Genomic DNA, 72,089 nt, shown 5'->3' on the forward strand with positions numbered 1-72,089 from the left:
GGTTTGGTACCGTAACGAAGTACTCGTACGGTATTGCACCGTTTTGGTGTGGTTTGGTACCGTATGGATGTACTCGTACGGTATTGTACCGTTTTTGTGTGGTTTGGTACCGTAACGAAGTACTCGTACGGTATTGCACCGTTTTGGTGGGGTTTGGTACCGTATGGATGTACTCGTACGGTATTGCACCGTTTCGGTGTGGTTTGGTACCGTAACGAAGTACTCGTACATTATTGCACCGTTTTGGTGTGGTTTGGTACCGTAACGAAGTACTCTTACGGTATTGCACCGTTTTGGTGTGGTTTGGTACCGTATGGATGTTCTCGTACGGTATTGTACCGTTTTGGTGTGGTTTGGTACCGTAACGATGTACTCGTACGGTATTGCACCGTTTTGGTGTGGTTTGGTGCCGTATTGATGTACTCGTACGGTATTGCACCGTTTTGTTGTGGTTTGGTACCGTATGGATGTACTCGTACGGTATTGCACCGTTTTGGTGTGGTTTGGTATCGTAACGAAGTACTCGTACGGTATTGCACCGTTTTGGTGTGGTTTGGTACCGTATGGATTTACTCGTACGGTATTGTACCGTTTTGGTGTGGTTTGGTACCGTAACGAAGTACTCGTACGGTATTGGACCGTTTTGGTGTGGTTTGGTACCGTAACGAAGTACTCATACGGTATTGCACCGTTTTGGTGTGGTTTGGTACCGTATGGATGCACTCGTACGGTATTGTACCGTTTTGGTGTGGTTTGGTACCGTAACGAAGTACTCGTACGGTATTGCACCGTTTTGGTGGGGTTTGGTACCGTATGGATGTACTCGTACGGTATTGCACCGTTTCGGTGTGGTTTGGTACCGTAACGAAGTACTCGTACGGTATTGCACCGTTTTGGTGCGGTTTGGTACCGTATGGATGTACTCGTACGGCATTGCACCGTTTTGGTGTGGTTTGGTACCGTAACGAAGTACTCGTACGGTATTGCACCGTTTCGGTGTGGTTTGGTACCGTAACGATGTACTCGTACGGTATTGCACCGTTTTGGTGTGGTTTGGTACCGTATGGATGTACTCGTACGGTATTGTACCGTTTTGGTGTGGTTTGGTACCGTAACGAAGTACTCGTACAGTATTGTACCGTTTTGGTGTGGTTTGGTACCGTATGGTTGTACTCGTACGGTATTGCACTGTTTTAGTGTGGTTTGGTACCGTAACGAAGTACTCGTACGGTATTGTTCCGTTTTGGTGTGGTTTGGTAACGTAACGACGTACTCGTACGGTATTGCACCGTTTTGGTGTGCTTTGGTACCGTATGGATGTACTCGTACGGTATTGCACCGTTTTCGTGTGGTTTGGTGCCGTGACGAAGTTCTCGTACGGTATTGTACCGTTTTGGTGTGGTTTGGTACCGTAACGAAGTACTCGTACGGTATTGCACCGTTTTGGTGTGGTTTGGTACCGTATGGATGTACTTGTACGGTATTGTACCGTTTTGGTGTGGTTTGGTACCGTAACGAAGTACTCGTACGGTATTGCACCGTTTTGGTGTGGTTTGGTACCGTATGGATGTACTCGTACGGTATTGTACCGTTTTGGTGTGGTTTGGTACCGTAACGAAGTACTCGTACGGTATTGCACCGTTTTGGTGTGGTTTGGTACCGTATGGATGTACTCGTACGGTATTGCACCGTTTTGGTGTGGTTTGGTACCGTATGGATGTACTGGTACGGTGTTGTACCGTTTTGGTGTGGTTTGGTACCGTAACGAAGTACTCGTACGGTATTGCACCGTTTTGGTGTGGTTTGGTACCGTATGGATGTACTCGTACGGTATTGTACCGTTTTGGTGTGGTTTGGTACCGTAACGAAGTACTCTTACGGTATTGCACCGTTTTGGTGTGGTTTGGTACCGTATGGATGTTCTCGTACGGTATTGTACCGTTTTGGTGTGGTTTGGTACCGTAACGATGTACTCGTACGGTATTGCACCGTTTTGGTGTGGTTTGGTGCCGTATGGATGTACTCGTACGGTATTGCACCGTTTTGTTGTGGTTTGGTACCGTATGGATGTACTCGTACGGTATTGCACCGTTTTGGTGTGGTTTGGTATCGTAACGAAGTACTCGTACGGTATTGCACCGTTTTGGTGTGGTTTGGTACCGTATGGATTTACTCGTACGGTATTGTACCGTTTTGGTGTGGTTTGGTACCGTAACGAAGTACTCGTACGGTATTGGACCGTTTTGGTGTGGTTTGGTACCGTAACGAAGTACTCATACGGTATTGCACCGTTTTGGTGTGGTTTGGTACCGTATGGATGTACTCGTACGGTATTGTACCGTTTTGGTGTGGTTTGGTACCGTAACGAAGTACTCGTACGGTATTGAACCGTTTTGGTGGGGTTTGGTACCGTATGGATGTACTCGTACGGTATTGCACCGTTTCGGTGTGGTTTGGTACCGTAACGAACTACTCGAACGGTATTGCACCGTTTTGGTGCGGTTTGGTACCGTATGGATGTACTCGTACGGCATTGCACCGTTTTGGTGTGGTTTGGTACCGTAACGAAGTACTCGTACGGTATTGCACCGTTTCGGTGTGGTTTGGTACCGTAACGATGTACTCGTACGGTATTGCACCGTTTTGGTGTGGTTTGGTACCGTATGGATGTACTCGTACGGTATTGTACCGTTTTGGTGTGGTTTGGTACCGTAACGAAGTACTCGTACGGTATTGTACCGTTTTGGTGTGGTTTGGTACCGTATGGTTGTACTCGTACGGTATTGCACTGTTTTAGTGTGGTTTGGTACCGTAACGAAGTACTCGTACGGTATTGTTCCGTTTTGGTGTGGTTTGGTAACGTAACGACGTACTCGTACGGAATTGCACCGTTTTGGTGTGCTTTGGTACCGTATGGATCTACTCGTACGGTATTGCACCGTTTTCGTGTGGTTTGGTGCCGTGACGAAGTTCTCGTACGGTATTGTACCGTTTTGGTGTGGTTTGGTACCGTAACGAAGTACTCGTACGGTATTGCACCGTTTTGGTGTGGTTTGGTACCGTATGGATGTACTTGTACGGTATTGTACCGTTTTGGTGTGGTTTGGTACCGTAACGAAGTACTCGTACGCTATTGCACCGTTTTGGTGTGGTTTGGTACCGTATTGATGTACTCGTACGGTATTGTACCGTTTTGGTGTGGTTTGGTACCGTAACGAAGTACTCGTACGGTATTGCACCGTTTTGGTGTGGTTTGGTACAGTATGGATGTACTCGTACGGTATTGCACCGTTTTGGTGTGGTTTGGTACCGTAACGAAGTACTCGTACGGTATTGCACCGTTTTGGTGTGGTTTGGTACCGTATGGATGTTCTCGTACGGTATTGTACCGTTTTGGTGTGGTTTGGTACCGTAACGATGTACTCGTACGGTATTGCACCGTTTTGTTGTGGTTTGGTGCCGTATGGATGTACTCGTACGGTATTTCACCGTTTTGGTGTGGTTTGGTACCGTATGGATGTCCTTGTACGGTATTGTACCGTTTTGGTGTGGTTTGGTACCGTAACGAAGTACTCGTACGGTATTGTACGGTTTTGGTGTGGTTTGGTACCGTATGGATGTACTCGTACGGTATTGCACCGTTTTAGTGTGGTTTGGTACCGTAACGAAGTACTTGTACGGTATTGTACCGTTTTGGTGTGGTTTGGTACCGTAACGAAGTACTCGTACGATATTCAACCGTTTTGGTGTGGTTTGGTACCGTATGGATGTACTCGTACGGTATTGCACCGTTTTGGTGTGGTTTGGTGCCATAACGAAGTACTCGTTCGGTATTGCACCGTTTTGGTGTGGTTTGGTGCCGTATGGATGTACTCGTACGGTATTGAACCGTTTTGGTGTGGTTTGGTACCGTATGGTAGTACTCGTACGGTATTGCACCGTTTTGGTGTGGTTTGGTACCGTAACGAATACTCGTACGGTATTGCACCGTTTTGGTGTGGTTTGGTACCGTATGGATGTACTCGTATGGTATTGTACCGTTTTGGTGTGGTTTGGTACCGTAACGAAGTACTCGTACGGTATTGCACCGTTTTGGTGTGGTTTGGTACCGTATGGATGTACTCGTACGGTATTGTACCGTTTTGGTGTGGTTTGGTACCGTAACGAAGTACTCGTACGGTATTGCACCGTTTTGGTGTGGTTTGGTACCGTATGGATGTACTCGTACGGTATTGTACCGTTTTTGTGTGGTTTGGTACCGTAACGAAGTACTCGTACGGTATTGCACCGTTTTGGTGGGGTTTGGTACCGTATGGATGTACTCGTACGGTATTGCACCGTTTCGGTGTGGTTTGGTACCGTAACGAAGTACTCGTACATTATTGCACCGTTTTGGTGTGGTTTGGTACCGTAACGAAGTACTCTTACGGTATTGCACCGTTTTGGTGTGGTTTGGTACCGTATGGATGTTCTCGTACGGTATTGTACCGTTTTGGTGTGGTTTGGTACCGTAACGATGTACTCGTACGGTATTGCACCGTTTTGGTGTGGTTTGGTGCCGTATTGATGTACTCGTACGGTATTGCACCGTTTTGTTGTGGTTTGGTACCGTATGGATGTACTCGTACGGTATTGCACCGTTTTGGTGTGGTTTGGTATCGTAACGAAGTACTCGTACGGTATTGCACCGTTTTGGTGTGGTTTGGTACCGTATGGATTTACTCGTACGGTATTGTACCGTTTTGGTGTGGTTTGGTACCGTAACGAAGTACTCGTACGGTATTGGACCGTTTTGGTGTGGTTTGGTACCGTAACGAAGTACTCATACGGTATTGCACCGTTTTGGTGTGGTTTGGTACCGTATGGATGCACTCGTACGGTATTGTACCGTTTTGGTGTGGTTTGGTACCGTAACGAAGTACTCGTACGGTATTGCACCGTTTTGGTGGGGTTTGGTACCGTATGGATGTACTCGTACGGTATTGCACCGTTTCGGTGTGGTTTGGTACCGTAACGAAGTACTCGTACGGTATTGCACCGTTTTGGTGCGGTTTGGTACCGTATGGATGTACTCGTACGGCATTGCACCGTTTTGGTGTGGTTTGGTACCGTAACGAAGTACTCGTACGGTATTGCACCGTTTCGGTGTGGTTTGGTACCGTAACGATGTACTCGTACGGTATTGCACCGTTTTGGTGTGGTTTGGTACCGTATGGATGTACTCGTACGGTATTGTACCGTTTTGGTGTGGTTTGGTACCGTAACGAAGTACTCGTACAGTATTGTACCGTTTTGGTGTGGTTTGGTACCGTATGGTTGTACTCGTACGGTATTGCACTGTTTTAGTGTGGTTTGGTACCGTAACGAAGTACTCGTACGGTATTGTTCCGTTTTGGTGTGGTTTGGTACCGTAACGAAGTACTCGTACGGTATTGAACCGTTTTGGTGGGGTTTGGTACCGTATGGATGTACTCGTACGGTATTGCACCGTTTCGGTGTGGTTTGGTACCGTAACGAACTACTCGAACGGTATTGCACCGTTTTGGTGCGGTTTGGTACCGTATGGATGTACTCGTACGGCATTGCACCGTTTTGGTGTGGTTTGGTACCGTAACGAAGTACTCGTACGGTATTGCACCGTTTCGGTGTGGTTTGGTACCGTAACGATGTACTCGTACGGTATTGCACCGTTTTGGTGTGGTTTGGTACCGTATGGATGTACTCGTACGGTATTGTACCGTTTTGGTGTGGTTTGGTACCGTAACGAAGTACTCGTACGGTATTGTACCGTTTTGGTGTGGTTTGGTACCGTATGGTTGTACTCGTACGGTATTGCACTGTTTTAGTGTGGTTTGGTACCGTAACGAAGTACTCGTACGGTATTGTTCCGTTTTGGTGTGGTTTGGTAACGTAACGACGTACTCGTACGGAATTGCACCGTTTTGGTGTGCTTTGGTACCGTATGGATCTACTCGTACGGTATTGCACCGTTTTCGTGTGGTTTGGTGCCGTGACGAAGTTCTCGTACGGTATTGTACCGTTTTGGTGTGGTTTGGTACCGTAACGAAGTACTCGTACGGTATTGCACCGTTTTGGTGTGGTTTGGTACCGTATGGATGTACTTGTACGGTATTGTACCGTTTTGGTGTGGTTTGGTACCGTAACGAAGTACTCGTACGCTATTGCACCGTTTTGGTGTGGTTTGGTACCGTATTGATGTACTCGTACGGTATTGTACCGTTTTGGTGTGGTTTGGTACCGTAACGAAGTACTCGTACGGTATTGCACCGTTTTGGTGTGGTTTGGTACAGTATGGATGTACTCGTACGGTATTGCACCGTTTTGGTGTGGTTTGGTACCGTAACGAAGTACTCGTACGGTATTGCACCGTTTTGGTGTGGTTTGGTACCGTATGGATGTTCTCGTACGGTATTGTACCGTTTTGGTGTGGTTTGGTACCGTAACGATGTACTCGTACGGTATTGCACCGTTTTGTTGTGGTTTGGTGCCGTATGGATGTACTCGTACGGTATTTCACCGTTTTGGTGTGGTTTGGTACCGTATGGATGTCCTTGTACGGTATTGTACCGTTTTGGTGTGGTTTGGTACCGTAACGAAGTACTCGTACGGTATTGTACGGTTTTGGTGTGGTTTGGTACCGTATGGATGTACTCGTACGGTATTGCACCGTTTTAGTGTGGTTTGGTACCGTAACGAAGTACTTGTACGGTATTGTACCGTTTTGGTGTGGTTTGGTACCGTAACGAAGTACTCGTACGATATTCAACCGTTTTGGTGTGGTTTGGTACCGTATGGATGTACTCGTACGGTATTGCACCGTTTTGGTGTGGTTTGGTGCCATAACGAAGTACTCGTTCGGTATTGCACCGTTTTGGTGTGGTTTGGTGCCGTATGGATGTACTCGTACGGTATTGAACCGTTTTGGTGTGGTTTGGTACCGTATGGTAGTACTCGTACGGTATTGCACCGTTTTGGTGTGGTTTGGTACCGTAACGAATACTCGTACGGTATTGCACCGTTTTGGTGTGGTTTGGTACCGTATGGATGTACTCGTATGGTATTGTACCGTTTTGGTGTGGTTTGGTACCGTAACGAAGTACTCGTACGGTATTGCACCGTTTTGGTGTGGTTTGGTACCGTATGGATGTACTCGTACGGTATTGTACCGTTTTGGTGTGGTTTGGTACCGTAACGAAGTACTCGTACGGTATTGCACCGTTTTGGTGTGGTTTGGTACCGTATGGATGTACTCGTACGGTATTGTACCGTTTTTGTGTGGTTTGGTACCGTAACGAAGTACTCGTACGGTATTGCACCGTTTTGGTGGGGTTTGGTACCGTATGGATGTACTCGTACGGTATTGCACCGTTTCGGTGTGGTTTGGTACCGTAACGAAGTACTCGTACATTATTGCACCGTTTTGGTGTGGTTTGGTACCGTAACGAAGTACTCTTACGGTATTGCACCGTTTTGGTGTGGTTTGGTACCGTATGGATGTTCTCGTACGGTATTGTACCGTTTTGGTGTGGTTTGGTACCGTAACGATGTACTCGTACGGTATTGCACCGTTTTGGTGTGGTTTGGTGCCGTATTGATGTACTCGTACGGTATTGCACCGTTTTGTTGTGGTTTGGTACCGTATGGATGTACTCGTACGGTATTGCACCGTTTTGGTGTGGTTTGGTATCGTAACGAAGTACTCGTACGGTATTGCACCGTTTTGGTGTGGTTTGGTACCGTATGGATTTACTCGTACGGTATTGTACCGTTTTGGTGTGGTTTGGTACCGTAACGAAGTACTCGTACGGTATTGGACCGTTTTGGTGTGGTTTGGTACCGTAACGAAGTACTCATACGGTATTGCACCGTTTTGGTGTGGTTTGGTACCGTATGGATGCACTCGTACGGTATTGTACCGTTTTGGTGTGGTTTGGTACCGTAACGAAGTACTCGTACGGTATTGCACCGTTTTGGTGGGGTTTGGTACCGTATGGATGTACTCGTACGGTATTGCACCGTTTCGGTGTGGTTTGGTACCGTAACGAAGTACTCGTACGGTATTGCACCGTTTTGGTGCGGTTTGGTACCGTATGGATGTACTCGTACGGCATTGCACCGTTTTGGTGTGGTTTGGTACCGTAACGAAGTACTCGTACGGTATTGCACCGTTTCGGTGTGGTTTGGTACCGTAACGATGTACTCGTACGGTATTGCACCGTTTTGGTGTGGTTTGGTACCGTATGGATGTACTCGTACGGTATTGTACCGTTTTGGTGTGGTTTGGTACCGTAACGAAGTACTCGTACAGTATTGTACCGTTTTGGTGTGGTTTGGTACCGTATGGTTGTACTCGTACGGTATTGCACTGTTTTAGTGTGGTTTGGTACCGTAACGAAGTACTCGTACGGTATTGTTCCGTTTTGGTGTGGTTTGGTAACGTAACGACGTACTCGTACGGTATTGCACCGTTTTGGTGTGCTTTGGTACCGTATGGATGTACTCGTACGGTATTGCACCGTTTTCGTGTGGTTTGGTGCCGTGACGAAGTTCTCGTACGGTATTGTACCGTTTTGGTGTGGTTTGGTACCGTAACGAAGTACTCGTACGGTATTGCACCGTTTTGGTGTGGTTTGGTACCGTATGGATGTACTTGTACGGTATTGTACCGTTTTGGTGTGGTTTGGTACCGTAACGAAGTACTCGTACGGTATTGCACCGTTTTGGTGTGGTTTGGTACCGTATGGATGTACTCGTACGGTATTGTACCGTTTTGGTGTGGTTTGGTACCGTAACGAAGTACTCGTACGGTATTGCACCGTTTTGGTGTGGTTTGGTACAGTATGGATGTACTCGTACGGTATTGCACCGTTTTGGTGTGGTTTGGTACCGTAACGAAGTACTCGTACGGTATTGCACCGTTTTGGTGTGGTTTGGTACCGTATGGATGTTCTCGTACGGTATTGTACCGTTTTGGTGTGGTTTGGTACCGTAACGATGTACTCGTACGGTATTGCACCGTTTTGTTGTGGTTTGGTGCCGTATGGATGTACTCGTACGGTATTACACCGTTTTGGTGTGGTTTGGTACCGTATGGATGTCCTTGTACGGTATTGTACCGTTTTGGTGTGGTTTGGTACCGTAACGAAGTACTCGTACGGTATTGTACCGTTTTGGTGTGGTTTGGTACCGTATGGATGTACTTGTACGGTATTGTACCGTTTTGGTGTGGTTTGGTACCGTAACGAAGTACTCGTACGCTATTGCACCGTTTTGGTGTGGTTTGGTACCGTATTGATGTACTCGTACGGTATTGTACCGTTTTGGTGTGGTTTGGTACCGTAACGAAGTACTCGTACGGTATTGCACCGTTTTGGTGTGGTTTGGTACAGTATGGATGTACTCGTACGGTATTGCACCGTTTTGGTGTGGTTTGGTACCGTAACGAAGTACTCGTACGGTATTGCACCGTTTTGGTGTGGTTTGGTACCGTATGGATGTTCTCGTACGGTATTGTACCGTTTTGGTGTGGTTTGGTACCGTAACGATGTACTCGTACGGTATTGCACCGTTTTGTTGTGGTTTGGTGCCGTATGGATGTACTCGTACGGTATTTCACCGTTTTGGTGTGGTTTGGTACCGTATGGATGTCCTTGTACGGTATTGTACCGTTTTGGTGTGGTTTGGTACCGTAACGAAGTACTCGTACGGTATTGTACGGTTTTGGTGTGGTTTGGTACCGTATGGATGTACTCGTACGGTATTGCACCGTTTTAGTGTGGTTTGGTACCGTAACGAAGTACTTGTACGGTATTGTACCGTTTTGGTGTGGTTTGGTACCGTAACGAAGTACTCGTACGATATTCAACCGTTTTGGTGTGGTTTGGTACCGTATGGATGTACTCGTACGGTATTGCACCGTTTTGGTGTGGTTTGGTGCCATAACGAAGTACTCGTTCGGTATTGCACCGTTTTGGTGTGGTTTGGTGCCGTATGGATGTACTCGTACGGTATTGAACCGTTTTGGTGTGGTTTGGTACCGTATGGTAGTACTCGTACGGTATTGCACCGTTTTGGTGTGGTTTGGTACCGTAACGAATACTCGTACGGTATTGCACCGTTTTGGTGTGGTTTGGTACCGTATGGATGTACTCGTATGGTATTGTACCGTTTTGGTGTGGTTTGGTACCGTAACGAAGTACTCGTACGGTATTGCACCGTTTTGGTGTGGTTTGGTACCGTATGGATGTACTCGTACGGTATTGTACCGTTTTGGTGTGGTTTGGTACCGTAACGAAGTACTCGTACGGTATTGCACCGTTTTGGTGTGGTTTGGTACCGTATGGATGTACTCGTACGGTATTGTACCGTTTTTGTGTGGTTTGGTACCGTAACGAAGTACTCGTACGGTATTGCACCGTTTTGGTGGGGTTTGGTACCGTATGGATGTACTCGTACGGTATTGCACCGTTTCGGTGTGGTTTGGTACCGTAACGAAGTACTCGTACATTATTGCACCGTTTTGGTGTGGTTTGGTACCGTAACGAAGTACTCTTACGGTATTGCACCGTTTTGGTGTGGTTTGGTACCGTATGGATGTTCTCGTACGGTATTGTACCGTTTTGGTGTGGTTTGGTACCGTAACGATGTACTCGTACGGTATTGCACCGTTTTGGTGTGGTTTGGTGCCGTATTGATGTACTCGTACGGTATTGCACCGTTTTGTTGTGGTTTGGTACCGTATGGATGTACTCGTACGGTATTGCACCGTTTTGGTGTGGTTTGGTATCGTAACGAAGTACTCGTACGGTATTGCACCGTTTTGGTGTGGTTTGGTACCGTATGGATTTACTCGTACGGTATTGTACCGTTTTGGTGTGGTTTGGTACCGTAACGAAGTACTCGTACGGTATTGGACCGTTTTGGTGTGGTTTGGTACCGTAACGAAGTACTCATACGGTATTGCACCGTTTTGGTGTGGTTTGGTACCGTATGGATGTACTCGTACGGTATTGTACCGTTTTGGTGTGGTTTGGTACCGTAACGAAGTACTCGTACGGTATTGCACCGTTTTGGTGGGGTTTGGTACCGTATGGATGTACTCGTACGGTATTGCACCGTTTCGGTGTGGTTTGGTACCGTAACGAAGTACTCGTACGGTATTGCACCGTTTTGGTGCGGTTTGGTACCGTATGGATGTACTCGTACGGCATTGCACCGTTTTGGTGTGGTTTGGTACCGTAACGAAGTACTCGTACGGTATTGCACCGTTTCGGTGTGGTTTGGTACCGTAACGATGTACTCGTACGGTATTGCACCGTTTTGGTGTGGTTTGGTACCGTATGGATGTACTCGTACGGTATTGTACCGTTTTGGTGTGGTTTGGTACCGTAACGAAGTACTCGTACAGTATTGTACCGTTTTGGTGTGGTTTGGTACCGTATGGTTGTACTCGTACGGTATTGCACTGTTTTAGTGTGGTTTGGTACCGTAACGAAGTACTCGTACGGTATTGTTCCGTTTTGGTGTGGTTTGGTAACGTAACGACGTACTCGTACGGTATTGCACCGTTTTGGTGTGCTTTGGTACCGTATGGATGTACTCGTACGGTATTGCACCGTTTTCGTGTGGTTTGGTGCCGTGACGAAGTTCTCGTACGGTATTGTACCGTTTTGGTGTGGTTTGGTACCGTAACGAAGTACTCGTACGGTATTGCACCGTTTTGGTGTGGTTTGGTACCGTATGGATGTACTTGTACGGTATTGTACCGTTTTGGTGTGGTTTGGTACCGTAACGAAGTACTCGTACGGTATTGCACCGTTTTGGTGTGGTTTGGTACCGTATGGATGTACTCGTACGGTATTGTACCGTTTTGGTGTGGTTTGGTACCGTAACGAAGTACTCGTACGGTATTGCACCGTTTTGGTGTGGTTTGGTACAGTATGGATGTACTCGTACGGTATTGCACCGTTTTGGTGTGGTTTGGTACCGTAACGAAGTACTCGTACGGTATTGCACCGTTTTGGTGTGGTTTGGTACCGTATGGATGTTCTCGTACGGTATTGTACCGTTTTGGTGTGGTTTGGTACCGTAACGATGTACTCGTACGGTATTGCACCGTTTTGTTGTGGTTTGGTGCCGTATGGATGTACTCGTACGGTATTACACCGTTTTGGTGTGGTTTGGTACCGTATGGATGTCCTTGTACGGTATTGTACCGTTTTGGTGTGGTTTGGTACCGTAACGAAGTACTCGTACGGTATTGTACCGTTTTGGTGTGGTTTGGTACCGTATGGATGTACTCGTACGGTATTGCACCGTTTTAGTGTGGTTTGGTACCGTAACGAAGTACTCATACGGTATTGTACCGTTTTGGTGTGGTTTGGTACCGTAACGAAGTACTCGTACGATATTCAACCGTTTTGGTGTGGTTTGGTACCGTATGGATGTACTCGTACGGTATTGCACCGTTTTGGTGTGGTTTGGTGCCATAACGAAGTACTCGTTCGGTATTGCACCGTTTTGGTGTGGTTTGGTGCCGTATGGATGTACTCGTACGGTATTGAACCGTTTTGGTGTGGTTTGGTACCGTATGGTTGTACTCGTACGGTATTGCACCGTTTTGGTGTGGTTTGGTACCGTAACGAATACTCGTACGGTATTGCACCGTTTTGGTGTGGTTTGGTACCGTATGGATGTACTCGTAGGGTATTGTACCGTTTTGGTGTGGTTTGGTACCGTAACGAAGTACTCGTACGGTATTGCACCGTTTTGGTGTGGTTTGGTACCGTATGGATGTACTCGTACGGTATTGTACCGTTTTGGTGTGGTTTGGTACCGTAACGAAGTACTCGTACGGTATTGCACCGTTTTGGTGTGGTTTGGTACCGTATGGATGTACTCGTACGGTATTGTACCGTTTTGGTGTGGTTTGGTACCGTAACGAAGTACTCGTACGGTATTGCACCGTTTTGGTGGGGTTTGGTACCGTATGGATGTACTCGTACGGTATTCCACCGTTTCGGAGTGGTTTGGTACCGTAACGAAGTACTCGTACGGTATTGCACCGTTTTGGTGCGGTTTGGTACCGTATGGATGTACTCGTACGGTATTGCACCGTTTTGGTGTGGTTTGGTACCGTAACGAAGTACTCGTACGGTATTGCACCGTTTCGGTGTGGTTTGGTACCGTAACGATGTACTCGTACGGTATTGCACCGTTTTGGTGTGGTTTGGTACCGTATGGATGTACTCGTACGGTATTGTACCGTTTTGGTGTGGTTTGGTACCGTAACGAAGTACTCGTACGGTATTGTACCGTTTTGGTGTGGTTTGGTACCGTATGGTTGTACTCGTACAATATTGCACCGTTTTAGTGTGGTTTGGTACCGTAACGAAGTACTCGTACGGTATTGTTCCGTTTTTGTGTGGTTTGGTACCGTAACGACGTACTCGTACGGTATTGCACCGTTTTGGTGTGCTTTGGTACCGTATGGATGTACTCGTACGGTATTGCACCGTTTTCGTGTGGTTTGGTGCCGTGACGAAGTTCTCGTACGGTATTGTACCGTTTTGGTGTGGTTTGGTACCGTAACGAAGTACTCGTAAGGTATTGCACCGTTTTGGTGTGGTTTGGTACCGTATGGATGTACTTGTACGGTGTTGTACCGTTTTGGTGTGGTTTGGTACCGTAACGAAGTACTCGTACGGTATTGCACCGTTTTGGTGTGGTTTGGTACCATATGGATGTACTCGTACGGTATTGTACCATTTTGGTGTGGTTTGGTACCGTAACGAAGTACTCGTACGGTATTGCACCGTTTTGGTGTGGTTTGGTGCCGTATGGATGTACTCGTACGGTATTGCACCGTTTTGGTGTGGTTTGGTACCGTAACGAAGTACTCTTACGGTATTGCACCGTTTTGGTGTGGTTTGGTACCGTATGGATGTTCTCGTACGGTATTGTACCGTTTTGGTGTGGTTTGGTACCGTAACGATGTACTCGTACGGTATTGCACCGTTTTGGTGTGGTTTGGTGCCGTATGGATGTACTCGTACGGTATTGCACCGTTTTGTTGTGGTTTGGTACCGTATGGATGTACTCGTACGGTATTGCACCGTTTTGGTGTGGTTTGGTATCGTAACGAAGTACTCGTACGGTATTGCACCGTTTTGGTGTGGTTTGGTACCGTATGGATTTACTCGTATGGTATTGTACCGTTTTGGTGTGGTTTGGTACCGTAACGAAGTACTCGTACGGTATTGGACCGTTTTGGTGTGGTTTGGTACCGTAACGAAGTACTCATACGGTATTGCACCGTTTTGGTGTGCTTTGGTACCGTAACGAAGTACTCGTACGGTATTGCACCGTTTCGGTGTGGTTTGGTACCGTAACGATGTACTCGTACGGTATTGCACCGTTTTGGTGTGGTTTGGTACCGTATGGATGTACTCGTACGGTATTGTACCGTTTTGGTGTGGTTTGGTACCGTAACGAAGTACTCGTACGGTATTGTACCGTTTTGGTGTGGTTTGGTATCGTATGGTTGTACTCGTACGGTATTGCACCGTTTTAGTGTGGTTTGGTACCGTATGGATGTACTTGTACGGTGTTGTACCGTTTTGGTCTGGTTTGGTACCGTAACGAAGTACTCGTACGGTATTGCACCGTTTTGGTGTGGTTTGGTACCGTATGGATGTACTCGTACGGTATTGTACCGTTTTGGTGTTGTTTGGTACCGTAACGAAGTACTCGTACGGTATTGCACCGTTTTGGTGGGGTTTGGTACCGTATGGATGTACTCGTACGGTATTGCACCGTTTCGGTGTGGTTTGGTACCGTAACGAAGTACTCGTACGGTATTGCACCGTTTTTGTGCGGTTTGGTACCGTATGGATGTACTCGTACGGTATTGCACCGTTTTGGTGTGGTTTGGTACCGTAACGAAGTACTCGTACGGTATTGCACCGTTTTGGTGTGGTTTGGTACCGTATGGATGTACTTGTACGGTGTTGTACCGTTTTGGTCTGGTTTGGTACCGTAACGAAGTACTCGTACGGTATTGCACCGTTTTGGTGTGGTTTGGTACCGTATGGATGTACTCGTACGGTATTGTACCGTTTTGGTGTTGTTTGGTACCGTAACGAAGTACTCGTACGGTATTGCACCGTTTTGGTGGGGTTTGGTACCGTATGGATGTACTCGTACGGTATTGCACCGTTTCGGTGTGGTTTGGTACCGTAACGAAGTACTCGTACGGTATTGCACCGTTTTTGTGCGGTTTGGTACCGTATGGATGTACTCGTACGGTATTGCACCGTTTTGGTGTGGTTTGGTACCGTAACGAAGTACTCGTACGGTATTGCACCGTTTCGGTGTGGTTTGGTACCGTAACGATGTACTCGTACGGTATTGCACCGTTTTGGTGTGGTTTGGTACCGTATGGATGTACTCGTACGGTATTGTACCGTTTTGGTGTGGTTTGGTACCGTAACGAAGTACTCGTACGGTATTGTACCGTTTTGGTGTGGTTTTGTACCGTATGGTTGTACTCGTACGGTATTGCACCGTTTTAGTGGGGTTTGGTACCGTATCGAAGTACTTGTACGGTATTGTTCCGTTTTGGTGTGGTTTGGTAACGTAACGACGTACTCGTACGGTATTGCACCGTTTTGGTGTGCTTTGGTACCGTATGGATGTACTCGTACGGTATTGCACCGTTTTCGTGTGGTTTGGTGCCGTGACGAAGTTCTCGTACGGTATTGTACCGTTTTGGTGTGGTTTGGTACCGTAACGAAGTACTCGTACGGTATTGCACCGTTTTGGTGTGGTTTGGTACCTTATGGATGTACTCGTACGGTATTGCACCGTTTTGGTGTGGTTTGGTACCGTAACGAAGTACTCGTACGGTATTGCACCGTTTTGGTGTGGTTTGGTACCGTATGGATGTACTCGTACGGTATTGCACCGTTTTGGTGTGGTTTGGTACCGTAACGAAGTACTCGTACGGTATTGCACCGTTTTGGTGTGGTTTGGTACCGTATGGATGTACTCGTACGGTATTGCACCGTTTTGGTGTGGTTTGGTACCGTAACGAAGTACTCGTACGGTATTGCACCGTTTTGGTGTGGTTTGGTACCGTATGGATGTTCTCGTACGGTATTGTACCGTTTTGGTGTGGTTTGGTACCGTAACGATGTACTCGTACGGTATTGCACCGTTTTTTTGTGGTTTGGTGCCGTATGGATGTACTCGTACGGTATTACACCGTTTTGGTGTATGGTTGTACTCGTACGGTATTGCACCGTTTTAGTGTGGTTTGGTACCGTAACGAAGTACTCGTACGGTATTGTTCCGTTTTTGTGTGGTTTGGTACCGTAACGACGTACTCGTACGGTATTGCACCGTTTTGGTGTGCTTTGGTACCGTATGGATGTACTCGTACGGTATTGGACCGTTTTCGTGTGGTTTGGTGCCGTGACGAAGTTCTCGTACGGTATTGTACCGTTTTGGTGTGGTTTGGTACCGTAACGAAGTACTCGTACGGTATTGCACCGTTTTGGTGTGGTTTGGTACCGTATGGATGTACTTGTACGGTGTTGTACCGTTTTGGTGTGGTTTGGTACCGTAACGAAGTACTCGTACGGTATTGCACCGTTTTGGTGTGGTTTGGTACCGTATGGATGTACTCGTACGGTATTGTACCGTTTTGGTGTGGTTTGGTACCGTAACGAAGTACTCGTACGGTATTGCACCGTTTTTGTGGGGTTTGGTACCGTATGGATGTACTCGTACGGTATTGCACCGTTTCGGTGTGGTTTGGTACCGTAACGAAGTACTCGTACGGTATTGCACCGTTATTGTGCGGTTTGGTACCGTATGGATGTACTCGTACGGTATTGCACCGTTTTGGTGTGGTTTGGTACCGTAACGAAGTACTCGTACGGTATTGCACCGTTTTGGTGTGGTTTGGTACCGTAACGAAGTACTCGTACGGTATTGTACCGTTTTGGTGTGGTTTGGTACCGTATGGTTGTACTCGTACGGTATTGCACCGTTTTAGTGGGGTTTGGTACCGTATCGAAGTACTCGTACGGTATTGTTCAGTTTTGGTGTGGTTTGGTAACGTAACGACGTACTCGTACGGTATTGCACCGTTTTCGTGTGGTTTGGTGCCGTGACGAAGTTCTCGTACGGTATTGTACCGTTTTGGTGTGGTTTGGTACCGTAACGAAGTACTCGTACGGTATTGCACCGTTTTGGTGTGGTTTGGTACCTTATGGATGTACTTGTACGGTATTGTACCGTTTTGGTGTGGTTTGGTACCGTAACGAAGTACTCGTACGGTATTGCACCGTTTTGGTGTGGATTGCACCGTTTTGGTGTGGTTTGGTACCGTATGGATGTACTCGTACGGTATTGCACCGTTTTGGTGTGGTTTGGTACCCTAACGAAGTACTCGTACGGTATTGCACCGTTTTGGTGTGGTTTGGTACCGTATGGATGTACTCGTACGGTATTGCACCGTTTTGGTGTGGTTTGGTACCGTAACGAAGTACTCGTACGGTATTGCACCGTTTTGGTGTGGTTTGGTACCGTATGGATGTTCTCGTACGGTATTGTACCGTTTTGGTGTGGTTTGGTACCGTAACGATGTACTCGTACGGTATTGCACCGTTTTTTTGTGGTTTGGTGCCGTATGGATGTACTCGTACGGTATTACACCGTTTTGGTGTGGTTCGGTACCGTATGGATGTCCTTGTACGGTATTGTACCGTTTTGGTGTGGTTTGGTACCGTAACGAAGTACTCGTACGGTATTGTACCGTTTTGGTGTGGTTTGGTACCGTATGGATGTACTCGTACGGTATTGCACCGTTTTAGTGTGGTTTGGTACCGTAACGAAGTACTCGTACGGTATTGTACCGTTTTGGTGTGGTTTGGTACCGTAACGAAGTACTCGTACGATATTCAACCGTTTTGGTGTGGTTTGGTACCGTATGGATGTACTCGTACGGTATTGTACCGTTTTGGTGTGGTTTGGTACCGTAACGAAGTACTCGTACGGTATTGCACCGTTTTGGTGTGGTTTGGTACCGTATGGATGTACTTGTACGGTATTGTACCGTTTTGGTGTGGTTTGGTACCGTAACGAAGTACTCGTACGGTATTGCACCGTTTTGGTGTGGTTTGGTACCGTATGGATGTACTCGTACGGTATTGTACCGTTTTGGTGTGGTTTGGTACCGTAACGAAGTACTCGTACGGTATTGCACCGTTTTGGTGTGGTTTGGTACCGTATGGATGTACTCGTACGGTATTGCACCGTTTTGGTGTGGTTTGGTACCGTAACGAAGTACTCGTATGGTATTGCACCGTTTTGGTGTGGTTTGGTACCGTATGGATGTTCTCGTACGGTATTGTACCGTTTTTGTGTGGTTTGGTACCGTAACGATGTACTCGTACGGTATTGCACCGTTTTGTTGTGGTTTGGTGCCGTATGGATGTACTCGTACGGTATTACACCGTTTTGGTGTGGTTTGGTACCGTATGGTTGTCCTTGTACGGTATCGTACCGTTTTGGTGTGGTTTGGTACCGTAACGAAGTACTCGTATGGTATTGTACCGTTTTGGTGTGGTTTGGTACCGTATGGATGTACTCGTACGGTATTGCACCGTTTTAGTGTGGTTTGGTACCGTAACGAAGTACTCGTACGGTATTGTACCGTTTTGGTGTGGTTTGGTACCGTAACGAAGTACTCGTACGATATTCAACCGTTTTGGTGTGGTTTGGTACCGTATGGATGTACTCGTACGGTATTGAACCGTTTTGGTGTTGTTTGGTGCCATAACGAAGTACTCGTTCGGTATTGCACCGTTTTGGTGTGGTTTGGTGCCGTATGGATGTACTCGTACGGTATTGAACCGTTTTGGTGTGGTTTGTTACCGTATGGTTGTACTCGTACGGTATTGCACCGTTTTGGTGTGGTTTGGTACCGTAACGAATACTCGTACGGTATTGCACCGTTTTGGTGTGGTTTGGTACCGTATGGATGTACTCGTATGGTATTGTACCGTTTTGGTGTGGTTTGGTACCGTAACGAAGTACTCGTACGGTATTGCACCGTTTTGGTGTGGTTTGGTACCGTATGGATGTACTCGTACGGTATTGTACCGTTTTGGTGTGGTTTGGTACCGTAACGAAGTACTCGTACGGTATTGCACCGTTTTTGTGTGGTTTGGTACCGTATGGATGTACTCGTACGGTATTGTACCGTTTTGGTGTGGTTTGGTACCGTAACGAAGTACTCGTACGGTATTGCACCGTTTTGGTGGGGTTTGGTACCGTATGGATGTACTCGTACGGTATTGCACCGTTTCGGTGTGGTTTGGTACCGTAACGAAGTACTCGTACGGTATTGCACCGTTTTGGTGCGGTTTGGTACCGTATGGATGTACTCGTACGGTATTGCACCGTTTTGGTGTGGTTTGGTACCGTAACGAAGTACTCGTACGGTATTGCACCGTTTCGGTGTGGTTTGGTACCGTAAGGATGTACTCGTACGGTATTGCACCGTTTTGGTGTGGTTTGGTACCGTATGGATGTACTCGTACGGTATTGTACCGTTTTGGTGTGGTTTTGTACCGTAACGAAGTACTCGTACGGTATTGTACCGTTTTGGTGTGGTTTGGTACCGTATGGTTGTACTCGTACGGTATTGCACCGTTTTAGTGTGGTTTGGTACCGTAACGAAGTACTCGTACGGTATTGTTCCGTTTTTGTGTGGTTTGGTACCGTAACGACGTACTCGTACGGTATTGTACCGTTTTGGTGTGGTTTGGTACCGTAACGAAGTACTCGTACGGTATTGCACCGTTTTGGTGTGGTTTGGTACCGTATGGATGTACTTGTACGGTGTTGTACCGTTTTGGTGTGGTTTGGTACCGTAACGAAGTACTCGTACGGTATTGCACCGTTTTGGTGTGGTTTGGTACCGTATGGATGTACTCGTACGGTATTGTACCGTTTTGGTGTGGTTTGGTACCGTAACGAAGTACTCGTACGGTATTGCACCGTTTTGGTGTGGTTTGGTACCGTATGGATGTACTGGTACGGTGTTGTACCGTTTTGGTGTGGTTTGGTACCGTAACGAAGTACTCGTACGGTATTGCACCGTTTTGGTGTGGTTTGGTACCGTATGGATGTACTCGTACGGTATTGTACCGTTTTGGTGTGGTTTGGTACCGTAACGAAGTACTCGTACGGTATTGCACCGTTTTGGTGTGGTTTGGTACCGTATGGATGTACTCGTACGGTATTGCACCGTTTTGGTGTGGTTTGGTACCGTAACGAAGTACTCTTACGGTATTGCACCGTTTTGGTGTGGTTTGGTACCGTATGGATGTTCTCGTACGGTATTGTACCGTTTTGGTGTGGTTTGGTACCGTAACGATGTACTCGTACGGTATTGCACCGTTTTGGTGTGGTTTGGTGCCGTATGGATGTACTCGTACGGTATTGAACCGTTTTGTTGTGGTTTGGTACCGTATGGATGTACTCGTACGGTATTGCACCGTTTTGGTGTGGTTTGGTATCGTAACGAAGTACTCGTACGGTATTGCACCGTTTTGGTGTGGTTTGGTACCGTATGGATTTACTCGTACGGTATTGTACCGTTTTGGTGTGGTTTGGTACCGTAACGAAGTACTCGTACGGTATTGGACCGTTTTGGTGTGGTTTGGTACCGTAACGAAGTACTCATACGGTATTGCACCGTTTTGGTGTGCTTTGGTACCGTAACGAAGTACTCGTACGGTATTGCACCGTTTCGGTATGGTTTGGTACCGTAACGATGTACTCGTACGGTATTGCACCGTTTTGGTGTGGTTTGGTACCGTATGGATGTACTCGTATGGATGTACTCGTACGGTATTGTACCGTTTTGGTGTGGTTTGGTACCGTAACGAAGTACTCGTACGGTATTGTACCGTTTTGGTGTGGTTTGGTATCGTATGGTTGTACTCGTACGGTATTGCACCGTTTTAGTGTGGTTTGGTACCGTAACGAAGTACTCGTACGGTATTGTTCCGTTTTTGTGTGGTTTGGTACCGTAACGACGTACTCGTACGGTATTGCACCGTTTTGGTGTGCTTTGGTACCGTATGGATGTACTCGTACGGTATTGCACCGTTTTCGTGTGGTTTGGTGCCGTGACGAAGTTCTCGTACGGTATTGTACCGTTTTGGTGTGGTTTGGTACCGTAACGAAGTACTCGTACGGTATTGCACCGTTTTGGTGTGGTTTGGTACCGTATGGATGTACTTGTACGGTGTTGTACCGTTTTGGTGTGGTTTGGTACCGTAACGAAGTACTCGTACGGTATTGCACCGTTTTGGTGTGGTTTGGTACCGTATGGATGTACTCGTACGGTATTGTACCGTTTTGGTGTGGTTTGGTACCGTAACGAAGTACTCGTACGGTATTGCACCATTTTGGTGGGGTTTGGTACCGTATGGATGTACTCGTACGGTATTGCACCGTTTCGGTGTGGTTTGGTACCGTAACGAAGTACTCGTACGGTATTGCACCGTTTTTGTGCGGTTTGGTACCGTATGGATGTACTCGTACGGTATTGCACCGTTTTGGTGTGGTTTGGTACCGTAACGAAGTACTCGTACGGTATTGCACCTTTTCGGTGTGGTTTGGTACCGTAACGATGTACTCGTACGGTATTGCACCGTTTTGGTGTGGTTTGGTACCGTATGGATGTACTCGTACGGTATTGTACCGTTTTGGTGTGGTTTGGTACCGTAACGAAGTACTCGTACGGTATTGTACCGTTTTGGTGTGGTTTGGTACCGTATGGTTGTACTCGTACGGTATTGCACCGTTTTAGTGGGGTTTGGTACGGTATCGAAGTACTCGTACGGTATTGTTCCGTTTTGGTGTGGTTTGGTAACGTAACGACGTACTCGTACGGTATTGCACCGTTTTGGTGTGCTTTGGTACCGTATGGATGTACTCGTACGGTATTGCACCGTTTTCGTGTGGTTTGGTGCCGTGACGAAGTTCTCGTACGGTATTGTACCGTTTTGGTGTGGTTTGGTACCGTAACGAAGTACTCGTACGGTATTGCACCGTTTTGGTGTGGTTTGGTACCTTATGGATGTACTTGTACGGTATTGTACCGTTTTGGTGTGGTTTGGTACCGTAACGAAGTACTCGTACGGTATTGCACCGTTTTGGTGTGGTTTGGTACCGTATGGATGTACTCGTACGGTATTGCACCGTTTTGGTGTGGTTTGGTACCGTAACGAAGTACTCGTACGGTATTGCACCGTTTTGGTGTGGTTTGGTACCGTATGGATGTACTCGTACGGTATTGCACCGTTTTGGTGTGGTTTGGTACCGTAACGAAGTACTCGTACGGTATTGCACCGTTTTGGTGTGGTTTGGTACCGTATGGATGTTCTCGTACGGTATTGTACCGTTTTGGTGTGGTTTGGTACCGTAACGATGTACTCGTACGGTATTGCACCGTTTTTTTGTGGTTTGGTGCCGTATGGATGTACTCGTACGGTATTACACCGTTTTGGTGTATGGTTGTACTCGTACGGTATTGCACCGTTTTAGTGTGGTTTGGTACCGTAACGAAGTACTCGTACGGTATTGTTCCGTTTTTGTGTGGTTTGGTACCGTAACGACGTACTCGTACGGTATTGCACCGTTTTGGTGTGCTTTGGTACCGTATGGATGTACTCGTACGGTATTCCACCGTTTTCGTGTGGTTTGGTGCCGTGACGAAGTTCTCGTACGGTATTGTACCGTTTTGGTGTGGTTTGGTACCGTAACGAAGTACTCGTACGGTATTGCACCGTTTTGGTGTGGTTTGGTACCGTATGGATGTACTTGTACGGTGTTGTACCGTTTTGGTGTGGTTTGGTACCGTAACGAAGTACTCGTACGGTATTGCACCGTTTTGGTGTGGTTTGGTACCGTATGGATGTACTCGTACGGTATTGTACCGTTTTGGTGTGGTTTGGTACCGTAACGAAGTACTCGTACGGTATTGCACCGTTTTGGTGGGGTTTGGTACCGTATGGATGTACTCGTACGGTATTGCACCGTTTCGGTGTGGTTTGGTACCGTAACGAAGTACTCGTACGGTATTGCACCGTTTTTGTGCGGTTTGGTACCGTATGGATGTACTCGTACGGTATTGCACCGTTTTGGTGTGGTTTGGTACCGTAACGAAGTACTCGTACGGTATTGCACCGTTTCGGTGTGGTTTGGTACCGTAACGATGTACTCGTACGGTATTGCACCGTTTTGGTGTGGTTTGGTACCGTATGGATGTACTCGTACGGTATTGTACCGTTTTGGTGTGGTTTGGTACCGTAACGAAGTACTCGTACGGTATTGTACCTTTTTGGTGTGGTTTGGTACCGTATGGTTGTACTCGTACGGTATTGCACCGTTTTAGTGGGGTTTGGTACCGTATCGAAGTACTCGTACGGTATTGTTCAGTTTTGGTGTGGTTTGGTAACGTAACGACGTACTCGTACGGTATTGCACCGTTTTGGTGTGCTTTGGAACCGTATGGATGTACTCGTACGGTATTGCACCGTTTTCGTGTGGTTTGGTGCCGTGACGAAGTTCTCGTACGGTATTGTACCGTTTTGGTGTGGTTTGGTACCGTAACGAAGTACTCGTACGGTATTGCACCGTTTTGGTGTGGTTTGGTACCGTATGGATGTACTCGTACGGTATTGTACCGTTTTGGTGTGGTTTGGTACCGTAACGAAGTACTCGTACGGTATTGCACCGTTTTGGTGGGGTTTGGTACCGTATGGATGTACTCGTACGGTATTGCACCGTTTCGGTGTGGTTTGGTACCGTAACGAAGTACTCGTACGGTATTGCACCGTTTTTGTGCGGTTTGGTACCGTATGGATGTACTCGTACGGTATTGCACCGTTTTGGTGTGGTTTGGTACCGTAACGAAGTACTCGTACGGTATTGCACCGTTTCGGTGTGGTTTGGTACCGTAACGATGTACTCGTACGGTATTGCACCGTTTTGGTGTGGTTTGGTACCGTATGGATGTACTCGTACGGTATTGTACCGTTTTGGTGTGGTTTGGTACCGTAACGAAGTACTCGTACGGTATTGTACCGTTTTGGTGTGGTTTGGTACCGTATGGATGTACTCGTACGGTATTGCACCGTTTTGGTGTGGTTTGCTACCGTAACGAAGTACTCGTACGGTATTGTACCGTTTTGGTGTGGTTTGGTACCGTAACGAAGTACTCGTACGATATTCAACCGTTTTGGTGTGGTTTGGTACCGTATGGATGTACTCGTACGGTATTGCACCGTTTTGGTGTTGTTTGGTGCCATAACGAAGTACTCGTTCGGTATTGCACCGTTTTGGTGTGGTTTGGTGCTGTATGGATGTACTCGAACGGTATTGAACCGTTTTGGTGTGGTTTGGTACCGTATGGTTGTACTCGTACGGTATTGCACCGTTTTGGTGTGGTTTGGTACCGTAACGAATACTCGTACGGTATTGCACCGTTTTGGTGTGGTTTGGTACCGTATGGATGTACTCGTATGGTATTGTACCGTTTTGGTGTGGTTTGGTACCGTAACGAAGTACTCGTACGGTATTGCACCGTTTTGGTGTGGTTTGGTACCGTATGGATGTACTCGTACGGTATTGTACCGTTTTGGTGTGGTTTGGTACCGTAACGAAGTACTCGTACGGTATTGCACCGTTTTGGTGTGGTTTTGTACCTTATGGATGTACTTGTACGGTATTGTACCGTTTTGGTGTGGTTTGGTACCGTAACGAAGTACTCGTACGGTATTGCACCGTTTTGGTGTGGTTTGGTACCGTATGGATGTACTCGTACGGTATTGCACCGTTTTGGTGTGGTTTGGTACCGTAACGAAGTACTCGTACGGTATTGCACCGTTTTGGTGTGGTTTGGTACCGTATGGATGTTCTCGTACGGTATTGCACCGTTTTTTTGTGGTTTGGTGCCGTATGGATGTACTCGTACGGTATTACACCGTTTTGGTGTGGTTTGGTACCGTATGGATGTCCTTGTACGGTATTGTACCGTTTTGGTGTGGTTTGGTACCGTAACGAAGTACTCGTACGGTATTGTACCGTTTTGGTGTGGTTTGGTACCGTATGGATGTACTCGTACGGTATTGCACCGTTTTAGTGTGGTTTGGTACCGTAACGAAGTACTCGTACGGTATTGTACCGTTTTTGTGTGGTTTGGTACCGTAACGAAGTACTCGTACGATATTCAACTGTTTTGGTGTGGTTTGGTACCGTATGGATGTTCTCGTACGGTATTGTACCGTTTTGGTGTGGTTTGGTACCGTAACGAAGTACTCGTACGGTATTGCACCGTTTTGGTGTGGTTTGGTACCGTATGGATGTACTTGTACGGTATTGTACCGTTTTGGTGTGGTTTGGTACCGTAACGAAGTACTCGTACGGTATTGCACCGTTTTGGTGTGGTTTGGTACCGTATGGATGTACTCGTACGGTATTGTACCGTTTTGGTGTGGTTTGGTACCGTAACGAAGTACTCGTACGGTATTGCACCGTTTTGGTGTGGTTTGGTACCGTATGGATGTACTCGTACGGTATTGCACCGTTTTGGTGTGGTTTGGTACCGTAACGAAGTACTCGTATGGTATTGCACCGTTTTGGTGTGGTTTGGTACCGTATGGATGTTCTCGTACGGTATTGTACCGTTTTGGTGTGGTTTGGTACCGTAACGATGTACTCGTACGGTATTGCACCGTTTTGTTGTGGTTTGGTGCCGTATGGATGTACTCGTACGGTATTACACCGTTTTGGTGTGGTTTGGTACCGTATGGATGTCCTTGTACGGTATCGTACCGTTTTGGTGTGGTTTGGTACCGTAACGAAGTACTCGTACGGTATTGTACCGTTTTGGTGTGGTTTGGTACCGTATGGATGTACTCGTACGGTATTGCACCGTTTTGGTGTGGTTTGCTACCGTAACGAAGTACTCGTACGGTATTGTACCGTTTTGGTGTGGTTTGGTACCGTAACGAAGTACTCGTACGATATTCAACCGTTTTGGTGTGGTTTGGTACCGTATGGATGTACTCGTACGGTATTGCACCGTTTTGGTGTTGTTTGGTGCCATAACGAAGTACTCGTTCGGTATTGCACCGTTTTGGTGTGGTTTGGTGCTGTATGGATGTACTCGAACGGTATTGAACCGTTTTGGTGTGGTTTGGTACCGTATGGTTGTACTCGTACGGTATTGCACCGTTTTGGTGTGGTTTGGTACCGTAACGAATACTCGTACGGTATTGCACCGTTTTGGTGTGGTTTGGTACCGTATGGATGTACTCGTATGGTATTGTACCGTTTTGGTGTGGTTTGGTACCGTAACGAAGTACTCGTACGGTATTGCACCGTTTTGGTGTGGTTTGGTACCGTATGGATGTACTCGTACGGTATTGTACCGTTTTGGTGTGGTTTGGTACCGTAACGAAGTACTCGTACGGTATTGCACCGTTTTGGTGTGGTTTTGTACCTTATGGATGTACTTGTACGGTATTGTACCGTTTTGGTGTGGTTTGGTACCGTAACGAAGTACTCGTACGGTATTGCACCGTTTTGGTGTGGTTTGGTACCGTATGGATGTACTCGTACGGTATTGCACCGTTTTGGTGTGGTTTGGTACCGTAACGAAGTACTCGTACGGTATTGCACCGTTTTGGTGTGGTTTGGTACCGTATGGATGTTCTCGTACGGTATTGCACCGTTTTTTTGTGGTTTGGTGCCGTATGGATGTACTCGTACGGTATTACACCGTTTTGGTGTGGTTTGGTACCGTATGGATGTCCTTGTACGGTATTGTACCGTTTTGGTGTGGTTTGGTACCGTAACGAAGTACTCGTACGGTATTGTACCGTTTTGGTGTGGTTTGGTACCGTATGGATGTACTCGTACGGTATTGCACCGTTTTAGTGTGGTTTGGTACCGTAACGAAGTACTCGTACGGTATTGTACCGTTTTGGTGTGGTTTGGTACCGTAACGAAGTACTCGTACGATATTCAACTGTTTTGGTGTGGTTTGGTACCGTATGGATGTTCTCGTACGGTATTGTACCGTTTTGGTGTGGTTTGGTACCGTAACGAAGTACTCGTACGGTATTGCACCGTTTTGGTGTGGTTTGGTACCGTATGGATGTACTTGTACGGTATTGTACCGTTTTGGTGTGGTTTGGTACCGTAACGAAGTACTCGTACGGTATTGCACCGTTTTGGTGTGGTTTGGTACCGTATGGATGTACTCGTACGGTATTGTACCGTTTTGGTGTGGTTTGGTACCGTAACGAAGTACTCGTACGGTATTGCACCGTTTTGGTGTGGTTTGGTACCGTATGGATGTACTCGTACGGTATTGCACCGTTTTGGTGTGGTTTGGTACCGTAACGAAGTACTCGTATGGTATTGCACCGTTTTGGTGTGGTTTGGTACCGTATGGATGTTCTCGTACGGTATTGTACCGTTTTGGTGTGGTTTGGTACCGTAACGATGTACTCGTACGGTATTGCACCGTTTTGTTGTGGTTTGGTGCCGTATGGATGTACTCGTACGGTATTACACCGTTTTGGTGTGGTTTGGTACCGTATGGATGTCCTTGTACGGTATCGTACCGTTTTGGTGTGGTTTGGTACCGTAACGAAGTACTCGTACGGTATTGTACCGTTTTGGTGTGGTTTGGTACCGTATGGATGTACTCGTACGGTATTGCACCGTTTTGGTGTGGTTTGCTACCGTAACGAAGTACTCGTACGGTATTGTACCGTTTTGGTGTGGTTTGGTACCGTAACGAAGTACTCGTACGATATTCAACCGTTTTGGTGTGGTTTGGTACCGTATGGATGTACTCGTACGGTATTGCACCGTTTTGGTGTTGTTTGGTGCCATAACGAAGTACTCGTTCGGTATTGCACCGTTTTGGTGTGGTTTGGTGCCGTATGGATGTACTCGAACGGTATTGAACCGTTTTGGTGTGGTTTGGTACCGTATGGTTGTACTCGTACGGTATTGCACCGTTTTGGTGTGGTTTGGTACCGTAACGAATACTCGTACGGTATTGCACCGTTTTGGTGTGGTTTGGTACCGTATGGATGTACTCGTATGGTATTGTACCGTTTTGGTGTGGTTTGGTACCGTAACGAAGTACTCGTACGGTATTGCACCGTTTTGGTGTGGTTTGGTACCGTATGGATGTACTCGTACGGTATTGTACCGTTTTGGTGTGGTTTGGTACCGTAACGAAGTACTCGTACGGTATTGCACCGTTTTGGTGAGGTTTGGTACCGTATGGATGTACTCGTACGGTATTGTACCGTTTTGGTGTGGTTTGGTACCGTAACGAAGTACTCGTACGGTATTGCACCGTTTTGGTGCGGTTTGGTACCGTATGGATGTACTCGTACGGTATTGCACCGTTTTGGTGTGGTTTGGTACCGTAACGAAGTACTCGTACGGTATTGCACCGTTTCGGTGTGGTTTTGTACCGTAACGATGTACTCGTACGGTATTGCACCGTTTTGGTGTGGTTTGGTACCGTATGGATGTACTCGTACGGTATTGTACCGTTTTGGTGTGGTTTGGTACCGTAACGAAGTACTCGTACGGTATTGTACCGTTTTGGTGTGGTTTGGTACCGTATGGTTGTACTCGTACGGTATTGCACCGTTTTAGTGTGGTTTGGTACCGTAACGAAGTACTCGTACGGTATTGTTCCGTTTTTGTGTGGTTTGGTACCGTAACGACGTACTCGTACGGTATTGCACCGTTTTGGTGTGCTTTGGTACCGTATGGATGTACTCGTACGGTATTGCACCGTTTTCGTGTGGTTTGGTGCCGTGACGAAGTTCTCGTACGGTATTGTACCGTTTTGGTGTGGTTTGGTACCGTAACGAAGTACTCGTACGGTATTGCACCGTTTTGGTGTGGTTTGGTACCGTATGGATGTACTTGTACGGTGTTAAACCGTTTTGGTGTGGTTTGGTACCGTAACGAAGTACCCGTACGGTATTGCACCGTTTTGGTGTGGTTTGGTACCGTATGGATGTACTCGTACGGTATTGTACCGTTTTGGTGTGGTTTGGTACTGTAACGAAGTACTCGTACGGTATTGCACCGTTTTGGTGGGGTTTGGTACCGTATGGATGTACTCGTACGGTATTGCACCGTTTCGGTGTGGTTTGGTACCGTAACGAAGTACTCGTACGGTATTGCACCGTTTTTGTGCGGTTTGGTACCGTATGGATGTACTCGTACGGTATTGTACCGTTTTGGTGTGGTTTGGTACCGTAACGAAGTACTCGTACGGTATTGCACCGTTTCGGTGTGGTTTGGTACCGTAACGATGTACTCGTACGGTATTGCACCGTTTTGGTGTGGTTTGGTACCGTATGGATGTACTTGTACGGTATTGTACCGTTTTGGTGTGGTTTGGTACCGTAACGAAGTACTCGTACGGTATTGTACCGTTTTGGTGTGGTTTGGTACTGTATGGTTGTACTCGTACGGTATTGCACCGTTTTAGTGGGGTTTGGTACCGTATCGAAGTACTCGTACGGTATTGTTCCGTTTTGGTGTGGTTTGGTAACGTAACGACGTACTCGTACGGTATTGCACCGTTTTGGTGTGCTTTGGTACCGTATGGATGTACTCGTACGGTATTGCACCGTTTTCGTGTGGTTTGGTGCCGTGACGAAGTTCTCGTACGGTATTGTACCGTTTTGGTGTGGTTTGGTACCGTAACGAAGTACTCGTACGGTATTGCACCGTTTTGGTGTGGTTTGGTACCGTATGGATGTACTCGTACGGTATTGCACCGTTTTGGTGTGGTTTGGTACCGTAACGAAGTACTCGTACGGTATTGCACCGTTTTGGTGTGGTTTGGTACCGTATGGATGTACTCGTACGGTATTGCACCGTTTTGGTGTGGTTTGGTACCGTAACGAAGTACTCGTACGGTATTGCACCGTTTTGGTGTGGTTTGGTACCGTATGGATGTTCTCGTACGGTATTGTACCGTTTTGGTGTGGTTTGGTACCGTAACGAAGTACTCGTACGGTATTGCACCGTTTTGGTGTGGTTTGGTACCGTATGGATGTACTCGTACGGTATTGGACCGTTTTGGTGTGGTTTGGTACCGTAACGAAGTACTCGTACGGTATTGCACCGTTTTGGTGGGGTTTGGTACCGTATGGATGTACTCGTACGGTATTGAACCGTTTTGGTGTGGTTTGGTACCGTATGGTTGTACTCGTACGGTATTGCACCGTTTTAGTGTGGTTTGGTACCGTAACGAAGTACTCGTACGGTATTGTACCGTTTTCGTGTGGTTTGGTACCGTAACGAAGTACTCGTACGATATTCAACCGTTTTGGTGTGGTTTGGTACCGTATGGATGTACTCGTACGGTATTGCACCGTTTTGGTGTGGTTTGGTGCCATAACGAAGTACTCGTTCGGTATTGCACCGTTTTGGTGTGGTTTGGTGCCGTATGGATGTACTCGTACGGTATTGAACCGTTTTGGTGTGGTTTGGTACCGTATGGTTGTACTCGTACGGTATTGCACCGTTTTGGTGTGGTTTGGTACCGTAACGAATACTCGTACGGTATTGCACCGTTTTGGTGTGGTTTGGTTTCGTATGGATGTACTCCTATGGTATTGTACCGTTTTGGTGTGGTTTGGTACCATAACGAAGTACTCGTACGGTATTGCACCGTTTTGGTGTGGTTTGGTACCGTAACGAAGTACTCGTACGGTATTGCACCGTTTTGGTGTGGTTTGGTACCGTATGGATGTACTCGTACGGTATTGTACCGTTTTGGTGTGGTTTGGTACCGTAACGAAGTACTCGTACGGTATTGCACCGTTTTGGTGGGGTTTGGTACCGTATGGATGTACTCGTACGGTATTGCACCGTTTCGGTGTGGTTTGGTACCGTAACGAAGTACTCGTACGGTATTGCACCGTTTTGGTGCGGTTTGGTACCGTATGGATGTACTCGTACGGTATTGCACCGTTTTGGTGTGGTTTGGTACCGTAACGAAGTACTCGTACGGTATTGCACCGTTTCGGTGTGGTTTGGTACCGTAACGATGTACTCGTACGGTATTGCACCGTTTTGGTGTGGTTTGGTACCGTATGGATGTACTCGTACGGTATTGTACCGTTTTGGTGTGGTTTGGTACCGTAACGAAGTACTCGTATGGTATTGTACCGTTTTGGTGTGGTTTGGTACCGTATGGTTGTACTCGTACGGTATTGCACCGTTTTAGTGTGGTTTGGTACCGTAACGAAGTACTCGTACGGTATTGTTCCGTTTTTGTGTGGTTTGGTACCGTAACGACGTACTCGTACGGTATTGCACCGTTTTGGTGTGCTTTGGTACCGTATGGATGTACTCGTACGGTATTGCACCGTTTTCGTGTGGTTTGGTGCCGTGACGAAGTTCTCGTACGGTATTGTACCGTTTTGGTGTGGTTTGGTACCGTAACGAAGTACTCGTACGGTATTGCACCGTTTTGGTGTGGTTTGGTACCGTATGGATGTACTTGTACGGTGTTAAACCGTTTTGGTGTGGTTTGGTACCGTAACGAAGTACCCGTACGGTATTGCACCGTTTTGGTGTGGTTTGGTACCGTATGGATGTACTCGTACGGTATTGTACCGTTTTGGTGTGGTTTGGTACCGTAACGAAGTACTCGTACGGTATTGCACCGTTTTGGTGGGGTTTGGTACCGTATGGATGTACTCGTACGGTATTGCACCGTTTCGGTGTGGTTTGGTACCGTAACGAAGTACTCGTACGGTATTGCACCGTTTTTGTGCGGTTTGGTACCGTATGGATGTACTCGTACGGTATTGCACCGTTTTGGTGTGGTTTGGTACCGTAACGAAGTACTCGTACGGTATTGCACCGTTTCGGTGTGGTTTGGTACCGTAACGATGTACTCGTACGGTATTGCACCGTTTTGGTGTGGTTTGGTACCGTATGGATGTACTTGTACGGTATTGTACCGTTTTGGTGTGGTTTGGTACCGTAACGAAGTACTCGTATGGTATTGTACCGTTTTGGTGTGGTTTGGTACTGTATGGTTGTACTCGTACGGTATTGCACCGTTTTAGTGGGGTTTGGTACCGTATCGAAGTACTCGTACGGTATTGTTCCGTTTTGGTGTGGTTTGGTAACGTAACGACGTACTCGTACGGTATTGCACCGTTTTGGTGTGCTTTGGTACCGTATGGATGTACTCGTACGGTATTGCACCGTTTTCGTGTGGTTTGGTGCCGTGACGAAGTTCTCGTACGGTATTGTACCGTTTTGGTGTCGTTGGTACCGTAACGAAGTACTCGTACGGTATTGCACCGTTTTGGTGTGGTTTGGTACCTTATGGATGTACTTGTACGGTATTGTACCGTTTTGGTGTGGTTTGGTACCGTAACGAAGTACTCGTACGGTATTGCACCGTTTTGGTGTGGTTTGGTACCGTATGGATGTACTCGTACGGTATTGCACCATTTTGGTGTGGTTTGGTACCGGAACGAAGTACTCGTACGGTATTGCACCGTTTTGGTGTGGTTTGGTACCGTATGGATGTTCTCGTACGGTATTGTACCGTTTTGGTGTGGTTTGGTACCGTAACGAAGTACTCGTACGGTATTGCACCGTTTTGGTGTGGTTTGGTACCGTATGGATATACTCGTACGGTATTGGACCGTTTTGGTGTGGTTTGGTACCGTAACGAAGTACTCGTACGGTATTGCACCGTTTTGGTTGGGTTTGGTACCGTATGGATGTACTCGTACGGTATTGAACCGTTTTGGTGTGGTTTGGTACCGTATGGTTGTACTCGTACGGTATTGCACCGTTTTAGTGTGGTTTGGTACCGTAACGAAGTACTCGTACGGTATTGTACCGTTTTCGTGTGGTTTGGTACCGTAACGAAGTACTCGTACGATATTCAACCGTTTTGGTGTGGTTTGGTACCGTATGGATGTACTCGTACGGTATTGCACCGTTTTGGTGTGGTTTGGTGCCATAACGAAGTACTCGTTCGGTATTTCACCGTTTTGGTGTGGTTTGGTGCCGTATGGATGTACTCGTACGGTATTGAACCGTTTTGGTGTGGTTTGGTACCGTATGGTTGTACTCGTACGGTATTGCACCGTTTTGGTGTGGTTTGGTACCGTAACGAATACTCGTACGGTATTGCACCGTTTTGGTGTGGTTTGGTTTCGTATGGATGTACTCCTATGGTATTGTACCGTTTTGGTGTGGTTTGGTACCGTAACGAAGTACTCGTACGGTATTGCACCGTTTTGGTGTGGTTTGGTACCGTAAGGATGTACTCGTACGGTATTGTACCGTTTTGGTGTGGTTTGGTACCGTAACGAAGTACTCGTACGGTATTGCACCGTTTTGGTGTGGTTTGGTACCGTATGGATGTACTCGTACGGTATTGTACCGTTTTGGTGTGGTTTGGTACCGTAACGAAGTACTCGTACGGTATTGCACCGTTTTGGTGGGGTTTGGTACCGTATGGATGTACTCGTACGGTATTGCACCGTTTCGGTGTGGTTTGGTACCGTAACGAAGTACTCGTACGGTATTGCACCGTTTTGGTGCGGTTTGGTACCGTATGGATGTACTCGTACGGTATTGCACCGTTTTGGTGTGGTTTGGTACCGTAACGAAGTACTCGTACGGTATTGCACCGTTTCGGTGTGGTTTGGTACCGTAACGATGTACTCGTACGGTATTGCACCGTTTTGGTGTGCTTTGGTACCGTATGGATGTACTCGTACGGTATTGCACCGTTTTCGTGTGGTTTGGTTCCGTGACGAAGTTGTCGTACGGTATTGTACCGTTTTGGTGTGGTTTGGTACCGTAACGAAGTACTCGTACGGTATTGCACCGTTTTGGTGTGGTTTGGTACCGTATGGATGTACTCGTACGGTATTGTACCGTTTTGGTGTGGTTTGGTACCGTAACGAAGTACTCGTACGGTATTGCACCGTTTTGGTGTGGTTTGGTACCGTATGGATGTACTCGTACGGTATTGCACCGTTTTGGTGTGGTTTGGTACCGTAACGAAGTACTCGTACGGTATTGCACCGTTTTGGTGTGGTTTGGTGCCGTATGGATGTTCTCGTACGGTATTGTACCGTTTTGGTGTGGTTTGGTACCGTAACGATGTACTCGTACGGTATTGCACCGTTTTGTTGTGGTTTGGTGCCGTATGGATGTACTCGTACGATATTGCACCGTTTTGGTGTGGTTTGGTACCGTATGGATGTACTCGTACGGTATTGCACCGTTTTGGTGTGGTTTGGTACCGTAACTAAGTACTCATACGGTATTGCACCGTTTTGGTGTGGTTTGGTACCGTATGGATGTAGTCGTACGGTATTGCACCGTTTTGGTGTGGTTTGGTACCGTATGGATGTACTCGTACGGTATTGTACCGTTTTGGTGTGGTTTGGTACCGTAACGAAGTACTCGTATGGTATTGTACCGTTTTGGTGTGGTTTGGTACCGTATGGATGTACTCGTACGGTATTGTACCGTTTTGGTGTGGTTCGGTACCGTAACGAAGTACTCGAACGGTATTGCACAATTTTGGTGTGGTTTGGTACCGTATGGATGAACTCGTACGGTATTGCACCGTTTTAGTGTGGTTTGGTACCGTAAAGAAGTACTCGTACGGTATTGTTCCGTTTTGGTGTGGTTTGGTACCGTAACGAAGTACTCGTACGGTATTGTTCCGTTTTGGTGTGGTTTGGTACCGTAACGAAGTACTCGTACGGTATTGCACCGTTTTGGTGTGGTTTGGTACCGTATGGATGTTCTCGTACGGTATTGTACCGTTTTGGTGTGGTTTGGTACCGTAACGATGTACTCGTACGGTATTGCACCGTTTTGGTGTGGTTTGGTGCCGTATGGATGTACTCGTACGGTATTGCACCGTTTTGGTGTGGTTTGGTACCGTATGGATGTACTTGTACGGTATTGTACCGTTTTGGTGTGGTTTGGTATTGTAACGAAGTACTCGTACGGTATTGCACCGTTTTGGTGTGGTTTGGTACCGTAACGAAGTACTCGTACGGTATTGCACCGTTTTGGTGTGGTTTGGTACCGTATGGATGTACTCGTACGGTATTGCACCGTTTTGGTGTGGTTTGGTACCGTAACGAAGTACTCGTACGGTATTGCACCGTTTTGGTGTGGTTTGGTACCGTAACGAAGTACTCGTACGGTGTTGCACCGTTTTGGTGTGGTTTGGTACCGTATGGATGTACTTGTACGGTATTGTACCGTTTTGGTGTGGTTTGGTACCGTAACGAAGTACTCGTACGGTATTGTACCGTTTTGGTGTGGTTTGGTACCGTATGGTTGTACTCGTACGGTATTGCACCGTTTTAGAGTGGTTTGGTACCGTAACGAAGTACTCGTACGGTATTGTTCCGTTTTGGTGTGGTTTGGTAACGTAACGACGTACTCGTACGGTATTGCACCGTTTTGGTGTGCTTTGGTACCGTATGGATGTACTCGTACGGTATTGCACCGTTTTCGTGTGGTTTGGTGCCGTGACGAAGTTCTCGTACGGTATTGTACCGTTTTTGTGTGGTTTGGTACCGTAACGAAGTACTCGTACGGTATTGCACCGTTTTGGTGTGGTTTGGTACCGTATGGATGTACTCGTACGGTATTGTACCGTTTTGGTGTGGTTTGGTACCGTAACGAAGTACTCGTACGGTATTGCACCGTTTTGGTGTGGTTTGGTACCGTATGGATGTACTCGTACGGTATTGCACCGTTTTGGTGTGGTTTGGTACCGTAACGAAGTACTCGTACGGTATTGCACCGTTTTGGTGTGGTTTGGTACCGTATGGATGTTCTCGTACGGTATTGTACCGTTTTGGTGTGGTTTGGTACCGTAACGATGTACTCGTACGGTATTGCACCGTTTTGTTGTGGTTTGGTGCCGTATGGATGTACTCGTACGATATTGCACCGTTTTGGTGTGGTTTGGTACCGTATGGATGTCCTTGTACGGTATTGTACCGTTTTGGTGTGGTTTGGTACCGTAACGAAGTACTCGTACGGTATTGTACCGTTTTGGTGTGGTTTGGTACCGTATGGATGTACTCGTACGGTATTGCACCGTTTTAGTGTGGTTTGGTACCGTAACGAAGTACTCGTAGGGTATTGTACCGTTTTGGTGTGGTTTGGTACTGTAACGTAGTACTCGTACGTTATTCAACCGTTTTGGTGTTGTTTGGTACCGTATGGATGTACTCGTACGGTATTGCACCGTTTTGGTGTGGTTTGGTACCGTATGGATGTACTCGTACGGTATTGTACCGTTTTGGTGTGGTTTGGTACCGTAACGAAGTACTCGTACGGTATTGTACCGTTTTGGTGTGGTTTGGTACCGTATGGATGTACTCGTACGGTATTGCACCGTTTTAGTGTGGTTTGGTACCGTAACGAAGTACTCGTAGGGTATTGTACCGTTTTGGTGTGGTTTGGTACTGTAACGTAGTACTCGTACGTTATTCAACCGTTTTGGTGTTGTTTGGTACCGTATGGATGTACTCGTACGGTATTGCACCGTTTTGGTGTGGTTTGGTACCGTATGGATGTACTCGTACGGTATTGTACCGTTTTGGTGTGGTTTGGTACCGTAACGAAGTACTCGTACGGTATTGTACCGTTTTGGTGTGGTTTGGTACCGTATGGATGTACTCGTACGGTATTGTACCGTTTTGGTGTGGTTCGGTACCGTAACGAAGTACTCGAACGGTATTGCACAGTTTTGGTGTGGTTTAGTACCGTATGGATGTACTCGTACGGTATTGCACCGTTTTAGTGTGGTTTGGTACCGTATGGATGTACTCGTACGGTATTGTTCCGTTTTGGTGTGGTTTGGTACCGTAACGAAGTACTCGTACGGTCTTGCACCGTTTTGGTGTGGTTTGGTACCGTAACGAAGTACTCGTACGGTATTGCACCGTTTTGGTGTGGTTTGGTACCGTATGGATGTACTCGTACGGTATTGTACCGTTTTGGTGTGGTTTGGTACCGTAACGAAGTACTCGTACGTTATTGCACCGTTTTGGTGTGGTTTGGTACCGTAACGAAGTACTCGTACGGTATTGTACCATTTTGGTGGTGTTTGGTACCGTAACGAAGTAGTCGTACGGTATTGCACCGTTTTGGTGTGGTTTGGTACCGTAACGAAGTACTCGTACGGTATTGCACCGTTTTGGTGTGGTTTGGTACCGTATGGATGTACTCGTACGGTATTGCAGCGTTTTCTTGTGGTTTGGTACCGTAACGAAGTACTCGTACGGTATTGTACGTTTTGGTGTGGTTTGGTACCGTATGGATGTACTCGTACGGTATTGTACCGTTTTGGTGTGGTTCGGTACCGTAACGAAGTACTCGAACGGTATTGCACAGTTTTGGTGTGGTTTGGTACCGTATGGATGTCCTCGTACGGTATTGCACCGTTTTGGTGTGGTTTGGTATCGTATGCACGTACTCGTACGGTATTGCACCATTTTGGTGTGATTTGGTGCCGTATGGATGTACTCGTACGGTATTGCACCGTTTTGGTGTGGTTTGGTACCGTATGGATGTACTCGTACGGTATTGAACCGTTTTGGTGTGGTTTGGTACCGTAACGAAGTACTCGTACGGTATTGCACCGTTTTGGTGTGGTTTGGTACCGTATGGATTTACTTGTACGGTATTGTACCGTTTTGGTGTGGTTTTGTACCGTAACGAAGACTCTTACGGTATTGGACCGTTTTGGTGTGGTTTGGTACCGTATGGATGTACTCGTACGGTATTGCACCGTTTTGGTGTGGTTTGGTACCGTAACGAAGTACTCGTACGGTATTGTGCCGTTTTGGTGTGGTTTGGTACCATATGGATGTACTCGTACGGTATTGCACCGTTTTGGTGTGTTTTGGTACCGTAACGAAGTACTCGTACGGTATTGCACCGTTTCGGTGTGGTTTGGTACCGTAACGATGTACTCGTACGGTATTGCACAGTTTTTGTGTGGTTTGGTACCGTATGGATGTACTCGTACGGTATTGTACCGTTTTGGTGTAGTTTGGTACCATAACGAAGTACTCGTACGGTATTGTACCGTTTTAGTGTGGTTTGGTACCGTAAAGAAGTACTCGTACGGTATTGTTCCGTTTTGGTGTGGTTTGGTACCGTAACGAAGTACTCGTACGGTATTGCACCGTTTTGGTGTGGTTTGGTACCGTTTGGATGTACTCGTACGGTATTGCACCAATTTGGTGTGGTTTGGTACCGTATGGATGTACTCCTACGGTATTGCACCGTTTTGGTGTGGTTTGGTACCGTAACGAAGTACTCGTGCGGTATTGCACCGTTTTGGTGTGGTTTGGTACCCTATGGATTTACTCGTACGGTATTGTACCGTTTTGGTGTGGTTTGGTACCGTAACGAAGTACTCGTACGGTGTTGGACCGTTTTGGTGTGGTTTGGTACCGGAACGAAGTACTCGTACGGTATTGTACCGTTTTGGTGGTGTTTGGTACCGTAACGAAGTACTCGTACGGTATTGCACCGTTTTGGTGTGGTTTGGTACCGTAACGAAGTACTCGTACGGTATTGCACCGTTTTGGTGTGGTTTGGTACCGTATGGATGTACTCGTACGGTATTGCACCGTTTTGGTGTGGTTTGGTACCGTAACGAAGTACGCGTACGGTATTGCACCCTTTTGGTGTGGTTTGGTACCGTATGGATGTACTCGTACGGTATTGTACCGTTTTGGTGTGGTTTGGTACCGTAACGAAGTACTCGTACGGTATTGTACCGTTTTAGTGTGGTTTGGTACCGTAAAGAAGTACTCGTACGGTATTGTTCCGTTTTGGTGTGGTTTGGTACCGTAACGAAGTACTCGTACGGTATTGCACCGTTTTGGTGTGGTTTGGTACCGTATGGATGTTCTCGTACGGTATTGCACCGTTTTGGTGTGGTTTTGTACCGTAACGTAGTACTCGTTCGGTATTGCACCGTTTTGGTGTGGTTTGGTGGCGTATGGATGTACTCGTACGGTATTGAACCGTTTTGGTGTGGTTTGGTACCGTATGGATGTACTCGTACGGTATTGCACCGTTTTGGTGTGGTTTGGTACCGTAACGAAGTACTCGTACGGTATTGCACCGTTTTGGTGTGGTTTGGTACCGTATGGATGTACTCGTACGGTATTGTACCGTTTTTGTGTGGTTTGGTACCGTAACGAAGTACTCGTACGGTATTGCACCGATTTGGTGTGGTTTGGTACCGTATGGATGTACTCGTACGGTATTGCACCGTTTTGGTGTGGTTTGGTACCGTAACGAAGTACTCGTACGGTATTGCACCGTTTTGGTGTGGTTTGGTACCGTATGGATGTTCTCGTACGGTATTGTACCGTTTTGGTGTGGTTTGGTACCGTAACGATGTACTCGTACGGTATTGCACCGTTTTGTTTTGGTTTGGTGCCGTATGGATGTACTCGTACGGTATTGCACCGTTTTGGTGTGGTTTGGTACCGTATGGATGTCCTTGTACGGTATTGTACCGTTTTGGTGTGGTTTGGTACCGTAACGAAGTACTCGTACGGTATTGTACCGTTTTGGTGTGGTTTGGTACCGTATGGATGTACTCGTACGGTATTGCACCGTTTTAGTGTGGTTTGGTACCGTAACGAAGTACTCGTACGGTATTGTACCGTTTTGGTGTGGTTTGGTACCGTAACGAAGTACTCGTACGTTATTCAACCGTTTTGGTGTGGTTTGGTACCGTATGGATGTACTCGTACGGTATTGCACCGTTTTGGTGTGGTTTGGTACCGTATGGATGTACTCGTACGGTATTGTACCGTTTTGGTGTGGTTTGGTACCGTAACGAAGTACTCGTACGGTATTGTACCGTTTTGGTGTGGTTTGGTACCGTATGGATGTACTCGTACGGTATTGTACCGTTTTGGTGTGGTTCGGTACCGTAACGAAGTACTCGAACGGTATTGCACAGTTTTGGTGTGGTTTAGTACCGTATGGATGTACTCGTACGGTATTGCACCGTTTTAGTGTGGTTTGGTACCGTAAAGAAGTACTCGTACGGTATTGTTCCGTTTTGGTGTGGTTTGGTACCGTAACGAAGTACTCGTACGGTCTTGCACCGTTTTGGTGTGGTTTGGTACCGTAACGAAGTACTCGTGCGGTATTGCACCGTTTTGGTGTGGTTTGGTACCGTATGGATGTACTCGTACGGTATTGTACCGTTTTGGTGTGGTTTGGTACCGTAACGAAGTACTCGAACGGTATTGCACCGTTTTGGTGTGGTTTGGTACCGTATGGATGTACTCGTACGGTATTGTACCGTTTTGGTGTGGTTTGGTACCGTATGGATTTACTCGTACGGTATTGTACCGTTTTGGTGTGGTTTGGTACCATAACGAAGTACTCGTACGGTATTGGACCGTTTTGGTGTGGTTTGGTACCGTAACGAAGTACTCATACGGTATTGCACCGTTTTGGTGTGGTTTGGTACCGTATGGATGTAGTCGTACGGTATTGCACCGTTTTGGTGTGGTTTGGTACCGTATGGATTTACTCGTACGGTATTGTACCGTTTTGGTGTGGTTTGGTACCGTAACGAAGTACTCGTATGGTATTGTACCGTTTTGGTGTGGTTTGGTACCGTATGGATGTACTCGTACGGTATTGTACCGTTTTCGTGTGGTTCGGTACCGTAACGAAGTACTCGAACGGTATTGCACAGTTTTGGTGTGGTTTGGTACCGTATGGATGTACTCGTACGGTATTGCACCGTTTTAGTGTGGTTTGGTACCGTAAAGAAGTACTCGTACGGTATTGTTCCGTTTTGGTGTGGTTTGGTACCGTAACGAAGTACTCGTACGGTATTGTTCCGTTTTGGTGTGGTTTGGTACCGTAACGAAGTACTCGTACGGTATTGCACCGTTTTGGTGTGGTTTGGTACCGTATGGATGTACTCGTACGGTATTGCACCGTTTTGGTGTGTTTTGGTACCGTAACGAAGTACTCGTACGGTATTGCACCGTTTTGGTGTGGTTTGGTACCGTATGGATATACTCGTACGGTATTGCACCGTTTTGGTGTGTTTTGGTACCGTAACGAAGTACTCGTACGGTATTGCACCGTTTCGGTGTGGTTTGGTACCGTAACGATGTACTCGTACGGTATTCCACCGTTTCGGTGTGGTTTGGTACCGTATGGATGTACTCGTACGGTATTGTACCGTTTTGGTGTGGTTTGGTACCGTAACGAAGTACTCGTACGGTATTGTACCGTTTTGGTGTGGTTTGGTACCGTAACGAAGTACTCGTACGGTATTGTACCGTTTTGGTGTGGTTTGGTACCGTATGGTTGTACTCGTACGGTATTGCACCGTTTTAGTGTGGTTTGGTACCGTAAAGAAGTACTCGTACGGTATTGTTCCGTTTTGGTGTGGTTTGGTACCGTAACGAAGTACTCGTACGGTATTGCACCGTTTTGGTGTGGTTTGGTACCGTTTGGATGTACTCGTTCGGTATTGCACCGTTTTGGTGTGGTTTTGTACCGTAACGTAGTACTCGTTCGGTATTGCACCGTTTTGGTGTGGTTTGGTGGCGTATGGATGTACTCGTACGGTATTGAACCGTTTTGGTGTGGTTTGGTACCGTATGGATGTACTCGTACGGTATTGCACCGTTTTGGTGTGATTTGGTACCGTAACGAAGTACTCGTACGGTATTGCACCGTTTTGGTGTGGTTTGGTACCGTATGGATATACTCGTACGGTATTGTACAGTTTTGGTGTGGTTTGGTACCGTAACGAAGTACTCGTACGGTATTGCACCGTTTTGGTGTGGTTTGGTACCGTATGGATGTCCTTGTACGGTATTGTACCGTTTTGGTGTGGTTTGGTACCGTAACGAAGTACTCGTACGGTATTGTACCGTTTTGGTGTGGTTTGGTACCGTATGGATTTACTCGTACGGTATTGTACCGTTTTGGTGTGGTTCGGTACCGTAACGAAGTACTCGAACGGTATTGCACAGTTTTGGTGTGGTTTAGTACCGTATGGATGTACTCGTACGGTATTGCACCGTTTTAGTGTGGTTTGGTACCGTAAAGAAGTACTCGTACGGTATTGTTCCGTTTTGGTGTGGTTTGGTACCGTAACGAAGTACTCGTACGGTCTTGCACCGTTTTGGTGTGGTTTGGTACCGTAACGAAGTACTCGTGCGGTATTGCACCGTTTTGGTGTGGTTTGGTACCGTATGGATGTACTCGTACGGTATTGTACCGTTTTGGTGTGGTTTGGTACCGTAACGAAGTACTCGTACGGTATTGCACCGTTTTGGTGTGGTTTGGTACCGTATGGATGTACTCGTACGGTATTGTACCGTTTTGGTGTGGTTTGGTACCGTATTGATTTACTCGTACGGTATTGTACCGTTTTGGTGTGGTTTGGTACCATAACGAAGTACTCGTACGGTATTGGACCGTTTTGGTGTGGTTTGGTACCGTAACGAAGTACTCATACGGTATTGCACCGTTTTGGTGTGGTTTGGTACCGTATGGATGTAGTCGTACGGTATTGCACCGTTTTGGTGTGGTTTGGTACCGTATGGATGTACTCGTACGGTATTGTACCGTTTTGGTGTGGTTTGGTACCGTAACGAAGTACTCGTATGGTATTGTACCGTTTATGTGTGGTTTGGTACCGTATGGATGTACTCGTACGGTATTGTACCGTTTTCGTGTGGTTCGGTACCGTAACGAAGTACTCGAACGGTATTGCACAGTTTTGGTGTGGTTTGGTACCGTATGGATGTACTCGTACGGTATTGCACCGTTTTAGTGTGGTTTGGTACCGTAAAGAAGTACTCGTACGGTATTGTTCCGTTTTGGTGTGGTTTGGTACCGTAACGAAGTACTCGTACGGTATTGTTCCGTTTTGGTGTGGTTTGGTACCGTAACGAAGTACTCGTACGGTATTGCACCGTTTTGGTGTGGTTTGGTACCGTATGGATGTACTCGTACGGTATTGCACCGTTTTGGTGTGTTTTGGTACCGTAACGAAGTACTCGTACGGTATTGCACCGTTTTGGTGTGGTTTGGTACCGTATGGATGTACTCGTACGGTATTGCACCGTTTTGGTGTGTTTTGGTACCGTAACGAAGTACTCGTACGGTATTGCACCGTTTCGGTGTGGTTTGGTACCGTAACGATGTACTCGTACGGTATTCCACCGTTTCGGTGTGGTTTGGTACCGTATGGATGTACTCGTACGGTATTGTACCGTTTTGGTGTGGTTTGGTACCGTAACGAAGTACTCGTACGGTATTGTACCGTTTTGGTGTGGTTTGGTACCGTAACGAAGTACTCGTACGGTATTGTACCGTTTTGGTGTGGTTTGGTACCGTATGGTTGTACTCGTACGGTATTGCACCGTTTTAGTGTGGTTTGGTACCGTAAAGAAGTACTCGTACGGTATTGTTCCGTTTTGGTGTGGTTTGGTACCGTAACGAAGTACTCGTACGGTATTGCACCGTTTTGGTGTGGTTTGGTACCGTTTGGATGTACTCGTTCGGTATTGCACCGTTTTGGTGTGGTTTTGTACCGTAACGTAGTACTCGTTCGGTATTGCACCGTTTTGGTGTGGTTTGGTGGCGTATGGATGTACTCGTACGGTATTGAACCGTTTTGGTGTGGTTTGGTACCGTATGGATGTACTCGTACGGTATTGCACCGTTTTGGTGTGATTTGGTACCGTAACGAAGTACTCGTACGGTATTGCACCGTTTTGGTGTGGTTTGGTACCGTATGGATATACTCGTACGGTATTGTACAGTTTTGGTGTGGTTTGGTACCGTAACGAAGTACTCGTACGGTATTGCACCGTTTTGGTGTGGTTTGGTACCGTATGGATGTCCTTGTACGGTATTGTACCGTTTTGGTGTGGTTTGGTACCGTAACGAAGTACTCGTACGGTATTGTACCGTTTTGGTGTGGTTTGGTACCGTATGGATGTACTCGTACGGTATTGTACCGTTTTGGTGTGGTTCGGTACCGTAACGAAGTACTCGAACGGTATTGCACAGTTTTGGTGTGGTTTCGTACCGTATGGATGTACTCGTACGGTATTGCACCGTTTTAGTGTGGTTTGGTACCGTAAAGAAGTACTCGTACGGTATTGTTCCGTTTTGGTGTGGTTTGGTACCGTAACGAAGTACTCGTACGGTCTTGCACCGTTTTGGTGTGGTTTGGTACCGTAACGAAGTACTCGTGCGGTATTGCACCGTTTTGGTGTGGTTTGGTACCGTATGGATGTACTCGTACGGTATTGTACCGTTTTGGTGTGGTTTGGTACCGTAACGAAGTACTCGTACGGTATTGCACCGTTTTGGTGTGGTTTGGTACCGTATGGATGTACTCGTACGGTATTGCACCGTTTTCTTGTGGTTTGGTACCGTAACGAAGTACTCGTACGGTATTGTACCGTTTTGGTGTGGTTTGGTACCGTATGGATGTACTCGTACGGTATTGTACCGTTTTGGTGTGGTTCGGTACCGTAACGAAGTACTCGAACGGTATTGCACAGTTTTGGTGTGGTTTGGTACCGTATGGATGTCCTCGTACGGTATTGCACCGTTTTGGTGTGGTTTGGTATCGTATGCACGTACTCGTACGGTATTGCACCATTTTGGTGTGATTTGGTGCCGTATGGATGTACTCGTACGGTATTGCACCGTTTTGGTGTGGTTTGGTACCGTATGGATGTACTCGTACGGTATTGCACCGTTTTGGTGTGGTTTGGTACCGTAACGAAGTACTCGTACGGTATTGCACCGTTTTGGTGTGGTTTGGTACCGTATGGATTTACTTGTACGGTATTGTACCGTTTTGGTGTGGTTTTGTACCGTAACGAAGTACTCTTACGGTATTGGACCGTTTTGGTGTGGTTTGGTACCGTATGGATGTACTCGTACGGTATTGCACCGTTTTGGTGTGGTTTGGTACCGTAACGAAGTACTCGTACGGTATTGCACCGTTTTGGTGTGGTTTGGTACCATATGGATGTACTCGTACGGTATTGCACCGTTTTGGTGTGTTTTGGTACCGTAACGAAGTACTCGTACGGTATTGCACCGTTTCGGTGTGGTTTGGTACCGTAACGTTGTACTCGTACGGTATTGCACAGTTTTGGTGTGGTTTGGTACCGTATGGATGTACTCGTACGGTATTGTACCGTTTTGGTGTAGTTTGGTACCATAACGAAGTACTCGTACGGTATTGTACCGTTTTAGTGTGGTTTGGTACCGTAAAGAAGTACTCGTACGGTATTGTTCCGTTTGTTCCGTTTTGGTGTGGTTTGGTACCGTAACGAAGTACTCGTACGGTATTGCACCGTTTTGGTGTGGTTTGGTACCGTTTGGATGTACTCGTACGGTATTGCACCAATTTGGTGTGGTTTGGTACCGTATGGATGTACTCATACGGTATTGCACTGTTTTGGTGTGGTTTGGTACCGTAACGAAGTACTCGTGCGGTATTGCACCGTTTTGGTGTGGTTTGGTACCCTATGGATTTACTCGTACGGTATTGTACCGTTTTGGTGTGGTTTGGTACCGTAACGAAGTACTCGTACGGTATTGGACCGTTTTGGTGTGGTTTGGTACCGTAACGAAGTACTCGTACGGTATTGTACCGTTTTGGTGGTGTTTGGTACCGTAATGAAGTACTCGTACGGTATTGCACCGTTTTGGTGTGGTTTGGTACCGTAACGAAGTACTCGTACGGTATTGCACCGTTTTGGTGTGGTTTGGTACCGTATGGATGTACTCGTACGGTATTGAACCGTTTTGGTGTGGTTTGGTACCGTAACGAAGTACGCGTACGGTATTGCACCCTTTTGGTGTGGTTTGGTACCGTATGGATGTACTCGTACGGTATTGTACCGTTTTGGTGTGGTTTCGTACCGTAACGAAGTACTCGTACGGTATTGTACCGTTTTAGTGTGGTTTGGTACCGTAAAGAAGTACTCGTACGGTATTGTTCCGTTTTGGTGTGGTTTGGTACCGTAACGAAGTACTCGTACGGTATTGCACCGTTTTGGTGTGGTTTGGTACCGTATGGATGTTCTCGTACGGTATTGCACCGTTTTGGTGTGGTTTTGTACCGTAACGTAGTACTCGTTCGGTATTGCACCGTTTTGGTGTGGTTTGGTGGCGTATGGATGTACTCGTACGGTATTGAACCGTTTTGGTGTGGTTTGGTACCGTATGGATGTACTCGTACGGTATTGCACCGTTTTGGTGTGGTTTGGTACCGTAACGAAGTACTCGTACGGTATTGCACCGTTTTGGTGTGGTTTGGTACCGTATGGATGTACTCGTACGGTATTGTACCGTTTTGGTGTGGTTTGGTACCGTAACGAAGTACTCGTACGGTATTGCACCGTTTTGGTGTGGTTTGGTACCGTATGGATGTACTCGTACGGTATTGCACCGTTTTGGTGTGGTTTGGTACCGTAACGAAGTACTCGTACGGTATTGCACCGTTTTGGTGTGGTTTGGTACCGTATGGATGTTCTCGTACGGTATTGTACCGTTTTGGTGTGGTTTGGTACCGTAACGATGTACTCGTACGGTATTGCACCGTTTTGGTGTGGTTTGGTACCGTTTGGATGTACTCGTACGGTATTGCACCAATTTGGTGTGGTTTGGTACCGTATGGATGTACTCATACGGTATTGCACTGTTTTGGTGTGGTTTGGTACCGTAACGAAGTACTCGTGCGGTATTGCACCGTTTTGGTGTGGTTTGGTACCCTATGGATTTACTCGTACGGTATTGTACCGTTTTGGTGTGGTTTGGTACCGTAACGAAGTACTCGTACGGTATTGGACCGTTTTGGTGTGGTTTGGTACCGTAACGAAGTACTCGTACGGTATTGTACCGTTTTGGTGGTGTTTGGTACCGTAATGAAGTACTCGTACGGTATTGCACCGTTTTGGTGTGGTTTGGTACCGTAACGAAGTACTCGTACGGTATTGCACCGTTTTGGTGTGGTTTGGTACCGTATGGATGTACTCGTACGGTATTGCACCGTTTTGGTGTGGTTTGGTACCGTAACGAAGTACGCGTACGGTATTGCACCCTTTTGGTGTGGTTTGGTACCGTATGGATGTACTCGTACGGTATTGTACCGTTTTGGTGTGGTTTCGTACCGTAACGAAGTACTCGTACGGTATTGTACCGTTTTAGTGTGGTTTGGTACCGTAAAGAAGTACTCGTACGGTATTGTTCCGTTTTGGTGTGGTTTGGTACCGTAACGAAGTACTCGTACGGTATTGCACCGTTTTGGTGTGGTTTGGTACCGTATGGATGTTCTCGTACGGTATTGCACCGTTTTGGTGTGGTTTTGTACCGTAACGTAGTACTCGTTCGGTATTGCACCGTTTTGGTGTGGTTTGGTGGCGTATGGATGTACTCGTACGGTATTGAACCGTTTTGGTGTGGTTTGGTACCGTATGGATGTACTCGTACGGTATTGCACCGTTTTGGTGTGGTTTGGTACCGTAACGAAGTACTCGTACGGTATTGCACCGTTTTGGTGTGGTTTGGTACCGTATGGATGTACTCGTACGGTATTGTACCGTTTTGGTGTGGTTTGGTACCGTAACGAAGTACTCGTACGGTATTGCACCGTTTTGGTGTGGTTTGGTACCGTATGGATGTACTCGTACGGTATTGCACCGTTTTGGTGTGGTTTGGTACCGTAACGAAGTACTCGTACGGTATTGCACCGTTTTGGTGTGGTTTGGTACCGTATGGATGTTCTCGTACGGTATTGTACCGTTTTGGTGTGGTTTGGTACCGTAACGATGTACTCGTACGGTATTGCACCGTTTTGTTGTGGTTTGGTGCCGTATGGATGTACTCGTACGGTATTGCACCGTTTTGGTGTGGTTTGGTACCGTATGGATGTCCTTGTACGGTATTGTACCGTTTTGGTGTGGTTTGGTACCGTAACGAAGTACTCGTACGGTATTGTACCGTTTTGGTGTGGTTTGGTACCGTATGGATGTACTCGTACGGTATTGCACCGTTTTAGTGTGGTTTGGTACCGTAACGAAGTACTCGTACGGTATTGTACCGTTTTGGTGTGGTTTGGTACCGTAACGAAGTACTCGTACGTTATTCAACCGTTTTGGTGTGGTTTGGTACCGTATGGATGTACTCGTACGGTATTGCACCGTTTTGGTGTGGTTTGGTACCGTATGGATGTACTCGTACGGTATTGTACCGTTTTGGTGTGGTTTGGTACCGTAACGAAGTACTCGTACGGTATTGTACCGTTTTGGTGTGGTTTGGTACCGTATGGATGTACTCGTACGGTATTGTACCGTTTTGGTGTGGTTCGGTACCGTAACGAAGTACTCGAACGGTATTGCACAGTTTTGGTGTGGTTTAGTACCGTATGGATGTACTCGTACGGTATTGCACCGTTTTAGTGTGGTTTGGTACCGTAAAGAAGTACTCGTACGGTATTGTTCCGTTTTGGTGTGGTTTGGTACCGTAACGAAGTACTCGTACGGTCTTGCACCGTTTTGGTGTGGTTTGGTACCGTAACGAAGTACTCGTGCGGTATTGCACCGTTTTGGTGTGGTTTGGTACCGTATGGATGTACTCGTACGGTATTGTACCGTTTTGGTGTGGTTTGGTACCGTAACGAAGTACTCGTACGGTATTGCACCGTTTTGGTGTGGTTTGGTACCGTATGGATGTACTCGTACGGTATTGCACCGTTTTCGTGTGGTTTGGTGCCGTGACGAAGTTCTCGTACGGTATTGTACCGTTTTGGTGTGGTTTGGTACCGTAACGAAGTACTCGTACGGTTTTGCACCGTTTTGGTGTGGTTTGGTACCGTATGGATGTACTGGTACGGTATTGTACCGTTTTGGTGTGGTTTGGTACCGTAACGAAGTACTCGTACGGTATTGCACCGTTTTGGTGTGGTTTGGTACCGTATGGATGTACTTGTACGGTATTGTACCGTTTTGGTGTGGTTTGGTACCGTAACGAAGTACTCGTACGGTATTGAACCGTTTTGGTGTGGTTTGGTACCGTATGGTTGTACTCGTACGGTATTGCACCGTTTTAGAGTGGTTTGGTACCGTAACGAATTACTCGTACGGTATTGTTCCGTTTTGGTGTGGTTTGGTAACGTAACGACGTACTCGTACGGTATTGCACCGTTTTGTTGTGGTTTGGTGCCGTATGGATGTACTCGTACGGTATTGCACCGTTTTGGTGTGGTTTGGTACCGTATGGATGTCCTTGTACGGTATTGTACCGTTTTGGTGTGGTTTGGTACCGTAACGAAGTACTCGTACGGTATTGTACCGTTTTGGTGTGGTTTGGTACCGTATGGATGTACTCGTACGGTATTGCACCGTTTTAGTGTGGTTTGGTACCGTAACGAAGTACTCGTACGGTATTGTACCGTTTTGGTGTGGTTTGGTACCGTAACGAAGTACTCGTACGTTATTCAACCGTTTTGGTGTGGTTTGGTACCGTATGGATGTACTCGTACGGTATTGCACCGTTTTGGTGTGGTTTGGTACCGTATGGATGTACTCGTACGGTATTGTACCGTTTTGGTGTGGTTTGGTACCGTAACGAAGTACTCGTACGGTATTGTACCGTTTTGGTGTGGTTTGGTACCGTATGGATGTACTCGTACGGTATTGCACCGTTTTAGTGTGGTTTGGTACCGTAACGAAGTACTCGTACGGTATTGTACCGTTTTGGTGTGGTTTGGTACCGTAACGAAGTACTCGTACGTTATTCAACCGTTTTTGTGTGGTTTGGTACAGTATGGATGTACTCGTACGGTATTGCACCGTTTTGGTGTGGTTTGGTACCGTATGGATGTACTCGTACGGTATTGTACCGTTTTGGTGTGGTTTGGTACCGTAACGAAGTACTCGTACGGTATTGTACCGTTTTGGTGTGGTTTGGTACCGTAACGAAGTACTCGTACGGTATTGCACCGTTTTGGTGTGGTTTGTTACCATATGGATGTACTCGTACGGTATTGCACCGTTTTGGTGTGTTTTGGTACCGTAACGAAGTACTCGTACGGTATTGCACCGTTTCGGTGTGGTTTGGTACCGTAACGATGTACTCGTACGGTATTGCACCGTTTTGGTGTGCTTTGGTACCGTATGGATGTACTCGTACGGTATTGCACCGTTTTCGTGTGGTTTGGTGCCGTGACGAAGTTCTCGTACGGTATTGTACCGTTTTGGTGTGGTTTGGTACCGTAACGAAGTACTCGTACGGTATTGCACCGTTTTGGTGTGGTTTGGTACCGTATGGATGTACTTGTACGGTATTGTACCGTTTTGGTGTGGTTTGGTACCGTAACGAAGTACTCGTACGGTATTGCACCGTTTTGGTGTGGTTTGGTACCGTATGGATGTACTCGTACGGTATTGTTCCGTTTTGGTGTGGTTTGGTACCGTAACGAAGTACTCGTACGGTATTGCACCGTTTTGGTGTGGTTTGGTACCGTATGGATGTACTCGTACGGTATTGCACCGTTTTGGTGTGGTTTGGTACCGTAACGAAGTACTCGTACGGTATTGCACCGTTTTGGTGTGGTTTGGTACCGTATGGATGTTCTCGTACGGTATTGTACCGTTTTGGTGTGGTTTGGTACCGTAACGATGTACTCGTACGGTATTGCACCGTTTTGTTGTGGTTTGGTGCCGTATGGATGTACTCGTACGGTATTGCACCGTTTTGGTGTGGTTTGGTACCGTATGGATGTCCTTGTACGGTATTGTACCGTTTTGGTGTGGTTTGGTACCGTAACGAAGTACTCGTACGGTATTGTACCGTTTTGGTGTGGTTTGGTACCGTATGGATGTACTCGTACGGTATTGCACCGTTTTAGTGTGGTTTGGTACCGTAACGAAGTACTCGTACGGTATTGTACCGTTTTGGTGTGGTTTGGTACCGTAACGAAGTACTCGTACGTTATTCAACCGTTTTGGTGTGGTTTGGTACCGTATGGATGTACTCGTACGGTATTGCACCGTTTTGGTGTGGTTTGGTACCGTATGGATGTACTCGTACGGTATTGTACCGTTTTGGTGTGGTTTGGTACCGTAACGAAGTACTCGTACGGTATTGTACCGTTTTGGTGTGGTTTGGTACCGTATGGATGTACTCGTACGGTATTGTACCGTTTTGGTGTGGTTCGGTACCGTAACGAAGTACTCGAACGGTATTGCACAGTTTTGGTGTGGTTTAGTACCGTATGGATGTACTCGTACGGTATTGCACCGTTTTAGTGTGGTTTGGTACCGTAAAGAAGTACTCGTACGGTATTGTTCCGTTTTGGTGTGGTTTGGTACCGTAACGAAGTACTCGTACGGTCTTGCACCGTTTTGGTGTGGTTTGGTACCGTAACGAAGTACTCGTGCGGTATTGCACCGTTTTGGTGTGGTTTGGTACCGTATGGATGTACTCGTACGGTATTGTACCGTTTTGGTGTGGTTTGGTACCGTAACGAAGTACTCGTACGGTATTGCACCGTTTTGGTGTGGTTTGGTACCGTATGGATGTACTCGTACGGTATTGCACCGTTTTCGTGTGGTTTGGTGCCGTGACGAAGTTCTCGTACGGTATTGTACCGTTTTGGTGTGGTTTGGTACCGTAACGAAGTACTCGTACGGTTTTGCACCGTTTTGGTGTGGTTTGGTACCGTATGGATGTACTGGTACGGTATTGTACCGTTTTGGTGTGGTTTGGTACCGTAACGAAGTACTCGTACGGTATTGCACCGTTTTGGTGTGGTTTGGTACCGTATGGATGTACTTGTACGGTATTGTACCGTTTTGGTGTGGTTTGGTACCGTAACGAAGTACTCGTACGGTATTGAACCGTTTTGGTGTGGTTTGGTACCGTATGGTTGTACTCGTACGGTATTGCACCGTTTTAGAGTGGTTTGGTACCGTAACGAATTACTCGTACGGTATTGTTCCGTTTTGGTGTGGTTTGGTAACGTAACGACGTACTCGTACGGTATTGCACCGTTTTGTTGTGGTTTGGTGCCGTATGGATGTACTCGTACGGTATTGCACCGTTTTGGTGTGGTTTGGTACCGTATGGATGTCCTTGTACGGTATTGTACCGTTTTGGTGTGGTTTGGTACCGTAACGAAGTACTCGTACGGTATTGTACCGTTTTGGTGTGGTTTGGTACCGTATGGATGTACTCGTACGGTATTGCACCGTTTTAGTGTGGTTTGGTACCGTAACGAAGTACTCGTACGGTATTGTACCGTTTTGGTGTGGTTTGGTACCGTAACGAAGTACTCGTACGTTATTCAACCGTTTTGGTGTGGTTTGGTACCGTATGGATGTACTCGTACGGTATTGCACCGTTTTGGTGTGGTTTGGTACCGTATGGATGTACTCGTACGGTATTGTACCGTTTTGGTGTGGTTTGGTACCGTAACGAAGTACTCGTACGGTATTGTACCGTTTTGGTGTGGTTTGGTACCGTATGGATGTACTCGTACGGTATTGCACCGTTTTAGTGTGGTTTGGTACCGTAACGAAGTACTCGTACGGTATTGTACCGTTTTGGTGTGGTTTGGTACCGTAACGAAGTACTCGTACGTTATTCAACCGTTTTTGTGTGGTTTGGTACAGTATGGATGTACTCGTACGGTATTGCACCGTTTTGGTGTGGTTTGGTACCGTATGGATGTACTCGTACGGTATTGTACCGTTTTGGTGTGGTTTGGTACCGTAACGAAGTACTCGTACGGTATTGTACCGTTTTGGTGTGGTTTGGTACCGTAACGAAGTACTCGTACGGTATTGCACCGTTTTGGTGTGGTTTGTTACCATATGGATGTACTCGTACGGTATTGCACCGTTTTGGTGTGTTTTGGTACCGTAACGAAGTACTCGTACGGTATTGCACCGTTTCGGTGTGGTTTGGTACCGTAACGATGTACTCGTACGGTATTGCACCGTTTTGGTGTGCTTTGGTACCGTATGGATGTACTCGTACGGTATTGCACCGTTTTCGTGTGGTTTGGTGCCGTGACGAAGTTCTCGTACGGTATTGTACCGTTTTGGTGTTGTTTGGTACCGTAACGAAGTACTCGTACGGTATTGCACCGTTTTGGTGTGGTTTGGTACCGTATGGATGTACTTGTACGGTATTGTACCGTTTTGGTGTGGTTTGGTACCGTAACGAAGTACTCGTACGGTATTGCACCGTTTTGGTGTGGTTTGGTACCGTATGGATGTACTCGTACGGTATTGTTCCGTTTTGGTGTGGTTTGGTACCGTAACGAAGTACTCGTACGGTATTGCACCGTTTTGGTGTGGTTTGGTACCGTATGGATGTACTCGTACGGTATTGCACCGTTTTGGTGTGGTTTTGTACCGTAACGAAGTACTCATACGGTATTGCACCGTTTTGGTGTGGTTTGGTACCGTATGGATGTTCTCGTACGGTATTGTACCGTTTTGGTGTGGTTTGGTACCGTAACGATGTACTCGTACGGTATTGCACCGTTTTGGTGTGGTTTGGTGCCGTATGGATGTACTCGTACGGTATTGCACCGTTTTGGTGTGGTTTGGTACCGTATGGATGTACTTGTACGGTATTGTACCGTTTTGGTGTGGTTTTGTACCGTAACGAAGTACTCGTACGGTATTGCACCGTTTTGGTGTGGTTTGGTACCGTAACGAAGTACTCGTACGGTATTGCACCGTTTTGGTGTGGTTTGGTACCGTATGGATGTACTCGTACGGTATTGCACCGTTTTGGTGTGGTTTGGTACCGTAACGAAGTACTCGTACGGTATTGCACCGTTTTGGTGTGGTTTGGTACCGTATGGATGTACTCGTACGGTATTGCACCGTTTTCGTGTGGTTTGGTGCCGTGACGAAGTTCTCGTACGGTATTGTACCGTTTTGGGGTGGTTTGGTACCGTAACGAAGTACTCGTACGGTATTGCACCGTTTTGGTGTGGTTTGGTACCGTATGGATGTACTTGTACGGTATTGTACCGTTTTGGTGTGGTTTGGTACCGTAACGAAGTACTCGTACGGTATTGCACCGTTTTGGTGTGGTTTGGTACCGTATGGATGTACTTGTACGGTATTGTACCGTTTTGGTGTGGTTTGGTACCGTAACGAAGTACTCGTACGGTATTGTACCGTTTTGGTGTGGTTTGGTACCGTATGGTTGTACTCGTACGGTATTGCACCGTTTTAGAGTGGTTTGGTACCGTAACGAAGTACTCGTACGGTATTGTTCCGTTTTGGTGTGGTTTGGTAACGTAACGACGTACTCGTACGGTATTGCACCGTTTTGGTGTGCTTTGGTACCGTATGGATGTACTCGTACGGTATTGCACCGTTTTCGTGTGGTTTGGTGCCGTGACGAAGTTCTTGTACGGTATTGTACCGTTTTGGTGTGGTTTGGTACCGTAACGAAGTACTCGTACGGTATTGCACCGTTTTGGTGTGGTTTGGTACCGTATGGATGTACTCGTACGGTATTGTACCGTTTTGGTGTGGTTTGGTACCGTAACGAAGTACTCGTACGGTATTGCACCGTTTTGGTGTGGTTTGGTACCGTATGGATGTACTCGTACGGTATTGCACCGTTTTGGTGTGGTTTTGTACCGTAACGAAGTACTCGTACGGTATTGCACCGTTTTGGTGTGGTTTGGTACCGTATGGATGTTCTCGTACGGTATTGTACCGTTTTGGTGTGGTTTGGTACCGTAACAATGTACTCGTACGGTATTGCACCGTTTTGGTGTGGTTTGGTGCCGTATGGATGTACTCGTACGGTATTGCACCGTTTTGGTGTGGTTTTGTACCGTATGGATGTACTCGTACGGTATTGTACCGTTTTGGTGTGGTTCGGTACCGTAACAAAGTACTCGAACGGTATTGCACAGTTTTGGTGTGGTTTAGTACCGTATGGATGTACTCGTACGGTATTGCACCGTTTTAGTGTGGTTTGGTACCGTAAAGAAGTACTCGTACGGTATTGTTCCGTTTTGGTGTGGTTTAGTACCGTATGGATGTACTCGTACGGTATTGCACCGTTTTAGTGTGGTTTGGTACCGTAACGAAGTACTCGTACGGTATTGTACCGTTTTGGTGTGGTTTGGTACCGTAACGTAGTACTCGTACGTTATTCAACCGTTTTGGTGTGGTTTGGTACCGTATGGATGTACTCGTACGGTATTGCACCGTTTTGGTGTGGTTTGGTACCGTATGGATGTACTCGTACGGTATTGTACCGTTTTGGTGTGGTTTGGTACCGTAACGAAGTACTCGTACGGTATTGTACCGTTTTGGTGTGGTTTGGTACCGTATGGATGTACTCGTACGGTATTGTACCGTTTTGGTGTGGTTCGGTACCGTAACGAAGTACTCGAACGGTATTGCACAGTTTTTGTGTGGTTTAGTACCGTATGGATGTACTCGTACGGTATTGCACCGTTTTAGTGTGGTTTGGTACCGTAAAGAAGTACTCGTACGGTATTGTTCCGTTTTGGTGTGGTTTGGTACCGTAACGAAGTACTCGTACGGTCTTGCACCGTTTTGGTGTGGTTTGGTACCGTAACGAAGTACTCGTACGGTATTGCACCGTTTTGGTGTGGTTTGGTACCGTATGGATGTACTCGTACGGTATTGCACCGTTTTGGTGTGGTTTGGTACCGTAACGAAGTACTCGTACGGTATTGCACCGTTTTGGTGTGGTTTGGTACCGTATGGATGTACTCGTACGGTATTGCACCGTTTTCGTGTGGTTTGGTGCCGTGACGAAGTTCTCGTACGGTATTGTACCGTTTTGGTGTGGTTTGGTACCGTAACGAAGTACTCGTACGGTATTGCACCGTTTTGGTGTGGTTTGGTACCGTATGGATGTACTGGTACGGTATTGTACCGTTTTGGTGTGGTTTGGTACCGTAACGAAGTACTCGTACGGTATTGCACCGTTTTGGTGTGGTTTGGTACCGTATGGATGTACTTGTACGGTATTGTACCGTTTTGGTGTGGTTTGGTACCGTAACGAAGTACTCGTACGGTATTGAACCGTTTTGGTGTGGTTTGGTACCGTATGGTTGTACTCGTACGGTATTGCACCGTTTTAGAGTGGTTTGGTACCGTAACGAATTACTCGTACGGTATTGTTCCGTTTTGGTGTGGTTTGGTAACGTAACGACGTACTCGTACGGTATTGCACCGTTTTGGTGTGCTTTGGTACCGTATGGATGTACTCGTACGGTATTGCACCGTTTTCGTGTGGTTTGGTGCCGTGACGAAGTTCTCGTACGGTATTGTACCGTTTTGGTGTGGTTTGGTACTGTAACGAAGTACTCGTACGGTATTGCACCGTTTTGGTGTGGTTTGGTACCGTATGGATGTACTCGTACGGTATTGTACCGTTTTGGTGTGGTTTGGTACCGTAACGAAGTACTCGTACGGTATTGCACCGTTTTGGTGTGGTTTGGTACCGTATGGATGTACTCGTACGGTATTGCACCGTTTTGGTGTGGTTTGGTACCGTAACGAAGTACTCGTACGGTATTGCACCGTTTTGGTGTGGTTTGGTACCGTATGGATGTTCTCGTACGGTATTGAACCGTTTTGGTGTGGTTTGGTACCGTAACGATGTACTCGTACGGTATTGCACCGTTTTCGTGTGGTTTGGTGCCGTGACGAAGTTCTCGTACGGTATTGTACCGTTTTGGTGTGGTTTGGTACCGTAACGAAGTACTCGTACGGTATTGCACCGTTTTGGTGTGGTTTGGTACCGTATGGATGTACTTGTACGGTATTGTACCGTTTTGGTGTGGTTTGGTACCGTAACGAAGTACTCGTACGGTATTGCACCGTTTTGGTGATGTTTGGTACCGTATGGATGTACTCGTACGGTATTGTTCCGTTTTGGTGTGGTTTGGTACCGTAACGAAGTACTCGTACGGTATTGCACCGTTTTGGTGTGGTTTGGTACCGTATGGATGTACTCGTACGGTATTGCACCGTTTTGGTGTGGTTTGGTACCGTAACGAAGTACTCGTACGGTATTGCACCGTTTTGGTGTGGTTTGGTACCGTATGGATGTACTCGTACGGTATTGCACCAATTTGGTGTGGTTTGGTACCGTATGGATGTACTCATACGGTATTGCACCGTTTTGGTGTGGTTTGGTACCGTAACGAAGTACTCGTGCGGTATTGCACCGTTTTGGTGTGGTTTGGTACCCTATGGATTTACTCGTGCGGTATTGCACCGTTTTTGTGTGGTTTGGTACCGTAACGAAGTACTCGTACGGTATTGCACCGTTTTTGTGTGGTTTGGTACCGTATGGATGTTCTCGTACGGTATTGTACCGTTTTGGTGTGGTTTGGTACCGTAACGAAGTACTCGTACGGTATTGCACCGTTTTGGTGTGGTTTGGTACCGTATGGATGTACTCGTACGGTATTGTACCGTTTTGGTGTGGTTTGGTACCGTAACGAAGTACTCGTACGGTATTGCACCGTTTTGGTGTGGTTTGGTACCGTATGGATGTACTCGTACGGTATTGCACCGTTTTGGTGTGGTTTGGTACCGTAACGAAGTACTCGTACGGTATTGCACCGTTTTGGTGTGGTTTGGTACCGTATGGATGTTCTCGTACGGTATTGTACCGTTTTGGTGTGGTTTGGTACCGTAACGATGTACTCGTACGGTATTGCACCGTTTTGTTGTGGTTTGGTGCCGTATGGATGTACTCGTACGATATTGCACCGTTTTGGTGTGGTTTGGTACCGTATGGATGTCCTTGTACGGTATTGTACCGTTTTGGTGTGGTTTGGTACCGTCACGATGTACTCGTACGGTATTGTACCGTTTTGGTGTGGTTTGGTACCGTATGGATGTACTCGTACGGTATTGCACCGTTTTAGCGTGGTTTGGTACCGTAACGAAGTACTCGTACGGTATTGTACCGTTTTGGTGTGGTTTGGTACCGTAACGTAGTACTCGTACGTTATTCAACCGTTTTGGTGTGGTTTGGTACCGTATGGATGTACTCGTACGGTATTGCACCGTTTTGGTGTGGTTTGGTACCGTATGGATGTACTCGTACGGTATTGTACCGTTTTGGTGTGGTTTGGTACCGTAACGAAGTACTCGTACGGTATTGTACCGTTTTGGTGTGGTTTGGTACCGTATGGATGTACTCGTACGGTATTGTACCGTTTTGGTGTGGTTCGGTACCGTAACGAAGTACTCGAACGGTATTGCACAGTTTTGGTGTGGTTTAGTACCGTATGGATGTACTCGTACGGTATTGCACCGTTTTAGTGTGGTTTGGTACCGTAAAGAAGTACTCGTACGGTATTGTTCCGTTTTGGTGTGGTTTGGTACCGTAACGAAGTACTCGTACGGTCTTGCACCGTTTTGGTGTGGTTTGGTACCGTAACGAAGTACTCGTACGGTATTGCACCGTTTTGGTGTGGTTTGGTACCGTATGGATGTACTCGTACGGTATTGTACCGTTTTGGTGTGGTTTGGTACCGTAACGAAGTACTCGTACGTTATTGCACCGTTTTGGTGTGGTTTGGTACCGTAACGAAGTACTCGTACGGTATTGTACCATTTTGGTGGTGTTTGGTACCGTAACGAAGTAGTCGTACGGTATTGCACCGTTTTGGTGTCGTTTGGTACCGTAACGAAGTACTCGTACGGTATTGCACCGTTTTGGTGTGGTTTGGTACCTATGGATGTACTCGTACGGTATTGCACCGTTTTCTTGTGGTTTGGTACCGTAACGAAGTACTCGTACGGTATTGTACCGTTTTGGTGTGGTTTGGTACCGTATGGATGTACTCGTACGGTATTGTACCGTTTTGGTGTGGTTCGGTACCGTAACGAAGTACTCGAACGGTATTGCGCAGTTTTGGTGTGGTTTGGTACCGTATGGATGTCCTCGTACGGTATTGCACCGTTTTGGTGTGGTTTGGTATCGTATGCACGTACTCGTACGGTATTGCACCATTTTGGTGTGATTTGGTGCCGTATGGATGTACTCGTACGGTATTGCACCGTTTTGGTGTGGTTTGGTACCGTATGGATGTACTCGTACGGTATTGCACCGTTTTGGTGTGGTTTGGTACCGTAACGAAGTACTCGTACGGTATTGCACCGTTTTGGTGTGGTTTGGTACCGTATGGATTTACTTGTACGGTATTGTACCGTTTTGGTGTGGTTTTGTACCGTAACGAAGTACTCTTACGGTATTGGACCGTTTTGGTGTGGTTTGGTACCGTATGGATGTACTCGTACGGTATTGCACCGTTTTGGTGTGGTTTGGTACCGTAACGAAGTACTCGTACGGTATTGCACCGTTTTGGTGTGGTTTGGTACCATATGGATGTACTCGTACGGTATTGCACCGTTTTGGTGTGTTTTGGTACCGTAACGAAGTACTCATACGGTATTGGACCGTTTTGGTGTGGTTTTGTACCGTAACGAAGTACTCTTACGGTATTGGACCGTTTTGGTGTGGTTTGGTACCGTATGGATGTACTCGTACGGTATTGCACCGTTTCGGTGTGGTTTGGTACCGTAACGATGTACTCGTACGGTATTGCACAGTTTTGGTGTGGTTTGGTACCGTATGGATGTACTCGTACGGTATTGTACCGTTTTGGTGTAGTTTGGTACCGTAACGAAGTACTCGTACGGTATTGTACCGTTTTAGTGTGGTTTGGTACCGTAAAGAAGTACTCGTACGGTATTGTTCCGTTTTGGTGTGGTTTGGTACCGTAACGAAGTACTCGTACGGTATTGCACCGTTTTGGTGTGGTTTGGTACCGTATGTATGTACTCGTACGGTATTGCACCAATTTGGTGTGGTTTGGTACCGTATGGATGTACTCATACGGTATTGCACCGTTTTGGTGTGGTTTGGTACCGTAACGAAGTACTCGTGCGGTATTGCACCGTTTTGGTGTGGTTTGGTACCCTATGGATTTACTCGTACGGTTTTGTACCGTTTTGGTGTGGTTTGGTACCGTAACGAAGTACTCGTACGGTATTGGACCGTTTTGGTGTGGTTTGGTACCGTAACGAAGTACTCGTACGGTATTGTACCGTTTTGGTGGTGTTTGGTACCGGAACGAAGTACTCGTACGGTATTGCACCGTTTTGGTGTGGTTTGGTACCGTAACGAAGTACTCGTACGGTATTGCACCGTTTTGGTGTGGTTTGGTACCGTAACGAAGTACTCGTACGGTATTGCACCGTTTTGGTGTGGTTTGGTACCGTATGGATGTACTCGTACGGTATTGCACCGTTTTGGTGTGGTTTGGTACCGTAACGAAGTACGCGTACGGTATTGCACCCTTTTGGTGTGGTTTGGTACCGTATGGATGTACTCGTACGGTATTGTACCGTTTTGGTGTGGTTTGGTACCGTAACGAAGTACTCGTACGGTATTGTACCGTTTTAGTGTGGTTTGGTACCGTAAAGAAGTACTCGTACGGTATTGTTCCGTTTTGGTGTGGTTTGGTACCGTAACGAAGTACTCGTACGGTCTTGCACCGTTTTGGTGTGGTTTGGTACCGTATGGATGTTCTCGTACGGTATTGCACCGTTTTGGTGTGGTTTTGTACCGTAACGTAGTACTCGTTCGGTATTGCACCGTTTTGGTGTGGTTTGGTGGCGTATGGATGTACTCGTACGGTATTGAACCGTTTTGGTGTGGTTTGGTACCGTATGGATGTACTCGTACGGTATTGCACCGTTTTGGTGTGGTTTGGTACCGTAACGATGTACTCGTACGGTATTGCACCGTTTTGTTGTGGTTTGGTGCCGTATGGATGTACTCGTACGGTATTGCACCGTTTTGGTGTGGTTTGGTACCGTATGGATGTCCTTGTACGGTATTGTACCGTTTTGGTGTGGTTTGGTACCGTAACGAAGTACTCGTACGGTATTGTACCGTTTTGGTGTGGTTTGGTACCGTATGTATGTACTCGTACGGTATTGCACCGTTTTAGTGTGGTTTGGTACCGTAACGAAGTACTCGTACGGTATTGTACCGTTTTGGTGTGGTTTGGTACCGTAACGAAGTACTCGTACGTTATTCAACCGTTTTGGTGTGGTTTGGTACCGTATGGATGTACTCGTACGGTATTGCACCGTTTTGGTGTGGTTTGGTACCGTATGGATGTACTCGTACGGTATTGTACCGTTTTGGTGTGGTTTGGTACCGTAACGAAGTACTCGTACGGTATTGTACCGTTTTGGTGTGGTTTGGTACCGTATGGATGTACTCGTACGGTATTGTACCGTTTTGGTGTGGTTCGGTACCGTAACGAAGTACTCGAACGGAATTGCACAGTTTTGGTGTGGTTTAGTACCGTATGGATGTACTCGTACGGTATTGCACCGTTTTGTTGTGGTTTGGTGCCGTATGGATGTTCTCGTACGGTATTGCACCGTTTTGGTGTGGTTTGGTACCGTATGGATGTCCTTGTACGGTATTGTACCGTTTTGGTGTGGTTTGGTACCGTAACGAAGTACTCGTACGGTATTGTACCGTTTTGGTGTGGTTTGGTACCGTATGTATGTACTCGTACGGTATTGCACCGTTTTAGTGTGGTTTGGTACCGTAACGAAGTACTCGTACGGTATTGTACCGTTTTGGTGTGGTTTGGTACCGTAACGAAGTACTCGTACGTTATTCAACCGTTTTGGTGTGGTTTGGTACCGTATGGATGTACTCGTACGGTATTGCACCGTTTTGGTGTGGTTTGGTACCGTATGGATGTACTCGTACGGTATTGTACCGTTTTGGTGTGGTTTGGTACCGTAACGAAGTACTCGTACGGTATTGCACCGTTTTGGTGTGGTTTGGTACCGTATGGATGTACTCGTACGGTATTGTACCGTTTTGGTGTGGTTTGGTACCGTAACGAAGTACTCGTACGGTATTGCACCGTTTTGGTGTGGTTTGGTACCGTATGGATGTACTCGTACGGTATTGCACCGTTTTGGTGTGGTTTGGTACCGTAACGAAGTACTCGTACGGTATTGCACCGTTTTGGTGTGGTTTGGTACCGTATGGATGTTCTCGTACGGTATTGTACCGTTTTGGTGTGGTTTGGTACCGTAACGATGTACTCGTACGGTATTGCACCGTTTTGTTGTGGTTTGGTGCCGTATGGATGTACTCGTACGGTATTGCACCGTTTTGGTGTGGTTTGGTACCGTATGGATGTCCTTGTACGGTATTGTACCGTTTTGGTGTGGTTTGGTACCGTAACGAAGTACTCGTACGGTATTGTACCGTTTTGGTGTGGTTTGGTACCGTATGTATGTACTCGTACGGTATTGCACCGTTTTAGTGTGGTTTGGTACCGTAACGAAGTACTCGTACGGTATTGTACCGTTTTGGTGTGGTTTGGTACCGTAACGAAGTACTCGTACGTTATTCAACCGTTTTGGTGTGGTTTGGTACCGTATGGATGTACTCGTATGGTATTGCACCGTTTTGGTGTGGTTTGGTACCGTATGGATGTACTCGTACGGTATTGTACCGTTTTGGTGTGGTTTGGTACCGTAACGAAGTACTCGTACGGTATTGTACCGTTTTGGTGTGGTTTGGTACCGTATGGATGTACTCGTACGGTATTGTACCGTTTTGGTGTGGTTCGGTACCGTAACGAAGTACTCGAACGGTATTGCACAGTTTTGGTGTGGTTTAGTACCGTATGGATGTACTCGTACGGTATTGCACCGTTTTAGTGTGGTTTGGTACCGTAAAGAAGTACTCGTACGGTATTGTTCCGTTTTTGTGTGGTTTGGTACCGTAACGAAGTACTCGTACGGTCTTGCACCGTTTTGGTGTGGTTTGGTACCGTAACGAAGTACTCGTGCGGTATTGCACCGTTTTGGTGTGGTTTGGTACCGTATGGATGTACTCGTACGGTATTGTACCGTTTTGGTGTGGTTTGGTACCGTAACGAAGTACTCGTACGTTATTGCACCGTTTTGGTGTGGTTTGGTACCGTAACGAAGTACTCGTACGGTATTGTACCGTTTTGGTGGTGTTTGGTACCGTAACGAAGTAGTCGTACGGTAATGCACCGTTTTGGTGTGGTTTGGTACCGTAACGAAGTACTCGTACGGTATTGCACCGTTTTGGTGTGGTTTGGTACCGTATGGATGTACTCGTACGGTATTGCACCGTTTTCTTGTGGTTTGGTACCGTAACGAAGTACTCGTACGGTATTGTACCGTTTTGGTGTGGTTTGGTACCGTATGGATGTACTCGTACGGTATTGTACCGTTTTGGTGTGGTTCGGTACCGTAACGAAGTACTCGAACGGTATTGCACAGTTTTGGTGTGCTTTGGTACCGTATGGATGTCCTCGTACGGTATTGCACCGTTTTGGTGTGGTTTGGTATCGTATGCACGTACTCGTACGGTATTGCACCATTTTGGTGTGATTTGGTGCCGTATGGATGTACTCGTACGGTATTGCACCGTTTTGGTGTGGTTTGGTACCGTATGGATGTACTCGTACGGTATTGCACCGTTTTTGTGTGGTTTGGTACCGTAACGAAGTACTCGTACGGTATTGCACCGTTTTGGTGTGGTTTGGTACCGTAACGAAGTACTCGTACGGTATTGCACCGTTTTGGTGTGGTTTGGTACCGTATGGATTTACTTGTACGGTATTGTACCGTTTTGGTGTGGTTTTGTACCGTAACGAAGTACTCTTACGGTATTGGACCGTTTTGGTGTGGTTTGGTACCGTAACGAAGTACTCGTACGGTATTGTACCGTTTTGGTGTGGTTTGGTACCGTATGGATGTACTCGTACGGTATTGCACCGTTTTGGTGTGGTTTGGTACCGTAACGAAGTACTCGTACGGTATTGCACCGTTTTGGTGTGGTTTGGTACCATATGGATGTACTCGTACGGTATTGCACCGTTTTGGTGTGTTTTGGTACCGTAACGAAGTACTCGTACGGTATTGCACCGTTTCGGTGTGGTTTGGTACCGTAACGATGTACTCGTACGGTATTGCACAGTTTTGGTGTGGTTTGGTACCGTATGGATGTACTCGTACGGTATTGTACCGTTTTGGTGTAGTTTGGTACCGTAACGAAGTGCTCGTGCGGTATTGTACCGTTTTAGTGTGGTTTGGTACCGTAAAGAAGTACTCGTACGGTATTGTTCCGTTTTGGTGTGGTTTGGTACCGTAACGAAGTACTCGTACGGTATTGCACCGTTTTGGTGTGGTTTGGTACCGTATGGATGTACTCGTACGGTATTGCACCAATTTGGTGTGGTTTGGTACCGTATAGATGTACTCATACGGTATTGCGCCGTTTTGGTGTGGTTTGGTACCGTAACGAAGTACTCGTGCGGTATTGCACCGTTTTGGTGTGGTTTGGTACCCTATGGATTTACTCGTACGGTATTGTACCGTTTTGGTGTGGTTTGGTACCGTAACGAAGTACTCGTACGGTATTGGACCGTTTTGGTGTGGTTTGGTACCGTAACGAAGTACTCGTACGGTATTGTACCGTTTTGGTGGTGTTTGGTACCGTAACGAAGTACTCGTACGGTATTGCACCGTTTTGGTGTGGTTTGGTACCGTATGGATGTACTCGTACGGTATTGCACCGTTTTGGTGTGGTTTGGTACCGTAACGAAGTACGCGTACGGTATTGCACCCTTTTGGTGTGGTTTGGTACCGTATGGATGTACTCGTACGGTATTGTACCGTTTTGGTGTGGTTTCGTACCGTAACGAAGTACTCGTACGGTATTGTACCGTTTTAGTGTGGTTTGGTACCGTAAAGAAGTACTCGTACGGTATTGTTCCGTTTTGGTGTGGTTTGGTACCGTAATTAAGTACTCGTACGGTATTGCACCGTTTTGGTGTGGTTTGGTACCGTATGGATGTTCTCGTACGGTATTGCACCGTTTTGGTGTGGTTTTGTACCGTAACGTAGTACTCGTTCGGTATTGCACCGTTTTGGTGTGGTTTGGTGGCGTATGGATGTACTCGTACGGTATTGAACCGTTTTGGTGTGGTTTGGTACCGTATGGATGTACTCGTACGGTATTGCACCGTTTTGGTGTGGTTTGGTACCGTAACGAAGTACTCGTACGGTATTGCACCGTTTTGGTGTGGTTTGGTACCGTATGGATGTACTCGTACGGTATTGTACCGTTTTGGTGTGGTTTGGTACCGTAACGAAGTACTCGTACGGTATTGCACCGTTTTGGTGTGGTTTGGTACCGTAACGAAGTACTCGTACGGTATTGCACCGTTTTGGTGTGGTTTGGTACCGTAGCGAAGTACTCGTACGGTATTGCACCGTTTTAGTGTGGTTTGGTACCGCATGGATGTACTCGTATGGTATTGCACCGTTTTGGTGTGGTTTGGTACCGTAACGAAGTACTCGTACGGTATTGCACCGTTTTGGTGTGGTTTGGTACCGTATGGGTGTACTCGTACGGTATTGTACCGTTTTGGTGTGGTTTGGTACCGTAACGAAGTACTCGTACGGTATTGCACCGTTTTGGTGTGGTTTGGTACCGTGTGGATGTACTCGTACGGTATTGTACCGTTTTGGTGTGGTTTGGTACCGTATGGATGTACTCGTACGGTATTGTACCGTTTTGGTGTGGTTTGGTACCGTAACGAAGTACTCGTACGGTATTGCACCGTTTCGGTGCGGTTTGGTACCGTATGGATGTACTCGTACGGTATTGCACCGTTTTGGTGTGGTTTGGTACCGTAACGAAGTACTCGTACGGTATTGCACCGTTTCGGTGTGGTTTGGTACCGTAACGATGTACTCGTACGGTATTGCACCGTTTTGGTATGGTTTGGTACCGTATGGATGTACTCGTACGGTATTGTACCGTTTTGGTGTGGTTTGGTACCGTAACGAAGTACTCGTACGGTATTGTACCAATTTGGTGTGGTTAGGTACCGTATGGTTGTACTCGTACGGTATTGCACCGTTTTAGTGTGGTTTGGTACCGTAATGAAGTACTCATACGGTATTGTTCCGTTTTGGTGTGGTTTGGTACCGTAACGACGTACTCGTACGGTATTGTACCGTTTTGGTGTGCTTTGGTACCGTATGGATGTACTCGTACGGTATTGCACCGTTTTCGTGTGGTTTGGTGCCGTGACGAAGTTCTCGTACGGTATTGTACCGTTTTGATGTGGTTTGGTACCGTAACGAAGTACTCGTACGGTATTGCACCGTTTTGGTGTGGTTTGGTACCGTATGGATGTACTCGTATGGTATTGTATCGTTTTGGTGTGGTTTGGTACCGTATGGATGTACTTGTACGTCATTGTACCGTTTTGGTGTGGTTTGGTACCGAAACGATGTACTCGTACGGTATTGCACCGTTTTGGTGTGGTTTGGTACCGTATGGATGTACTCGTACGGTATTGTACCATTTTGGTGTGGTTTGGTACCGTAACGAAGTACTCGTACGGTATTGCACCGTTTTGGTGTGGTTTGGTACCGTATGGATGTACTCGTACGGTATTGCACCGTTTTGGTGTGGTTTGGTACCGTAACGAAGTACTCGTACAGTATTGCCCCGTTTTGGTGTGGTTTGGTACCGTATGGATGTTCTCGTACGGTATTGGACCGTTTTGGTGTGGTTTGGTACCGTAACGATGTGCTCGTACGGTATTGCACCGTTTTGGTGTGGTTTGGTGCCGTATGGATGTACTCGTACGGTATTGCACCGTTTTGTTGTGGTTTGGTACCGTATGGATGTACTCGTACGGTATTGCACCGTTTTGGTGTGGTTTGGTATCGTAACGAAGTACTCGTACGGTATTGCACTGTTTTGGTGTGGTTTGGTACCGTATGGATTTACTCGTACGGTATTGTACCGTTTTGGTGTGGTTTGGTACCGTAACGAAGTACTCGTACGGTATTGGACCGTTTTGGTGTGGTTTGGTACCGTAACGAAGTACTCGTACGGTATTGTACCGTTTTGGTGGTGTTTGGTACCGTAACGAAGTACTCGTACGGTATTGCACCGTTTTGGTGTGGTTTGTTACCGTATGGATGTACTCGTATGGTATTGTATCGTTTTGGTGTGGTTTGGTACCGTATGGATGTACTGGTACGGTATTGTACCGTTTTGGTGTGGTTTAGTACCGTAACGAAGTACTCGTACGGTATTGCACCGTTTTGGTTTGGTTTGGTACCGTATGGATGTACTCGTACGGTATTGTACCGTTTTGGTGTGGTTTGGTACCGTAACGAAGTACTCGTACGGTATTGCACCGTTTTGGTGTGGTTTGGTACCGTATGGATGTACTCGTACGGTATTGCACCGTTTTGGTGTGGTTTGGTACCGTATGGATGTACTCGTACGGTATTGTACCGTTTTGGTGCGGTTTGGTACCGTAACGAAGTACTCGTACGGTATTGCACCGTTTTGGTGTGGTTTGGTACCGTAACGAAGTACTCGTACGGTATTGCACCGTTTTGGTGTGGTTTGGTACCGTATGGATGTACTCGTACGGTATTGTACCGTTTTAGTGTGGTTTGGTACCGTAACGAAGTACTCGTACGGTATTGCACCGTTTTGGTGTGGTTTGGTACCGTATGGATGTACTCGTACGGTATTGTACCGTTTTGGTGTGGTTTGGTACCGTAACGAAGTACTCGTACGGTATTGCACCGTTTTGGTGGGGTTTGGTACCGTATGGATGTACTCGTACGGTATTGCACCGTTTTGGTGTGGTTTGGTACCTGAACGATGTACTCGTACGGTATTGCACCGTTTTGGTGTGGTTTGGTACCGTATGGATGTACTCGTACGGTATTGTACCGTTTTGGTGTGGTTTGGTACCGTAACGAAGTACTCGTACGGTATTGCACCGTTTTGGTGTGGTTTGGTACCGTATGGATGTACTCGTACGGTATTGTACCGTTTTGGTGTGGTTTGGTACCGTAACGAAGTACTCGTACGTTATTGCACCGTTTTGGTGTGGTTTGGTACCGTAACGAAGTACTCGTACGGTATTGTACCATTTTGGTGGTGTTTGGTACCGTAACGAAGTAGTCGTACGGTAATGCACCGTTTTGGTGTGGTTTGGTACCGTAACGAAGTACTCGTACGGTATTGCACCGTTTTGGTGTGGTTTGGTACCGTAACGAAGTACTCGTGCGGTATTGCACCGTTTTGGTGTGGTTTGGTACCGTATGGATGTACTCGTACGGTATTGTACCGTTTTGGTGTGGTTTGGTACCGTAACGAAGTACTCGTACGGTATTGGACCGTTTTGGTGTGGTTTGGTACCGTAACGAAGTACTCGTGCGGTATTGCACCGTTTTGGTGTGGTTTGGTACCGTATGGATGTACTCGTACGGTATTGTACCGTTTTGGTGTGGTTTGGTACCGTAACGAAGTACTCGTACGTTATTGCACCGTTTTGGTGTGGTTTGGTACCGTAACGAAGTACTCGTACGGTATTGTACCGTTTTGGTGGTGTTTGGTACCGTAACGAAGTAGTCGTACGGTAATGCACCGTTTTGGTGTGGTTTGGGACCGTAACGAAGTACTCGTACGGTATTGCACCGTTTTGGTGTGGTTTGGTACCGTATGGATGTACTCGTACGGTATTGCACCGTTTTCTTGTGGTTTGGTACCGTAACGAAGTACTCGTACGGTATTGTACCGTCTTGGTGTGGTTTGGTACCGTATGGATGTACTCGTACGGTATTGTACCGTTTTGGTGTGGTTCGGTACCGTAACGAAGTACTCGTACGGTATTGTACCGTTTTGGTGTGGTTAGGTACCGTATGGTTGTACTCGTACGGTATTGCACCGTTTTAGTGTGGTTTGGTACCGTAATGAAGTACTCGTACGGTATTTTCCGTTTTGGTGTGGTTTGGTACCGTAACGACGTACTCGTACGGTATTGCACCGTTTTGGTGTGCTTTGGTACCGTATGGATGTACTCGTACGGTATTGCACCGTTTTCGTGTGGTTTGGTGCCGTGACGAAGTTCTCGTACGGTATTGTACCGTTTTGATGTGGTTTGGTACCGTAACGAAGTACTCGTACGGTATTGCACCGTTTTGGTGTGGTTTGGTACCGTATGGATGTACTCGTATGGTATTGTATCGTTTTGGTGTGGTTTGGTACCGTATGGATGTACTTGTACGGTATTGTACCGTTTTGGTGTGGTTTGGTACCGAAACGATGTACTCGTACGGTATTGCACCGTTTTGGTGTGGTTTGGTACCGTATGGATGTACTCGTACGGTATTGTACCGTTTTGGTGTGGTTTGGTACCGTAACGAAGTACTCGTACGGTATTGCACCGTTTTGGTGGGGTTCGGTACCGTATGGATGTACTCGTACGGTATTGCACCGTTTTGGTGTGGTTTGGTACCGTATGGATGTACTCGTACGGTATTGTACCGTTTTGGTGCGGTTTGGTACCGTAACGAAGTACTCGTACGGTATTGCACCGTTTTGGTGTGGTTTGGTACCGTAACGAAGTACTCGTACGGTATTGCACCGTTTTGGTGTGGTTTGGTACCGTATGGATGTACTCGTACGGTATTGTACCGTTTTAGTGTGGTTTGGTACCGTAACGAAGTACTCGTACGGTATTGCACCGTTTTGGTGTTGTTTTGTACCGTATGGATGTACTCGTACGGTATTGTACCGTTTTGGTGTGGTTTGGTACCGTAACGAAGTACTCGTACGGTATTGCACCGTTTTGGTGGGGTTTGGTACCGTATGGATGTACTCGTACGGTATTGCACCGTTTTGGTGTGGTTTGGTACCTGAACGAAGTACTCGTACGGTATTGCACCGTTTCGGTGCGGTTTGGTACCGTATGGATGTACTCGTACGGTATTGCTTCGTTTTGGTGTGGTTTGGTACCGTAACGAAGTATTCGTACGGTATTGCCCCGTTTCGGTGTGGTTTGGTACCGTAACGATGTACTCGTACGGTATTGCACCGTTTTGGTGTGGTTTGGTACCGTATGGATGTACTCGTACGGTATTGTACCGTTTTGGTGTGGTTTGGTACCGTAACGAAGTACTCGTACGGTATTGTACCGTTTTGGTGTGGTTAGGTACCGTATGGTTGTACTCGTACGGTATTGGACCGTTTTAGTGTGGTTTGGTACCGTAATGAAGTACTCGTACGGTATTTTCCGTTTTGGTGTGGTTTGGTACCGTAACGACGTACTCGTACGGTATTGCACCGTTTTGGTGTGCTTTGGTACCGTATGGATGTACTCGTACGGTATTGCACCGTTTTCGTGTGGTTTGGTGCCGTGACGAAGTTCTCGTACGGTATTGTACCGTTTTGATGTGGTTTGGTACCGTAACGAAGTACTCGTACGGTATTGCACCGTTTTGGTGTGGTTTGGTACCGTATGGATGTACTCGTATGGTATTGTATCGTTTTGGTGTGGTTTGGTACCGTATGGATGTACTGGTACGGTATTGTACCGTTTTGGTGTGGTTTGGTACCGAAACGATGTACTCGTACGGTATTGCACCGTTTTGGTGTGGTTTGGTACCGTATGGATGTACTCGTACGGTATTGTACCGTTTTGGTGTGGTTTGGTACCGTAACGAAGTACTCGTACGGTATGGCACCGTTTTGGTGGGGTTCGGTACCGTATGGATGTACTCGTACGGTATTGCACCGTTTTGGTGTGGTTTGGTACCGTAACGAAGTACTCGTACGGTATTGCACCGTTTCGGTGTGGTTTGGTACCGTATGGATGTTCTCGTACGGTATTGTACCGTTTTGGTGTGGTTCGGTACCGTAACGAAGTACTCGTATGGTATTGCACCGTTTCGGTGTGGTTTGGTACCGTAACGATGTACTCGTACGGTATTGCACCGTTTTGGTGTGGTTTGGTACCGTATGGATGTACTCGTACGGTATTGTACCGTTTTGGTGTGGTTTGGTACCGTAACGAAGTACTCGTACGGTATTGTACCGTTTTGGTGTGGTTAGGTACCGTATGGTTGTACTCGTACGGTATTGCACCGTTTTAGTGTGGTTTGGTACCGTAATGAAGTACTCATACGGTATTGTTCCGTTTTGGTGTGGTTTGGTACCGTAACGACGTACTCGTACGGTATTGCACCGTTTTGGTGTACTTTGGTACCGTATGGATGTACTCGTACGGTATTGCACCGTTTTGGTGTGGTTTGGTACCGTATGGATGTACTCGTACGGTATTGTACCATTTTGGTGTGGTTTGGTACCGTAACGAAGTACTCGTACGGTATTGCACCGTTTTGGTGTGGTTTGGTACCGTATGGATGTACTCGTACGGTATTGCACCGTTTTGGTGTGGTTTGGTACCGTAACGAAGTACTCGTACAGTATTGCACCGTTTTGGTGTGGTTTGGTACCGTATGGATGTTCTCGTACGGTATTGTACCGTTTTGGTGTGGTTTGGTACCGTAACGATGTGCTCGTACGGTATTGCACCGTTTTTGTGTGGTTTGGTGCCGTATGGATGTACTCGTACGGTATTGCACCGTTTTGTTGTGGTTTGGTACCGTATGGATGTACTCGTACGGTATTGCACCGTTTTGGTGTGGTTTGGTATCGTAACGAAGTACTCGTACGGTATTGCACTGTTTTGGTGTGGTTTGGTACCGTATGGATTTACTCGTACGGTATTGTACCGTTTTGGTGTGGTTTGGTACCGTAACGAAGTACTCGTACGGTATTGGACCGTTTTGGTGTGGTTTGGTACCGTAACGAAGTACTCGTACGGTATTGTA

Source organism: Rhododendron vialii, chromosome 5a (assembly GCF_030253575.1).
Source record: "Rhododendron vialii isolate Sample 1 chromosome 5a, ASM3025357v1".
In the NCBI taxonomy this organism is placed as follows: Eukaryota; Viridiplantae; Streptophyta; class Magnoliopsida; order Ericales; family Ericaceae; genus Rhododendron; species Rhododendron vialii.